Source organism: Oryza glaberrima, chromosome 6, assembly GCF_000147395.1.
Source record: "Oryza glaberrima chromosome 6, OglaRS2, whole genome shotgun sequence".
Taxonomy (NCBI): Eukaryota; Viridiplantae; Streptophyta; class Magnoliopsida; order Poales; family Poaceae; genus Oryza; species Oryza glaberrima.
The window spans coordinates 21658425-21730513 of NC_068331.1; the positions used below are offsets into that span (position 1 = coordinate 21658425).

The following is a 72089-nucleotide window of genomic DNA, read 5'->3' on the forward strand; positions in this document are numbered from 1 at the left end:
GACTTCTAACATAATCACAGCGATGATAAGCTCCTATTTTGTTAGGCACTGATAACAATGAAGACGAGAAATTTCGTGGGCTAGCGAGTGAATATGCAACAAAGGAGCAGGGATGTAGTGGTGTACAAACTATGAAAGGACACCCAACGATGATAATGTTTGATTTTATAAGGTGCCGACAATTAAAAAAAAAAGAGAGTGAAACGGTGGTGGTTTCCGGACAGGTTGACAGGCAACAATGGAGGGAGACGATGGTTGCCATGGGAGGGCGTGTGGAGGGTGGCAAATGACAATGAAGTGGGTGCAATGGGCAGACCGTAAAGAAATAGGTGGCGACGATGATAGGACATCTAGCAACTGTATAACAAAACACCAATGATAATTAGATTCAATTTTTAGAGTGGCAATGACGATAAATAGGAGGAGCGATGGGTAGACCGTAAAGGAGTAGGATCTTAGTGGTTGACAGAACTTCTACAAAGTAAAAAAAAAAAAAGAACGATGATTCGGTTCAATTTTTTAAGAGTAAAATTCTCGGAATTGCATATACTTAGGCTAAATTATCACAAAACTATAAATTTAAGATGATGAATCATAAAACTACAGATCTAACAATAATTTTTTTTACAAAACTACACGTTTAATGCTAAGTATCACAAAACTACAAATTTAATAATAAAAGTATCATAAAAATATAAATTTTGGGGTTTAAATCCTTAGCTATAATGTTATGTTTGAGTTATAAATGTCCAAATTTTGTAATTAAAATAATATAGAACATGTAGTTTTGTGATAAGTTTGTTATTAAATATGTAGTTTTATGACATTCCACCTTAATTCGATAGTTATGTGATAAATTTAGGGTTAAATCTAAAGTTTTGTGATAATTTGGCTAAAGGACATATAGGACCTGTTCACTTTGATGCCAAAAAAAAACCTTACCATGACAAGTTGCTAAAATTTTGGTGTAACTATACCAAAATTTTGGTAGGATTTCTTATATAGGTACCAAAATTTGGCAGCAAACTAAATGTAGCCACTTTTTTGATAACTTACCAAAATTTGGTAAGGTTGAAAATGGCACCAAAGTGAACAGGTCCGTAGTTTTGTAAAATTTATTCATTTTTTAAAAATCTAAATGACAATGAAGAGGAGAGGTGATAGCGGACGGCCGTAAAGGAGTAGTATGATGACGTTATGATGAAACTTAAAAAATATATATATAAATAGAACCCAATGAGCAATAAAGTCTAAAACCTATAATATTAATTAAAGCTCCCAAGAAGGGTGAATAGAAATTGAACCAAACCAAACAAGTATAGGAGCGACAATTGAATAAGGGGTGACAGCTAGTGTGACTTTTTTTTTTAACAAAAATAAGATTAGAAATCCGACATTGGTAATATTCATTTTTTAAAATCCTAAAACAATAAGATAACTATTTAACAAATTATAAAAAATATCATGCGTAAAATAAAGTCGTTAATTTTATATGGGTGTTAGCCATATAATTACACCTACCATCCTGCTAATTATCCTATAATCCTATTGTTTACCTACCCCTCTACGCCTCGTGTCAGTTGCAAACATGCACTATCGGAAGGAGAATTTTCAGAATATACCATCGGATAGGGACTGCTTTTAAGATATGTGCTGATTTTGGAATACATCACCAGAGTACGAATTTTCTTCGTTCCATGACATTCCGTTCCCACACATCAATCATGCCGTTGTCGTCCATCTCCCGGTGCCGCCGACATCAGTCCGTCGCCTCCAGCGCTTGCATGCGCCGCACCGTCGTCCGTCCGCCGCCGCCCGCGCTCACGTGCGCAACACCGTTGTTCATCCGCCGCCGCCCATGCTTGCGTGCTCCATCGTCTGTCTGCCACCACCACCCTCATTGTCGTCTACCATCAGCTGGGTCGTCATCGTTGTCCACCATCAGCAGCCCCATCCGCGCTCATGTGCGCCGTCGTCCGTCCGCCACCACCGCCCTCATCATCGTCAACCATCAGGCACCCCATCCGCGCTCGCGTGTGCCGTCGTCATCCTTGACGCAGCTCCAGGCCCAACCCTCGAGGGCGGACTGACGACGGTGGTGCCGGGTGGACGGATGACGATGGCGCGGCTGACTCCGAGAGACGGAGCGGCATAGAACGAAGAAAATTTGCATTCCAATGGCATATCCTGAAAATAGCACGAATCGGGTGGCATATCCTGAAAGCAGTGCGTATTCCAATGGCATATTCTGAAAACTCTCGCTACCGACAGGGCGGCTTGCAAGCCGGTTGGAATTCATAAACCAAGGATGACAGTGAAAGCATTCAAGCGCTGTCCTTTTATAAATAGCCCCGTCCATTGGTGCTCTCCGCTTATAAATAGACGGGAGCGCTTTGGCACAGCCGCACAGGCCTGCCCGCTCTGTTTCGCTCGGCATCCCATGCCGTCATGTGATGGGCGCCGTGGCTGCAGTCTGCACTCTGCGGAGGCTGGACCGCTGGAGCACCTCGCCATGGTGTCCTGTTGCCATGCTGGGGGACGCGAGCAGCCGAGCACCAAACGCAAGAAAGCTTTTGATGCAAAACCATGTGAGTCGTCTTTGTAGAGAGCGGTGTTTTGATGACCCATGGATATCGGCATCTCCTTGTATATCCGAAACCTCGTAAATTAAACGAACTCCTAAAACAATAAAACTGTGAGCGCAAAAAGCGCTTAGGAAGAGGACGGCGAACATATGGAGGATTACATGCAGATATGAAAATCAACACTTAATGCAAAAGAAAAGATATAAGACATGAAAACCAACGCCTAAGCGCAAAACAGAGATGATTTAAGAAGTGAACGAGGTGAAGAATAGGAAGCAAAAATACAAGGGCATTTCTGACATTCCACCAGAATGGCAAAAAGTAATATATATAGCATAAGAAAAGGAAAACGTCACCGTCAGTCGGTAACATTACACAGCACCTCCCTACCTATTTAAACTATTCCGAGGACCTCTATTCTCTCCTCCCCTCTTCGCTTCCTGGGGCTCTAGGCTAGAAGGATGAGACAGACGACAGAGTGATTTCTCCCTGCAGCAGCAAAACTCGATGATTGCATCGTGGTCACCGGCGGGAGTGTTCTGCTAGCGTATAAGTTGGTGTGCCAGTAGAGCGATACTAGTCAGATTACCAGCTCTGATTGCTTTCATGTGTAAACGGAGGATTGGAGGCTAGATAATACGATTGTCTGGGTGGTGCCTGCCGTCCTAAGATAGAGGCAGGTGAGGTCAGGAGTAACTAGAGTCTTGTGATTCTGGATGTTGTATTTTGGAAAAACTTGAGGAAAAAAAAATTGGAAGAAAGAGATGTTAAAGAAGACTAAAGACTTTAAGGTGGTGATCACACCGGTGGGTGAGTGCAGCACGGCATGGACCCATTGAATATAAGCTTGCGTACAAACGGGTTCGGAGTAAATTACACGGCTGCCCCTTGTGTTCATATTGGCTATAAGTATACATATATGCACCTCTGGGCGAGCAGAGCTCGCCCCCAGCATGTTAGAAATCTCTTCATAGAATCGAGATTGAGACCGGCCTGGTGACTACAAATCCTGCATCCCTCGCCCTTGGTGGACTACTGCGCTTCTTGCATCCCGTGGTGTGTATATTTGTCCGCCCAGCAGTCATTGTCATTTATTCTTTACTATATCTTGGAAGTGAAACATGCAACATTTGTTTTGCACTCGCGTGGTATGTATTTTCTTCCATAGTTGCTATATAGGAGTACATCATGAGACTGAGAAACTTATAAGGCTGTGTTCTTCCCCCTTCTTTTCTAACTCACCTCTCTCTTTTTTTTTGACGCGCACGTTTTTTAAATTGTTAAACAGTGTTTTTTTGGCAAAAGTTTTTTATAGGAAAGTTACTTAAAAAAATCATATTAATCTAATTTTTAAAGTGTTTTTAGATTAATCACGTGTTAATGGGCACACCCAAACTTAGCCTAAATTTCCGTCACCTCGTTCGCTTGAGATCCAACGGCTGATTTGCTGTCTGCACAGATGTGACCACTTCTCTCTCTTTCTTACTCCCTCCATTAAAAACGTAGTACCCTGGATGAGTATGTTTAGATTGGTAGATGGGTTAGATTTCTCCATATTGGACGGAGAAAAATCAGGCAACTGCTATAGCTAGGCATGCAGTCCCATTTTTTCTTCTGACAACACCAAATGGTACCGCCGTACGGTAGATAGAATAACACATGAGAAGCAAATTCGTCTTAATTGAAGAACCTTATGGGTTAGGAGGAAACCATTCCCCAAAACGATAGTAATTAATTAATAAACAGAACTGCATGTAAGATTGCTAGCTATAGGGGCGAGGATAAGATTACGGGAATTAGAGCTTGAACCTCAGTAAAACTTTATAATCGCAGTTAGACTGTTAAACAACTAAAATATGCTATCAATATATAAAAACTTTTGGGAACACAAAGTGGTGAGTGGTGTAACCGTGGATCTGTGACTCCACCCACTAGCGACCTTGGTGGCTACGAAGGGCCGGCTACTAATATTAGGTACACCTAGATCGTGCTGCTGGTCTTTATCGTTGATGATGTTTATATTTTTAAACGTGTGTTAGAAGATGTATTTGTAAGTACGTGTGTTCATCTACCATATTTAAGCTTTGGCCACTGGGTACAACAGGCCAACTAAAATCTTCTGTCAGTTTTTTCCTTTGTGGCTAATTGTGTAAGTACTAATCCCCATTTTACATGGTGGGAAATATCACCGTAGCATATATCTTGCATAAGAACGAAGTTACAGCCGGTCCGCCCAAAACCAAACCCTAACCCTAACCCTAATAGACGAGCACAACACTCAACTTTATCCACATCTTTGGGATTGTAAGGAAGAGGGTTAAAGAGAAGAATAGAATTACCGCTCTCCCCACAAGGCCCACCAACATGGCCAACTTGTAAAAACTAGGGCACCGCTGCATGAGGACAGACATCATCTAAAGAGAGCACGCACCAGCTGTTGGAGAGACGTTTAGGCTAGAGCTCCTCCTAGACAACGTCTACAGGGAGAATAACGATGATGAGTACCGCTGCTACTGTCCGTCAAGATCTGAAGGAGAACCAAAATAGGATTTTTACCTAGCAACTCCACCGAGGGAGAGGGATGACACGGCAACGCCCCCAAGAGGGAGACGGTGCCCGAAGTGCCCATGTTTATCTTCTCAGTTCTTTTTTTTAGGATCATATATAGTACCACATGAATTTCTTAATTAGGTTAATTACCTTTAACAAGCATATTGTTGATCAATGCTAGTTTCGAGCACTAGTGATTTAGCTTCTATGTTGTATCACGAATAATGAATCTAGAATCTCTTACGTACCATTGAGGATTGCATGAAACGCTAGCAGTGGGATGAGAGCGTTTTGGGATGAAATACAAAATAGAGTAAATTTCACCTAGGGCATTTTCTAATTATCATAATGTCATTTTGGATCCTCTTCCAATAAAATTTTCACTTTGGTGTCTTCTTTGTTCCCATTTTAATTCTCTTTGAACCACCCTGATCATCTTCTTCCATTACTAGAAAAAGCATTTTTGCCGACGTGGGGGTTTTTTCGCAGGCGGACATAGCCTTTGAAGCCAAATGACCGCCTACAAAAATATAAACTGGAGGAAGCTCGTTGTCCGCCTGCGGAAATCTACTTTCGCAGGTGGACCACTTAACCGGTCCACCTGTAAAAATACCATTTTGTTTTTCAGGCGGATCTCTTATGTGGTCCACCTGCGAAAATTAGCATGGAATATAAATATAGGCGATGGCGATTTTTTCTAAGTCCTATTTCTCCCTCACCTCTCGTCCTCTCCCGTTCCTCTCCTCCACCTCTCCTCTCCTCTCCCCTCCCCTTCACCTCTCCTCCTCTCTCCGGCCGCTGGCCGGAGGCGGCTACCGGGCGGTGGTTGTGCACCCTGGCGGCAGCTCCCTTCCCTCCCTCCCTCCCAAATTTGGCCGGAGGGGAGAGGAGGGAGGCCGGTGGCCAGCAGCGCGGGGCGGATGGCGGCGGCTCCCCTCCTTCCCTCCCTCCCAGATCTGGACGGAGGGGGGAGGGGGAGGATAGTGGCCGGCGGCCCGGGGCCGATGACGGCAGGGCGCGTCTGTGCGGTGGATGCGGAGGGCGGTCGCGGCGGTGGCTACCGGCGGTGATGGCGTCTTCTCCCCTCCCTCCTCCCAGATTTAGTGGTGCAGAGGGCGGAGGGCGGCGGCGGCGCGGAGGGCGGTCGCGGCAGCGGCTACCGGCGTTTGTTTTGATTGTGAATGTTAATTTGTGATGCGTTTATTTTGATTGTGAAGTATGGTGCTTCTATGTTAATTTGTGATGCTTTTGTGAATTTGATTTGGATTGATGGGAAATGTAAACTGGATTGGATTAGGGAATGGGAATTGGATGGAGAACGGAGAACGGGAAGCTGCTGCTGCCGTGGGCGGTGGCTGCCAATTGTTTTTTTGTTTTTTTAATGCTAGGAGCTCTTTTCGCAGGCGTTCATTTATAGGGGGACAACTAGTGCCTGCAAAAAATTGTTTATTCTGCATGCGAAAACCTTTTTTTAGTGTTCGTCTCCGGCATCCTGTTGCAGTTGTCTCACTGCCTGAGGAAATTAAGGTTACAATGATGGCATCGTTCTTCCATGAGTGCTGTGAGGTCTCCAGCCACCAGTTCATCCCCGATGCAAGAATGTAACATCGAACTCGCTCAGCCAGTAAGATAGCAGTGTTGCAGTAGTGGCGACTGGTGAGGAGAATGCCGGAGATGAAGAGAGGACAAAGGGGTCCAAAGTGACTCAAAATGCCACAAAAGGGAGTCTAAAGTAAAAAAATTGGATAAAAAAAGGATTCAAAATAACACTATGGTAACAAAAAGAGTCCCAAAGTGAAATTTACTCCACAAAATATGATGTATTGATGTCGTCCTACGCTGGCTTTTGAAACTTTGATACTAGAAGAATACGAACTCAAGAAGTAGTACAACCCCAAGCACCCCCAGTCCATGTCCAGCGCTTTAATTAATTGATTATCTACTTTTAACTATCCCAGGTACTGCCTCACAAGCTGGAGCTCTCACAGGTATGTCTTCACCATCGCCGACGACACAGCCGCTTGTTCACCATAAGGACCCGGGGAGCCAAGGCATGAACAACAACGACGGCGGCGGCGAGGGCGGATTCTCATGGCTTACGGCATTGGGCTTCGGTTTCCTTACCTTCAACTCCGGGATGGCGATCTACCGGTCCGATGGCGATCGCGGATCGGTGGCGTTCGTATTAACATCGTACATCGATCTCGTGCTGCTCTTCGCGTGCCTCCGTCTATTCGAGAAGGCGCCGAGGGACTCCTCCCGCCGGGAATATCTCAAGGTATTTGTATGGCTACTGACGACGTTGCTCACGGTCATGTTTTCGTACAAAGTGGCAGCAATCATGCCGCCGCTGGTCGCGGTGATCGTCTGGGCGATGGCATTTGCCACAATCGGTGGTGGCTTCTATGCCTTCTTCGTCCACCAGGACAAGGCTGCCCTGCTCGAGCAGGCGAACAGGTAAGTTTTGATGATATGCTCTCCTCGTGTGCGTCGTCAGTGAAGTCGTGCTTGTACACTAGCACTACTTCAATCTGTCGGTATGTTGTGTGTAGTAATGTATGCAATAAAAACTGTAATGGTAATGCTGTTATGGTTGTTGTCGTCTTCGTCAGTTCTGTGGGCAGTCTTTCTATCTGCCCCCGTTTGCCTGAATTTGCTTGAACCGAACTACGCGAGCAGTCAAGTCTGAAACCTGAAGCAGGACCGAATTAAACTACCGTGCATCCATCAGAGAGGATGAAAAATATCGGGGATAACCAAAACTTCGAGAGTTTGTAAGAAATGTCGAACGTCACATTCCAACAATGTTTGGATTTGGTCCAAAGGTTAAGAAATTTTACCTTAAGCCTAGGGCCTGCTTAGCGCCGTGGCTCGCCTGGCCTTGGCTCGCTTAGCTTGCTTACGTTTGGAATAAGTGGGAAGAGATCGCGGACGAGCCGCGACGAAGAAATACCGGGAAAACCGATATTTTGGACGTTTCGAATATTTCCAAACCGAAATTAAGTTGAAATTTCAAACAATTGTCTGAAGCGTGCAAACATAAGCTGGATGTCTCCATCACCTTACGCATTTGCGTGCACTCGCGGGCGAAAGCAACTTGAGGAACACGCGATAAGGATAAAGTCCATCACATGCTTATCTTTGAATATTTATGAACATCTGACGCTTCCTGCAACGAAAGATCCGATCAATTTCCGCTCTCTGTCCCCATCGCCCAGCACACATGACAACGGACAAGAGGCGCAATCAAGTTTGCCGGCTTTTTTCTGAATGCTGGCTGCCTAACGTCATTGACCAAGTAAAGGTTATCCTGAGCAAGTTTAATAGTATAGCCAACTATTAACTCCAATTCATCTATAGCCAATCTAATAGCTCATCCATACAATAGTACATACTACATTATTGATACCTGATCCTACCTGTCATATACACACTGTGTTTTGAAGTCCGTGCTACAGCTGCCTACAAATCTGTAGCCCGCTGTTCTTCTCTCTCCTTATTTTTCTCTTTAAAATATGTTTGCAGCTGACTTATAGCTTGCTATTGTACCTGCTCTGAGTAAACGTTGGATAATCATAATCTTAAGCCACCCTCGGTTTGATCAACTACTCTAGGTGCGTTGTAACTTCCACCCAAATCCGGCTGCTTCTCGATAGTTGGACGGTGTAAATTATCATACCCGTGCAGCTTGAGTAGTTTGAACGGATCCATCGCCGATCGCGATCTGGTTGAGAGTATACATTATTGCAATTTGATCTGTCCACTATCCTCCACGGCATTCCATTTATATTGTACACTGTTCAGTAATAATGCGACACATGCCTAGAACATCATACGGAATACCTACTATTAACTTCGACCAGAATAACCAATAATGTGTTCTACAAACGCAACATCTTGCAGTCTTGCTGGGACGATTAATGCAACATCAAGTGTATGCAGTTCATTCGTAGAGGGGATTGAGCTGGACATTACTGAAAGGTATGGATCAGTTAAGAGACACGCACTGCCGACGCATAAGGTAATCTACCCTCGTTGTCGTCGGTACGATGCTAATCGTGCTTTGCTTTAAAAGATGGTAAAGGAGGTTGCTATGATTGCATCGAGGTTGCGTCGATGGTAGCGAAGAAACATATGTAAACATCACTAAACTTTGGTGGGTTTGTGCAGAAGCTACCAGCAGATCAATTAAACAAGTATGCTATTATACCTATTGTAGAAAAATATAACTATATTTTCGATCATAGCTGCTGCAGGTGTTTAACAAATAGGGCTATACTTTTCAAAGGCCAAGACAAACTTTATTTTGTACGATATTATAATGCCCATGAGAAGGATAAACAAAGCTATTGTCTTGTAGTATAGAATATTGCTGAATGCTGAACGAGATTGGTTGGTCCGTGACCTACTGCTCTTCATATTTTTATAGCCTACTCCCTCCGTCTAAAAATATAATAATTTAGAATGGGATAAGACCTATTTTAGAACTACGAATCTGGACATGAATACATAGATCTTTGCAGATGTTTGGTGTATAGCGATGTTTGCTCCACTTTTGTATAAACGAGAAAAAGATCTGAATGGGCTAGCTTCTTTTCTGAAATGCCAGCAATTAGTTGGGCTTGAGCAGATGACTCGAGCTTGCGAGCTTGCAAAAGGAACCTTCATTCGGCCCATTATCACCGAGTTATGGTTCGTTGCCAGCAGGTGAGCAGAGCCAATCCGATCAATATTGTGTAGGAATAAGTTTACTTTAGATCCTCAACTTGACATCGAGTTTCAATCACATTTTTAAACCACAATATCAGATATATACATATAATACATATCCCCGACTCCTAAAATCAGTACAAATGATGTTTCAAAACAGTTTGGATAACAATTTCGACTGACTTGGCTGATTTGACATGATCATCGTCCCACATAGCATTGACATATAACTAGAGGCAAGATTGAAAAATTTTAAAAATCATAACAAAAAAATTTTAGGCTCATATGTTAATCAAATAAAAATAAAAAAAATATAGTGGGACACCCATGTCAATAGGTTCCACTTCCTACACCTCACCCTCTCTTTAGTGGGAAAGCATAAGGGAAAAGGGGAAACGGGAGGAAAGGGAAGGAAAAAGGGAGAAAGAGGGAGGGTGACTCGATTGGACAAGGGGAAGAAGGCACGTCTCCCGGAACAGATAAAGAGGAGAGAGGTAGATGAAGTGGGTCCTACTATCTTTTTTTTACTAACATATGGATCCTACATACTTTGTTTTTATTTTCTAAAATTTTGCTTCTAGTTCCACATTAATGCCATGTGGGGCAAGGACTAAGTTAAACAGCCACGTAAGCATCATGTTAATCGAAACTACTACTGGCCAAACCGTCTTGGGAACTCTTTTACATTGGTTTGGGAGTTGACAGACATTTTATACCTAGTATTGCTACTTCCTCCGTTTCACAATGTAAGTCATTCTAGCATTTCTCACATTCATATTGATGTTAATGAATCTAAATAGATATATATGTCTAGATTCATTAAGATCAGTATGAATGTGGAAAATGCTAGAATGACTTACATTATGAAACGGAGGGAGTATTAAATAACATGACTTAAACTTGATGTAAACATATGGGATCTAAAGTGAACTTATTTCATATTATGTGGTCTGAATAATCTGTTTGGGTTTGGTCCGTACTGTTCTGTTGATGTTGGGCCGTAAGTCGACCCAATGATAGATTATTTTTTGTCACTTTAACCATTGAAATAGGCCTTAGGAAGTGGACGTCAAATTATGTAAGGGGATGGGAGGCTTTCTTTAGATCTTGTAGGGCACGGGCAAATCCCGATGAAATAAGTTTATTTTAGCTCCCTCAATTTGTCTTCGACTCTAAATCCATCCCTAAACTAAAATACTAGGTATAAGTATAACCCATCATCCAATATACAATACCATATTAACTTGATCCCTCGATAGTATAGTGATCGGTTTTGACTGACATGGTGAGTGAGATCCACGTGACCCCACATGTCAATGGTCAATCCTTCTCTCCTCTCCTTTTCCATCTTCCTACTCTTTCCCATCTATCAGATTCCCCTCCATCCATCCACAGGTGTCGCCGACGAAGATGACGCCACCGCTTCGTTCTCTTCTGCGGCTGCTTGGTTATCGACGGTGAACACGAGCTAATGCCCTTCTCCGTCGGCATACTCCCTCCGTTTCTAAATATTTGACGCCGTTGATTTTTTTAAATATATTTGATCGTTCGTCTTATTCAAAAAATTTAAGTAATTATTAACTCTTTTTCTATCATTTGATTCATTGTTAAATATACTTATATGTATGCATATAGTTTTACATATTTCACAAAAATTTTTAAATAAGATGAACGGTCAAACATGTGCTAAAAGATCAACGATGTTAAATATTTAGAAACGGATGGAGTATATATCAATATTCACACAAGAGCTAATGCCATACGAAATTACCAATTATATATGCTACTTTGTCGCCAAGCTCTATAACGTGGATAAATTTTAGCTTCAGATGTATATGTTCTTCTTAACAGAATCTACATATTATCAATTCGTTGCTACGCTCCGGAAAGTCGCTACTGCGAGCAGCTCAAGCCGCCTTTCCGGGCGCGGCGGCGGTGGGGCCGCGCCTGCGGCGGAGGAGCGGGACCTGACAAACGCGAGGAGGCGGTTGCTCTTGCTCACCTCCCTGGAGCAAAGCTGCAACGTCTCGACGCTGTCCTCCACGGATGAGGAGGGTGGTGCGGTGGATGCTGAGGCAGAGGCGGCGTTGAAGGCCTCGGTGATGTCGAGGCCGATGCCCTTCTCGGCGAGGCACGCGGCCATTCCCCTGAGCTGTAGCCTCGCCACCTTCCAGTGCTGCTCGCCCGATAGCGGCCGGAACACCACCAACTCCGTCAGCCGGTTGATGAGCTCTGGGCTCTGGCCGGAAGTGCCTCTGCACGTCAGCGAGAACGTGCTACTTGGCGGCGGCCTATGTGGCGTCGTCCTCATGGCCGGCGCTGGCGGCGGCAGTGAAGTGTCCGCAGGATGGGAATGGTTAGGGTAGATCCATTTATCCACTTAACCTATTCGTAAATTTGCCCTAACAGATTTTTAGGGTCGTAAAAAATATAAATGCATTAAACGGATCAAACCATTAGAAGCTGGATTTAAGAGGTTTAACCAAAATACATGTATAAATGTTTCAAAAATTTGTACAAAGTTGCTTATCTATATAATAATTTATTCCTATAAAATTCAACTAAATTTAACAAGTTTTCCTAGTGTGAACACAAGTTTAAAAATTTTGGGTCCGAGTTTTACACACATGTAACAAGAATTTTTGGGGTCTTTGTAATGCATCTTGGGCCCCACATATCTAAATGGCCTAAAATTTGAACAAAGTTGCTTCTCTATATAATAAATCATTTCTACAAAATTCAACTAAATTTGATAAGTTTTTGTAATGTGAATACGAGTTTAAATTTTTTGAGTCCGAGTTTCACACATATAATGAAATTTTCTTAGTAATATTAGTAGTGCATTGTAGGCTCCACATGTATAAAGGGCTTAAAATTTACGCAAAGTTGCTTCTCTATCAATAAATTATCCCACCAGAATTCGACTGAATTTGATAAGTTTATATAGTGTGAACACAAGTTTAAAAATTTTGGGTCCGAGTTTTACATATATGTAATAAGAGTTTTTTTTTCTTGTCTACTAATAATGTAGCTGATCCATTTGGATATCCATGGATAACATAGGGCTTGTTTGGATTGATATCAACTTATTGCCCTACCAAAATTTTGGTAACTTCAATAGTAGCAAGTATATGTTTGGTTTGGTACCAAATTATGCCCACAATAGTTTAAATTCAATACTATCCAATTTGGTAGTGCCAAAACTTGCCAAGGCTTTGGCACTACCAAAATTTTGGTAGGGCAAAAATTGGTTCTAAACCAAATACCATATTGATATAATGGACTCATGATAAATTGACCCTATTAAACCATGGATCAACAAACTCACTTAAAACGGTTTAGGTTCAATCCATATCCTAACCATTTCCATCCTGAGTGTTGCGAGCCGATGTTGAAAGTCATGATGATGATGATGATGGTGTTGGTAAAGTCGCGCGACGGTGTGGCCATGCCCGTCGGTGAGCCCAGCGGTGGAGCCAGAAAGATTTTTTATTCTAGACAAACTTCACAATAACTACTACTTGCTATAAAAATTTCATCATCAATTGATTCTACAAAATAGAAATTTAATAGAGTTTTCGTTGGTAAGGCCGGGGCCAGGGCCGGGGGGCTGCCCAGGGTAGCCGATCGGTGACTCTACCCCACGGTGAGCCATCCATCATCAAGGATTTCGAGGAAGACGTTGAACACGGCAACGTCCGCCTTGTCCACCTCATCGAACAAGCACCACGTTGTACTTCGTCGCTCGTCGGGGATGTCTCGCCGCTCTTCCCACGCCTCCTCCTGGCCATCGCCGCTGCCTCCACACCCTGACCTGGCACTCCTCCACCTCCTGCACGCTCGCAGATGTCCAGCTTCACTGCCGGCACAATGTGCTGCTCGTACGTGGCCGCCGGCTTCCCCCTCACCTTCTTCAGCTCCGCCTCACTCCCGCGTCTTCCGCCGCCGCCACGGCACCACCACCAACATCCCTATCACCACCCTTAATCTGTGGTGTGATACCAGTGGATGGATGGAGGGGAACCTGAGAGATGGGAAAGAGAGGGAAGAGAGAGGGAGAAGGATTGGGGGGCTAATGGGCGATCGATCGCCAGGGGATCTGCCCCCCTCCCCCTATAGGCCTCCCACTTCTCCCCTTCCTCCTCCCCTTCTTCTCTTCCTACTACTACAGTACCTCACAAAAAAATTTTAAAAAAACAAAAGTTAGAAAAATTTATGTATAGAAATTATATATAAAAATATTGAATTCAAATTCACATTTGAATTCAAATTCAAATTCAAATTTGAATCGGGTATGTAAACTTTTGACTTATAAACTTTGGATCTATAAACTTTAAGTGTATAAACTTTAGATGTATAGAAATACTATATATAGAAAATATTTGAATTCAATTCAAATTTAAATCGGATATAATTCAAATTCAAATTTGAAACGGGTATATAAACTTTTAACTTATAAACTTTAGGTCTATAAACTTAATTTTAGATGTATAGAAATACTATAAATAAAAAATATTTGAATTCAAATTCAAATTTGAATCGGATATATAATCTTTTGACTTATAAACTTTTGGTCTCTAAACTTTAGATGTGTAAACTTTAGGTGTATAAACTTTAGGAGTATAAATTTACTAAAATAGGAAAGTAATGCGGTGCCAAAAAAGGAAACCAGGTGGAAGGGGGGCAGAATCTGATCGCCCTGGGCGAGCGAGGGCGATCGCTCGCCCAGTAGCATTAGGGGGGCTAATGGGCGATCGATCGCCAGGGCGATCGCCTAGATATCGGATCTGCCCCCCTCCCCCTATAGGCCTCCCACTTCTCCCCTTCCTCCTCCCTTTCTTCTCTTCCTACTACAGTACAGTACAAAAATTTTTTAAAAAACAAAAATTAGACAAATTTATGTATAGAAATACTATATATAAAAAATTTGAATTCAAATTTAAATTCAAATTGAATTCAAATTCAAATTTGAATCGGGTATATAAACTTTAGGTGTATATAAATACTATATATATATATATTTGAATTCAAATTCAAATTTGAATCGGATATATAAACTTTTGACTTGGTTTCTAAACTTTAGATGTGTAAACTTTAGGTGTATAATTTTACTAAAATAGGAAAGTAATGCGGTGCCAAAAAAGAAAACCAGGTTGAGGGGGGCAGAATCTGATCGCCCTGGGCGTGCGAGGGCGATCCCTCGCTCAGTAGCATTTCCGAGAAGGATTAGCCATTGATATGTGAGGTACATGTGGGTCCTACTTGCCTCGTCAGTCAAAACCGGACGCTATATAGTCGAAGGACTTGACACGGTATTATGAGTTAGGGGATAAGCTATAACCGGTATTTCGGTTCAAGGATAACCGGATAAATTTCGGACTTGGCAACATATTGATAAACCTAAACTGAACTTATTCCAATACCGATCCATCTGAAAGGTTGGCAGTAAATCTGAACTAAATTACCGGCCCATTCTTGGGTTGGATTGGAAACTGGGCTGGTTCCGTACGAAGATGAGGCGTACATAGCAGGAATAAGTTCACTTGAGGTCTCTTATGATCTTATCTTGTCATCGAGTTTAAATTCCATCCTCAAACCACACTATCAGATACATGAAAAGATGGAATAGGGAATGTAAGGTTTAGGGTTTGGAATAGAGGTTTAGAGATGAATTGGGCTTTAGGGCCCATAAGCACGCTTGGACTGCCGCATTCCCCTGCGGTCCACTGCCAGTACGTTTTATCGTAACAAGATCGTGCATTTCTTCATGCAGCTATACGTACGAATTATTTCGTACGATGGTTGTACGATCAAATGGATCCCTCCTTCACTGCTAATCCCATATCCAAAGCCCAAGCTCCTGACGTCCTGGCCTACTATCTCGTTGGCTTGCTTCCCTATTCCATCTTTTCATGTTCTGATCTAATCTGCAAGTCTGAAACTAATCCAATAGCATACACCATCGAAGATAAAGGTATGCCATCTTATTTACTTGATTTCCTTTAGCTTCACAATCATCTTTTTTGGTACATTAGTATCTCTCTCTCTCGCTCGTTCCTGGGCAATGTTCATGGCCATGAAATGCTTTCTTTATTATTATGGATTTAATCTGAAAATTTCCTTTGAAAAACATGTCACTATTTTTAATTTAATCTAAAACTAGGGTTGACACTATCACTGTCCAAGGTGCAAGGAGCATATTTGTATGCGTAATTTGCTTAACCTGCCACATGATAAATTCAATGTTGAGTGTTAAGTACAATTACTATACAATACTTTTTTTTTGCGGGGAATTACTATACAATACTATAAGATATTAGGAAGAAAATTGCTTAAGATATGTTTGAAAAGAAGATTGCTTTGGTTGGCTGTGCAAGCAAGCCAACGAGATAGTAGGCCAGGACGTCAGGAGCTTGGGCTTTGGATATGGGATTAGCAGTGAAGGAGGGATCTGTTTGATCGTACAATCATCGTACGAAATAATTCGTACGTATATCAGCGCTGTAGAGGTTTAGAGATGAGTTCCTAAAAAAAATAGAGTACCCTGAACAAAATAGACATTTACTTTAAATAGTATTATACATATCTGCAAAGTCTTATCTTCAAATTCATTTTAGCCATAACATAAGATTTCACACGTAAGTGTAATACTATTGAAAGTATGTGTCCAATTTTTTTAGAATTTTTTATAATATTTACTAGTTTGTGTGCACGGAATGTGTAAAGGAAACTTGTCTGTATATGATATATTCCCGTAGCTAGAGCTTACTAGAGCCTACCTACTGGATTGAGCCCAATCGGGGAGTGCAATAGAGAACCTGAGATCCGATGCGAACAATCAGTCGAAGGAGCGGAGCGCGGGCGCACTCACTCTAACGGCGTACCTTTCGCATGATGGGTCAGCGAGGAAATGGGAATAGCGGCTTAAGCCATTAGGTGTAGGCGCTTTCCTCTTCCTAGTTCCTACCTCAACAAAGTTGGGAAGTGGCGTTCTACCGCCGCTGCAACACACGGACACGAATAAACGCGATCTTATGACGGGAGTGGATTTTCATCCCTCGAGGGGATATCCCTCGTTTGCATGTCACTGAAATAGTTATGAAAGAATTTGAAAAAAATTAAGAAGATATATTAACATGTGATATATCACTCCACAAACATGTAAGTTCAAATTCAACTCCTACAACTAGTTAATGTATATTCACAATCAAATTTGTTTTTTTCGTTGCGAGGTGTAGAAGTAGAATTTGAACTTGCATGTTTGTAGAGTGATATATCACATGTTAATACATCTTCTCAATTTTTTTTAATTTTTTTCATAACTATTTAGGTGATATACAAACAACAAGAAGATATCCCCTCAAGGAACGAAAATGGTTTCCATCCTATGACTTCAAATAATCAATAACGGGTTAGTTTATCACCCATATATATCTCGCATAAGCTTACTAGGTTATCATTTATAGACCAAGGTCAGTTTAATGTTAGCAACTGTTAATGGGTCGTAACAATATATACAAGGAAAGATAAACTGAACTTAATACGGATGGGAAATTAATTATCTTGACTATTTTCCTTTTCCTTCATTGAACACCGATCTGTTTATGAACAACTTGCTTAATCGCTGCTTCTGTTCATTCTCATCAGCCAGCCAACCAATTCCACACACACACAGCAATGGACATCCTCAAGACCACCAAATTAACCTCCCTTCTTTCTTTTTTTTTTTTACCTTGCCAGATAATTAAACAGTTAACCCTGCATTACAGATTGATCATCAGCCCTTGATGACCCCGGCGTTTCGGTACTTGTACCGGATGGCCCAGAACAAGAAGAAGAGGTAGTTGAGCGTGCTGAGCACACACATCACCCAGTAGAACCTCTCCAGGTGGTAGTGGTTCAGGTTCCCCCCCTGCAGCCACGCCCGCCGCCCGCCGCGCCCCGTCGCGCTGTTCACCACCGTCACCAGCACCGAGCTCAGGTAGTACCCCAGCGCCAGCGACGCCCACGACAGCGACGTCGCCAGCGACCGCATCCTCGCCGGCGCCTCGCTGAAGAAGAACTCGAGCAGCCCCGCCAGCGTGAACAGGTCGGCGGATCCCAGGAACAGGTACTGGAACGCGATCCAGAAGAAGGTGATGGGCAGTGGCGCCGCCGCGTCGAGCATTCCGGCGTTGGACGCCACGTTCTTGCGCTTCACCTCGACCACGGCGGCGACGGCCATGGCGACGATGGAGAGGACGAGCCCCGTGCCGATGCGCTGCAGGTGGGTGATCCCTATCTCCGTGCCCGTGGCGCGTCGCGCGAACGGGATGATGATGTGGTCGTAGACCGGGGCGAGGAGGATGATGAAGGTGACCGGGAACACCGGCAGCGACGCCGGCGGCACCTTGAGCCCCCCGACGCGGGTGTCCATCGTCGCCGCCTGCTCCACGGAGAAGGTGGACAGCTGCGCCAGGCAGCTGTTGAGCATGATGGTGGAGAAGAAGATGGGGAGCACCATGAGCACGATTTTGACGTCCTCCACCTCCTGCACCGTGCACGACAGCGCCCCGCACCGCGGCTGCCGCTGCACCGCCCGGTTCAGGAACACCAGCTCCTGCGACGGCTCGGTGGCCACCTCGGCGGCGCGGTCGGCGACGCCGCAGATGTCCCCGGGCTTGCAGTACTCCTTCATATCGGTGCTCCCCGTGGGGCTGGGCGCGCGGTCGATGACGGCGCCGTTGCTGGCGCTCTGCGCGCCGCCGCGGCGAGCGAGCGCGGCGGCGAGGACGACCTTGGCGATGGTGGTGAGCGGGCTCCCCGTGGGCACCTTGTTGCGGTACAGCCTCGAGCCGGCGACGAACACCGGGATGGAGAGCAGGATGGCGATGGTGGAGATGCCGAACCCCCACTGCCACCCCTTGTTGTCCTCCACCCAGACGGCGAACGTGACGGCGATGAGCGCGCCGACGGAGAGGCAGAACACGAAGTAGTTGAAGAAGGTGGAGCGCCCCTTGCGCCCCCGCGGCGCGTGCTCGTCGAACTGCTCGGCGCCGTGCGACGGGAGGGAGCCCTTGATGCCGCCGATGCCCAGCGCCGTCACGTACAGCCCCGCGAACAGCATCGCCTTCTTCGGCCCCGACACCGGCTCGCACGCCGCGCCGGCAACCTTGGCGCACCCCGGCGGCATCAGCGACGGCGTCCTCGCCTGGATCGTCAGGACCACCAGCCCCTGCAACACATTCGCGCCATGTTTGACATCAACAAAAGTTCAAAAAAAAACAGAGAGAGAGAGAATCATATGCAGGCCCATGTAAAATCCTAAAATCTGCAGACGAGAAAGCTTCCAGGCCCAAATACATGCAACTACGTACACTACTAGCATCAATTTTCTGCTGCAATTTTCCGTTGCAAATTTGCACTGCCATGTTGCAACAGAGCATACCAACCCGATCAGAACTGTGACGCCAATGTCTAGTGGTTTGGTTGGGGGAAAGAAATATCAGGTGACAGCGAGAAAAGTTTCGTGGGGGAGGCAAGTGGTCGGCGTGCTGCATGTGCCGCCGCGGCCGCGCGCCCGTGCGCGACGTCGCTTTGGCCTTCGCCGTGGTCCGTGAGCCGGTTAAAGCGGAGGAGGAGGACGAGACCGACAGGGGCCCGTCGATGGGTTCGTAGTAACTTTTGTCAGCGCTGACCGGCAAACGTAAATACAGTTGGGCTAAAAAAACTCGAGGCAGCTTTTTGAAGCTGGTAAGTCAAACGTACGGCGATCGTTTTTGTGGCGCTCAGGTGAGATCACCAAGGTCAGCAAGCGACTTGGAAGTACTCCCTCCAGATTAATACTACCTCCTTGCACAAAATATACGACGTTGGTTAGTTCAATTTTGAGCTAACCAACGTCAAACAAAAAAAATTAGAGGGAGTAATACTTATCGTTTTAGATAAAAACATAATCATAAAAAGTAACTTTGATCATTATTTTTTATTATAATATATAAAAAGCATCAACAAATATATGATTTTATTAAAGTAGTTTTTAAGACTAATCTATATATCTAGTCTCCAATTTTCTAAGATAAATATTTAAAAAATTATTCATAGTTAAAGATTTTAATATTTGATCTCACCATTATCCAAAATGATAAGTACTATCAGTTGGAGAGATCAGTCTGGAGGCTGTGTTTAGTTCCTTAAATTGGAGAGAAGTTTAGGGAAAGCTGATAGTTTGAAAAAAAAAAGTTGGGAGTTTATGTGAGTAGGAAAGTTTTGGATGTGATGTGATAGAAAGTTAAGAGTTTGGGAAAAGTTTGGTGTGAACTAAACAGGGCCTAACTTAGTAGAACGGACAGCCAACTAGCAGTACTACTGTACTTGTCATATCTTAATTAGCCCATCAAATCGGGTGTGCAGAAAAGATGTTTACAAGTGGTGGTGGTGCTCCTGTACTTGGTACGATCGGTGCGTACATAGGAGTAACATTATTGAGTACCATTGTGTATTTGTGTATTCAGTGGCTATTCTATCAGGATCCACGTGGCGCAATGTGCAACACTCCGAAAGGGAAACGAAGGAAAACAGCAAATGCTCCTACGGTCTATCCTATCCATTCGTTTCCGATTTCCACACCATATTGCAACTTGTTTGGTGGCGTACCTATACTATACTCTCTCTATCAAAAAGTGTTAAACCTATTACTTTTATCATCAGTATCAGAAAAAAATAACTCATTCTGTATGTAACGAATACCAAAAGCGATATATATATATATATATATATGTGCATGTAAGTGTAACTAATGAATATTAAAATGATCGTTTGTGTTTCAGACAATCATCTAAGTTATCTATTCGTTTAAGTCTTAGATAAATTGAGACTATGAATAATGACTATTTTATTTGGAAACACGATAATCTTTCCAGAATTATGGCTGGACTGAATAGCTTGCTCCCCCGGCCTATAAAATTTTACGCGCGAATAACTCAGGTGCTCACAAGTCAAACAAGTGGGTAAGAAGAAAAAAAAATACGAGTACCACCAAAACGATGATTAATATTCTCCGGGAGGGAATAGCAAAAGCAAGCTAAGCACAGGCACAGCCAAAGAATGAAAGAAACCCTGCAGGCAAATCCCGAAACCAGATAAACCCCCCACTTGATCCACTTGCACCGCCCCAGCGGCGCGCTAGCTAGCAGCCGCAGGTTTCGTTACGCCGAGGAGGCAGGAGTAGGGCAACGCGATTGACGCGGCGCGCGCGCACGCACGCACGCACGGTCGCCTTCTCCTCCAGGGCAGCGCACTCGCGGCTTTAGCCGGCCGTGGCCGCGCCGCGCGCGCGCGCGGCTGCCCCACCCCCACCCACACCCACCCTGCGAGGCTGCGACAACACGCGTCGGTCCGTACGTCTCTCTCAACGTACGCGAGGAAGGCCGCGCGCCGCGCGGGCGGCGGCCAAGATTGGTTTTGTGCGACTCTCTCGTCGCGCGCGTTGACGACGAGTGTGTGGTGTGATGTGGTGTGTGGCGGTGTGCGGTTTGCACGTACGCACGCTAGTGGACACCGTACGTCGTACGTGTGTGTTGGTGGAATGGGAGAACTGGCTGGATCACAGTGATGAGTTGTGTGATTCGATCTGGGGCTAGGGGGGTGGGGATAAGATAAGAGATGGTGGTCGGTCTCGGATCGGATCGGATCGCGGGAGGTGGTGAGAGAAATGCCTCGAGAATGTTCCACAGTGGCTCTTGTTCCTGCACGTTGATAAGATCCGTGCCTATCCGTAATTCCGTGTCCTACATGGTACTGTATTCGACGATCACTAATCCATCGTAAATTTGCAGCCGTCTCTCTTAATCATCATAGCCCGTTTTTCGCTTTTTCTGGTGATGGACCAACTCATAATAATTAACCAATCGACGACTTATCGATCGATCCATCAACCGATCGTTCATGAAGGGGCGACCCAGAAAGGTCACCGTGTACCAGATCAAAAAAGATCGATCTCGACCGGTCAGGATATATCCAGGGGTGCGCGCGTCGTAAACACGTACATTTCGTGCGAGCGACTGCGCGAGAGGAGTGGTGGTGACCCGGGCGAGCGCGTGACGGGGCGGCCAGGGCGCCGGCCTCCGCGACGGTTTTGGCCGCGCGCGCCGATGGAATTGGCGGTGGATATATTAGTGGATTATTATTGCCCCATCCCGAAGGGTACTCACACTCACACACTGACACTACTCGGGCGGCTGCGACGGCGACCGTAATACGGCCCTGTCCCACTCGTGGTGTGACCGTATGAGATGTAGCATTTGGTATAGCTAAGGTCGTGTCTAGTTCACTCTCAGGTACCCTAAATTTTTAACTTTCCATCACATTATATTATATTAAAAACTTTCTTACACACATAAACTTTCAACTTTTTTTTTTAACTCCTAACTTTTCTCAAACTTTTAACTTTTTTCATGGATGTAGGCTACCTATGATAGGATGGGCGCTATACCATACCAGAACGTACGCTGCCCATGCGCCTGTCGACGACGGTGGCGACGTAGTCATGTCAAGTAACTAGCTGATTGATCTGAATTTGGGTTATCGTCCGTTCCTTCCATATATGTCTCTGAGCCCTACAGTACACGACTGTTGATGTGCACAGTGACTGTATTTTTTTGGTCAAGAACAATCATGTTCACCTCGCCGGTATGGCACTCGACAGATATATACGGTTACTGCGCCCACGTGATCCACCGCAACCGCACCGCACACGTCTCTATACCCTTATACGCCGTATACATCCACTTCCATCCCACGTACGTACTCATCCTACGACTAGCTCTAGTGCTCTACGTACCCACACAATCATAAAAATACACGACATTTTTGGGCTAAAAATACAGCGCACACATAAAAAAAACTCATACTAACCACTCTAAATTTGAATGTATAATGTTGCTGATTTCTAAGTGATGTTTAACCATTCGTTTTATGTAAAAATTTAGTGCAAATATGAAAATAAATATAAGTTACGCTAAAATACTTTTAACAAGTGAAAATAATAAATAATATTTACATAATTATTTTTTCTAAAAAATGAGCGACCAAACGTTATGTTCAGAAATCAATAATATTTATATATCTAAAAAATGAAGGTAGTATGAATAAAGCAGAACACTTCAACGCGCAATTGGTTGCAAACTAGGGATGAAAACGGAGCGGATACGGACGGATAATGCTCATACCATATTCGTTTTCATAATTTTTACCGGATACGAAAACGAATATGGATAGCTCAAATATGAAAACAAATACGGATTATCTCGAATACGAATAAGAATCAAATATGATCGGACACGAATACGGAAACAAATTTTTCTCGGAACACGAAAACCAACTCAACTTCTAATAGAAATAAATATCAACATATATGATTAGCTCATTTTATATAAAATGAGGTATAATTTATAAATATTTTTTAAAATTTAAATAATATTAATAGTATGGACTAGTGTTAAGCGATAAACTACTATTAAAATCTAAAAAGGTATATTGAAGGTTATAAAGTTAGAAAGAAATGGGGTATGTCTCATGGGTCTTGCGGATATCCGAATAGCACTGTTCACCGGATATCCGAATTATTATCCGTATCCGACGGAAACCCTGATACCATATTCGTATTCGTATCCGGGAGAAAATATCCGTATTCGTATCCGTATCCGAAATATCCGAGAATTATCCGATCCGAAAGGTATCCGTATCCGTTTTTGTCCGGAGCAGACGGAAACTATCCGCTCCGTTTTCATCCCTATTGCAAATACATATTTATCGAAATATCTCGTAGAATTAGAAAGATAAAGTATTTCAAAGAAAGTCTAAAAGCTAAAAGCTTGTTGTTGTTTTCTCCCCATCGCTAAAAGCGAGCAGTAGCCATATATGATCCATCAGTGGACCATCACAGTTGCAATCCAACCAAGCTAGCCTAGCCAGGCCAAGCTTGAGGACCATGAATTGATCGATCGATTGTCCCAAGCCCATGCATAAAAGCATGCCTTTGTGATAGATACTCCTACTTAGATAGATATCCTAGCACCTAGCTAGTGCAGTCACGATACATAGGGGCCGTGATCAGTTCAGTACAGGGTTCCCTTTGACCCAGGCTATCTCTGCTTGCTTCTAGCGAATAAAGTGATGGTTACAATTTAATCATTGGCCTAATTAATCTCTAGATGTGAATATGTATGTGATCTCATGTAACCCAAATCACAGGGAATTGCGAGCTCCGTTTGGCCAATTAATTCCAGGCAATTGTCAGATGGAACCCGTGGAGGAAAAGAGGTTTCAGTGTAGGGCCGGGATCACAAAATCTTTGGTCAAATAGTGGTGGTCATCTAGCGGGAACTAGAGCCGTTCGATCCTGCCTCGAGATTAGCATCTTGTTTGGCTAATCTTTGACAGGTGTCATTTTTTGACCTTGTCCACGAATCTTGTGGGGTCTGTTCTAATTGGACGGCCAGGATGCCATCATGGGAGCGGCTCTGATTACTGACAGGTCACTTTACGACATGCAGCTAAATTCTAGAGACCGGTCAACAAAACATGTTATGATGGTAATAGCCAACGGGTCCAGAAGATAGAAAGGAAGTCAACGATGACGTGGCAGCCTAGCTGGACATGATCATCCCGGTATATTCCTTCCACGTCAGCATGGAGATACGATGAGCACCATGCATGCATATATATCTCACTAAAATATACACTCCTACATATGTGATATGTGTCTATCCGGAAACATCTTATCATCTTATTATTATCGGTATATCTACGATTGCGTAAGCTGGCATATGGTTTCGTTTTTTCCTAGGCTTATGACGGCAAACAATTATAAAGGAAATTAAGTGAGTAACTAACTTGCAGACTAACTTAAGTTGGATCAATTACTCTCAACTAAAAACACACAAAAATGGTAGTAGTACTACAACTACGAACAAATTTAGATGTGCTGTTACTTACCAGGAATTCCACAAAGGCGCTGATGAGGTAGATGGCGTAGGTGGTGAAGAAGGCGTCGGAGAGGAAGCCGCCAAGGAGGGCGAGGAGGAAGGCGGTGCCCATGAAGTTGGTCACCGTCGTCGCCGACTGCGACGGCGAGTAGTGCATGAAATTCATCAGGTAGGTCACCAGGTTGCTCGCGTTCGCCAGGAACGCCAGGTTCTCGAGCACCTCCACCACTGCACACAACAAGCCAATATTCTCAATCCAAATTTGATCTTGAAGAAAAAAAAATGCAAATTCTTTATCCAAATTAAGTTATACTACTGTACTCCATTGGTAGGTTTCCATTGAAATTAAGTTATGAAATTGAGCTACCGTGTGCCACTGAAAAACTTCAGATGGAGATGTAAAGTTGTATTTTAATCGGAGGCGTTTGAAAAATTGGAAGTACTAGCATGCATGTGCGGTGGTAACTGATATAACCGCCCCAGCATAATATGTGCGGTTCCCAGTGCATGCCGGCCAATTTTCTTTGTTCTCCCTGACCGTTTCGGCCTTGCGATTCGTGCCCGAATTCAATGCTCGCGTAGCGACAATTTTGGACAGGGTCAAATTATAATGGCAAATTTTTCTCCCCAAAATCCATGGCTGGCTCTCTCTCTCACACTCACAACCGTCAGAGCAAAAAAAAAGGAAAAAAAACAGTCCTTCACACATGCAAGGAAGCAAAAGGCAGTCATTTTCCAACTGAACATTCGGGATCGGATCAACGGGAGAGATATCGAAACCGAAGCCGCCATGGTGCCCACCAGTCAACCACCACCACCATCAGCAGCAGCAGCAGCAGCAGCGCAAGATTGCAAGAAGAGGTCGTCGTCGATCGAGAGCAGGGACACCGTCTTTTTCTCAGGTGGATGCAATGCATTTGATGGAGGAGGGAAGGTAGAGGACACTCAAGGAAGGACGCCAATGTTTGGATCGTACAAAAGCTTCTCCCCACTGATGATAACGACAACGATGCGCAATTGCAAGAGGGGGGGGGGGGGGGGGGGGGGGTCAAGTTGGGGAACCCAAACCAACTTGCAAGAACAGGGGAGAGAGGAGAGACGGGAGATTAACCTCGTTGGAAGAGAAGAGCACAGTGGTGTACTGGTGTGAAAGGGAAAGGAAGAAACAGGGGAGAGAGAGAGAAATGGAGCCCAACGGCGACCAGTGAGGAGGAGGGCGAAAAAAAGGGGAGAAAAGGCAACTTGTTTCGCGAGCGAAAGCGGCCAAATCCGGCGGGAAAAGGGTGCTGTCTGATCAGGAAAAGGAGGAGGAGGCGTAAAGGGTGGTGATGATGGCCGATCGATCTGACCACGGTGCTGTGCCTTTCAGTCTCCAGAAAAGAGAGAGAGGAGAGGTGCAGGGAACGGGAGGAGGAAGAAGAAGAAGAAGGTGGAGGAGGAGATGGTCCATGGCTGAGTATCCTATTCGAGCTTTCTTTCTTTCGTGCTTGCATGCTGCTGCTGCTGGTGATAGCTAGCTAGCTGCAACAGTGCAATGATATGATCGATCTTAATTAATTCTGGGCTTATCCATCGTCCCTGTGGGTTCCAGAAGAATCTAGAAAGAAAGAAAGCAAGAAAGAAAGAAAGAAAGGGAAGAGGAGGTGCGTGTGTACTTACCAAGAACGAAGGAGGCGGCGAGCATGCCGCCGTGCCGGCCGCGCACCGCCGGCCGGTTCCTCCAGTCGACGTACCCCTCCCACCTCTCCGCCTCCCGCGCCGCCGCACCGTCCTCCTGCAACGCCGCCATGGAAAAACAAAACCCATTCATCACCGTCAACACAAGAATCGCTCCAGGGACAGAGACAGAGAAGAACCCGCGGCACACGACGACTACTCGGCACTCACCATGGCCGCCGCCGGTAGGCGGTGCAACTTGCACCGGGAGCGAGCGAGCTCGGTCGCGCTAATGGCGGGTGAACAGGGAAGCAGCAGCGGAGCAGAGGCGAGGAGTCTCTGTGCCTGAGGAGGAAGAGGGAGGAGGTGGTGGTGTATTTAAAAGAGTGGAAGGGAAGGGAGGGGGGAGGGGGCACAAAAGGCAGCAGACGAGGGCGCCACAAACAAACATCACACACAAACCCCAGCACACAGGGGGTGATCGACATGGACGTGACCGCATCCACAAGGGAGATGCAAGCAGGCACGTCGATCTCAAGATGCCCTTCCCCTTCCTCCTCTTGTGAATGAAAAGAAGAAAAAAAAACAGAGAAAGGGGAAATTAGGATGAGAAAAGAGAGGTTTAGTGTTTCTTGTTTGTTTTTCTTTTTGGATTTGAGAGAAATTCATCAGAAGTTTTGTTGTTATTTGTTAGCCCCATCGATCGGTTGACCAAGAGTTGATTATAAACTGTAAGGGCTTATTAGCGGAAAAAAATTGAGAGAAAAACTTTTATATGTGTTTCTTTTGTGACTTAAAAGTCAATCTGAAAAAAGATAAATATGCTGAAGATACCCTAAAACTAATTTTAAAATTACGTTTCAAATTTTATATTCTAACAATGGCTTATTCTTTATACGGTAAACAATAAGACCCTATGGGTTGTGTACAACAACAACTATTAGATAGCTTATGAAACTGCCAACTAAACTAATTTGCTGAGTGTATAGCAACAATTGACAGCTGGCTCACGAAATTACAACCTATATCTATCTACTAACGTGGATAAGAGAGAGAAATCGGTGTTAATCTTAAAGCAAGAAAAGAGAAAACTTTGCTAGATAAGGATATAGCATTAGTGGAAAGAGCATTTATTGTCTCAACTATAGAAGAGGATAGTATCTCCGTGTAGAAGGCTAAACTATTCTACTTGTCCTAAGGGCTTATATTGTTTTATCTTTCCACAATTACCATTTAATTAGGTGAGGTTATACGTGAAGGACCCATCTTAAGTTGCGTTCTTTTATGTGGTTAAAGGGGGCCACTGCCTTATTTATCATGTGTATATTTATCGAACGGCTAAATGGTACGTTTTTCTTTTTTTTAAAAAATTCTATATTGAAGTTATTTAGAAAAACTAAATAAATCTATTTTTTAAGTTTGTAACGGTTAATACTTAATTAATAATCCGTAACGTTTCGTGCTTGTGAGTAGGTAAGCCAAACAACAACATAGAACGCAACCTTATAAGAGCCACTCACACTTTTGAAGTTATATTGTTACTGTCTAATAAAACGGTTTAAAAATTGTCACTACGATGGAAGCGTAAAAAATGTTTGATGGAAATTAATTCAATCATTTTTAATGTAAAACATTCGAATGCTATTAATCTTTTCCCCCCTTTGTGCGGAAAAAAAGACTAGATTAAGATGAATCATTGGAGAGTGTTATCTGATCATTACTGTCTAAAGCATTTTTTGCAAATGCCTGAAATGTTAGATCCTGTGGATCATCATGGAGAATCTATATTAGTGGTAAAATGGAACAACCAAATGAGCTCATCTATCTCTCTCCTTTTCTTTGCCTTTGGTTTAAGATCAGAATAATATTAACATGCATATGAGCTAATTACTTAAGTGAGGAGTAATTTCCCGCTGTTGGCATGATCATGCATGCCTGCATATCCTTGTTAATTAGTTGCGAAAAATAAAGTATATATATATATCCTTGTTGACTTAATGCATGGCTGTCTAACACTTTTCCAAATGATCACGTGTTTTTCTCTCTTCCATTTCCTTTTCGCTTGAAGATAAGTGATTGGGCCCTGCACTCATATATCGGGCGTAACTGACGAACTGATAGCACGATCAAGAGTGTGACGCACAATTTGCAGTATTATTACCGTTTCTCCATTATTTCTGCCGATGAGTAGGGCAGTAATTAAGCGGTTAATTTTACGTACTAGTCTAGCCAGTATCAGGGTTGTAACCTGCACTAGTCTAGCCAGTACGAGTACGTGTACGACGACTAGCTTGTTAATGTCGATGCACAATTGATTGAACACGACGACTTTGTTTGCTATCTGCACCGTACGTACGTGTCGCTACCATAGAATACTCTATTTTTATTGGTTATGATTAACTAACATCATGCAAAATAAGCATGTGTGCAGTAGACATTATTCACACCTCTGGATTTGTCCTCCATGTACGTGTGAAGCTCATTATATTGTTAACTCGTTTTTTTTTTTACCAACACAAGATCACCTAACAATACCAAGATAAACTAAATAGAAGCCAAATTACACCACAAACACCCATGTACCTTCTAATATACTCCCTCCGTATTTTAATGTATGACGCCGTTGACTTTTCGATCAACGTTTGACCATTCGTTTTATTCAAAATTTTTGTGCAAATATGAAAATATTTATATCATGCTTAAAGAACATTTGATGACAAATCAAGTCATAATAAAATAAATGATAATTACATAAATTTTTTGAATAAGACGAATGGTCAAACGTTGGACAAAAAATCAACGGCGTCATACATTAAAATATGGAGGTAGTATTTATTAGTACGTAATACCGTTGGCGTATAAATGTTTCTTCCTTTTGTCCATTTATTTTAGATCTTTTGATGACTACTTAATTATATGGTCTCAAAAGAAAAGGTATCAACTATACCATAGTAACAAATATATGTGACAGCACCAAGTAACAGATATATGTAGTTGAGACATTAACTTTTAACTTCCATACAATTCATTGTATAAAATTATGAATATCAAAATATTAGATATTCTACCATTATCATGCAGTTTATAATAAGAAAAGTTTATAGTAAGAAACAGCAGTTATAGCATGAACAGTGTAACGAATAATTCATGATCACTGCCGCATCACGATTTTCTTTTTATCCCTAAACTCCTCTATCGCTACCGTCTGTACAATAATTTTCCACAACGCCCCATTTCCCTATACAAGCAGTCAAATAGGAACCTGTTTTTTTTTTGACAGGGTCAAATAGGAACCTGTTGGTACAAATAGTGAGGGAGGTATGAGGTTATGGACCACCTCTACAAATTGATGCCCAAAGGTGGCCGCTTGGGTCAATTTTTGTAGGTAGCCCACTTAGATGACCACCACTAAAAATAGGTACTCCCAGGATTGGTGCCTAAGCAGATCACCTATGAAAACAGCAGGCGATCTTGATATGAATAATTTTACGTCATATATATGCACCCTAGGGCCCTAACCACATCGCCTATCCTCCTTCCTCTCTCCTTTCTCCCTCATCCAAACTTTCCCCATCGCCTCCCTCTTTATCTCCCTCCCTCTCCTCTCTTTAGGTCAAGAACAGAGTGAAGCCATGGTGGATCTAGTGAAGCAGTGGTTGGGTGGTATTAGCATTTGAAATTTCTCCCTCACCGGCAAGCTCATATCTCACCTGAAAGTTTCGTTTTTTGTAAATTTTTGTGAATTTGGTCAAATTTTATTTAAATTAATTCAAAATCAATCAAAATTTCAAACAATTTCGGCCAAAAAGATTCAAAATTACTGAAATTTCAGCAGTTTCGGTCCCCTCAGCAGAAAAAGCAATTTCGAAATTGAAACCCTGGGTGGTATAGATCTGACAGCCGTGGGGTCGGTATAACTCTGGCAACCGTGATCCGAACCACGAGGTGAGGGGGCGAGTGGTGACTCTGGTTGTGAATAGAGAGGGAGACAATAGGGGCCAACCATGGATTGGTGGGAGGGTAGGGGTAGGGAGCGCTTCTCCCCAGTGTCTCCCTTCCGCGTTTGGTGCTTGCCGTCGCACTGTATCTACCAGACACATTTGGCGATCTAAGACTGAGTGCCCGCATGTGAAAATAACGCACCATTTTCACAAGAAGCCATGTGTCCAGTCTTGTCTGCGGAAAAATTATTTTAGTTTTGCCGTGTGCAAAAATGGTTTTCATAAAATAGTAGTGATAGGTAAAGAATTGACCGTGATAAGAGGGGTTGGATTAATTTTTTATGTAGTAGTGGCTTTACTATTTGGTCTGCATATTTCAGTGCTTCATGTTGACATGGACTACCCTGGCCGGCACGCATGCTTGGGACTCCATTTGGTTGGTCGATGCGGGCATCACGCATGCATGCGTGCACCCGGCCTTTGGATGGAAACCTCATCTCCTCTGAGCGACATGTACACTTTGCATGTCATTCATGGCCCTCCTAGCTAGCTGAATCATCATCAACCCAGCTAATTCTGCATATCCATCATCGGGGGTGTTTTGTGTGGCCATGGTAGTTTCCATCAGGCTGCGAATTGGAAGAGGATAAATGCAAAGGGAACCGTGGAAATCGACGAGGTTATTCTGGAGGGATCCTCTTTAATTTGCTACTAGCTTAGTGGCGATCGATTGTATCCTCCGGGATCTTAAGAGACGCGACGACTTCGTTTTAGTTAATTCATTTCTTCGATCTCGTCGCATTTTTTACGCGTCAGTTTCTTTCTTTATCTGTGTGTTCAGTTCCATCAGCTGTTGGGATATATATGACCGGAGAGGCAAAAAGTTAATTTGGTAGAATCAAGCTTTAGAGGAAACGGAATGTGAATATATGAAAGGTTGATTGTGCAAGTTTGAGATGCAGAATAATTAATGACCTATAGACGCGAACTTTCTAGTTTTGCTACACAGTTTGAGTTCACATTTTATAGGTGCTAGGCGTTAAACTGTTTGTAGGAAGTTGTTGGGCGGTATAGCTATAGCTCTTTTGTTGGTCTAGCGGTGGTCAATACCGCTTAGTGACAGCTAGTCGGATTGTAGTGGTGGTGTTTTCTTTTTCCATAGCTTTTCATGGTTATAATGTCATAATTTTTTTCTTGCTATATGTGATAAAATATCGCACATGTGTTATTCATTTGTTTTAGAAAAATATGTTTTTATTGAGTACCCTCTAATGCGTGCCACCCTGAAATCATTAAAGTGATAATGTGTTAATTTTCGCTTTATTCTCAATTTGCATTTGGCTGTCGTGATCAGTCACCAGCTAGCTGCAGTGCCGTTGCATTTGCTCCAATTAGCCTTATCAAGGTTACATGCATCCTTCGATTCTCCAACGTGATCAAATCTCTTCTCGATCTGCATTCCTACACAAGCCATTCTATGCTTAGCTAGCTAGCTTGTTCAGTGTACCAAGGTTGTTACATCTCAGGTACCAATTCAAAGACAAAGGGATTATATATATCACTCGTACATAGACAGCAATTGCTTAATTCACTGACAGTTTCTATTCTGTAGTAGTGTACACAAATGTCGTCCTCTTCTATCGATGTGGTACATCAGATGGTTCTAGAAGAAACCGAAATGGCCATACACATACACAGTACTTAACTTGTCGTGCTCGATCGCACAACACTGCACCAATTAATCTTTTTTTCTCCGTTAATTGTGATCAACAAAACATGGAATATGCTTCACATGCAAGAGAGCCACGTGAATATGATTTTTTTTTTTGCCCCTGTTTGTGATGTGCTAGGGACCAAAAAAGAAGCATGAAAGGAGTGGTCATAATACAATGTTACTGCTTGTGGAAATGTCATAGCCTCCTAGACGAATCACGTCTCTTGTCCCTACGTACTGATTATTTTGGGTCACATCGAGATTTATGAATGAAGTATATTATGTGGGGTTATATCTATCGCATCAGAAGATTATTTTGATTAAAAAAATGGAAGTTCTTGAATATATGTAATCAAAGAGTTTTATTTGAAAAAACAGAGACTATTTAATATAAGTACATTGGTGGTGTTTGAAACTCATGAAGATGAAGATTAAGTTTTAGCGCACGTAAAATGAGAAAGCTATTAATATTCCTCGCAAAAAAAAGAGAAAGCTATTAATATATAATTAATTAAGTTTTAATTATTATAAACTCAACAGATAAATATATTTGATATTTGAAAGCAACTTTCATATAGAAAGTTTTTGAACAAAACGCGGTGCATGAGGCCGCGGTGGCATAGACAGCGGCGGGCGGCGGCTCCCTCCCCTTCGACAACGGCGACAGCAACTGTGGAGGCGGCAAGCAGGCCGCGACGGGAGGCGGTAGGGCGGAATTGGCCGCCGCGGTGCACGAGGCCGTGGCGGCACAGACGGCGGCTCCCTCCCCTTCGACAATGGCGACAGCGGTGGAGGAGGCGGCAGGTCGGCCGTGGCGGCGGGCGGCGGCCTCGCCTCCGCCAGATTCAGCGAGAGGGGAAGCCGGGCGGTGGCCCGACGGAAGGAGGGAGGCCGGGCGGCCGGCGGCCAATGGATTTTTTTTTATCTTGTGAATGATTTGTATATTTTTTTTAGATTTTTGTTGATTTGGGGATGATTTTGTGATTGATTTGTGGATTGTGGATGGACATTTATTGTGGATGATGATTTGTGGATGATTTCTAGGGATTTGGGTGTGACGGCGTTTGTGGTCGAAATCAGTAGATGCAAGCAGCTAAAAAACAATTAAAGAAAAAAGAAAAAAGAAACAAATATGGTAGCGCCAGCCACGTGGCGCTATCATCTTTAGTCCCGGATTTGGGGTCCTAGTTTGCAACCTGGAATTAAGGGGGTTGCAAACCGGGAGTAAAGATAGGTTTTTCCAGCAGTGCGAGCTAGTTCATTAAGATAATAAACCAAGCTTGGCACGTTAGTTCACCCTATTATCATGTAGAGTCTTCACTTACGGTGCTCTCTACTGGTAGTAGAAAGTAATATAAACCGTTGATCTCATTTGATCGAAGGGTTCACATTTATTTATAATACCATCTTAGTTAGCGGCAATAGAAACGTGGAGGGGTATTATTGTCTGAAAAATAGGTGCGGAGGGGAATCATCATTTAGTAGTGGGTAAACCTTGTTTTGATATTTTTCATGGAATATGAGTGATGCCAGTGCGATGGATGATCATAGATCAATTATATTTAACGATGAAAAAAAATGATAGTTCCTCCTAATCATGGTATTATAGTAAATTACTAAATTATGCCTAATTGTGGTATTAAATAAATTACTAATTAATCTCTAATAATATTGGTAGTATATTAATACCGGTAGAGAGCACCGGAATATCGCTCACCAAAACATAAAAATGAACAAATAAGTTAAGCAACATACTTTAACACAAATTGCCCGACAAGATATATGTACTATAGTTAGCGTGACAGCAACATAGTATATGGCACTGCGATGCTCTAACGCGGTCATTGGCTAGTACGGAGTACGTTGTAAGCGCAATTTCAGATTCAAAATATCCAGCTTTTGGCACGGCCATATAACAAGCCTCATGCATGCATGCATGCATGCATGTTCATCCTAAAAGCCAAAGTGGCCGATTAGGTACTAGCAAATATTCTTTGTGTCCTATTATCTATTGCAAGACCTACAACGTATGTCAACAAATTAAGATAAGCAAACCAAAGGCCATCAACTTTAACTTTTCTAACATTTTAAAGGGGTGTTTTTCCATGAATAAAATCATATTAGTCAAGTACTAGAAATTTCCATGCGTCCTCTTTTCATGCATGCATGCCGCCTTCATTTATATATACTTTTTGCAGGAATATAACAAGAGAAGCTTAATTGACCTTGGTCAAATTAAACACAATATATCAGATGAGATCAATAGTTTAGATTACTTTCTACTACCAGTAGATTACGTTATAGTGGAGCTCTTAGAAGTAGCTACACAAATTAAGCAGCCCACATATTACAAAAAATCGTCCACTAATTCGCATCTTCATTAGATGGGGGCCATTTCCCATATGCAGGATGAACACATTTCTATGTTGCTGCACTCTGTCTCGGTGGTATGGGTCAGATGCCCACTTTATCTTAGGAATGTGGTTCTCACAGTCACAGGCATGCGGTTTTCTCATCACCCACATGCATGCTCCCTAGCTCTCTTTTCCTTTCGACAACTAGATCGCCAGAGGATATGCCTCACTGCTACCCTGTCGTTGTTCAATTTTACCATACGTTCTGAAATGTAGTATATATAAATTTAAAAATGGAGAATTGATTAAATCAGGAGCCTACAACAAACTACCTTCTTCCTCTCTAATTTACTGTTGGCAACTCCAGAATCACCGTCATGTAACATGTTCCATATCAAGAATACTCCCTCCTTTCGGATTTATGTGTGACATTTCTGACGGCTAAATAATATTATGTGCAAGGCATTTACATCTATTTATCTTCTATTATATACTAAAAGTTCATTAAACTCCCTGCAAACGCTCCTAAACCGTCATGTGTCATGCTATAAACACTCTCGAGTTGCCACGTGGCACTCTAATAAAATATAGAATATCATAAAAAATCTAATAAACATCTAGCCATTGATTTTCCGTTAAATTGGTGGACCCACATATTTTAACCATTAGACCACTTGAGAAACAAAAAATCCGGTAGCCCTCATCTCCATCGTGCATATATGCGGCATGTGCAGGTACGTGCTATACCTAGCTCCCTCCCTCCGGCCTCTCTCTTTCTCTCCTATTTTCTCGGTAACTCCTCCTATTTTTTAGCTAACACCTCTATTTATCTTCAGATTTTCTAACTATATTTACCTGTGAAAGATTTGCACGTACAAAAAAAAAGTTCCGCTGTTCCACATATGTGCACGTACATACATACGTACTCTCTTTTTTTTCCTTTTCTTCCCTTCTTCTTGGTTAGATGAGATAGAAAACCAAATTAATAATTTAATACACATATTAACTGTTAATATTTTAAGTTCTAAAATGCACTTTAATAGATTAGAAAAAAATTCAAGAAAATCTGAGGAAAAAAGGTAAAACATCTAGTCATTAATTTTCATTTAAATTAGTAGATATGTTATCTCAGATCATTAAATTAAATCTATTAATAACCTCACACCTAATCTCTCTCAGCGCACCAACGAGAGAAAGGTACTTACATACTGCTCATAAAAAAACAAAAAAAAAACTGTAATGCAACGTACGATTAAAAACAAATAATTATATATTATATATATCATTAAAAATTACATCCGCTTCCATGTCCTCCCCTCTTTTCTCTATGCATGTATAGATGAGATCGTAACTATAATTAGTGATATTAAATTTTAAAGAACTATAACTTTATAAACATAGATTATATATATCACAATATATACGTAAATAAATTAGATCCATAATCTTTGGAAATAAAATTTTTAGGATTCTATTATTTTACCCATTATATTAACAATATAATATAATTTTATATAGAACCATTATTTTAAAAAACACACTGTTTAAAATAAAGGTTACACAACTATATTTTATACCATTAATTATCAATTTATGATCTATATTAACTAATTTATACTCCCTTCATTTCTAAATATTTGACGCCGTTGACTTTTTAAAATATGTTTGACTGTTCGTCTTATTCAAAATATTTAAGTAATTATTAATTCTTTTCCTATCATTTGATTCATTGTTAAATATACTTATATGTATACATATAGTTTTACATATTTCACAAAAGTTTTTGAAAAAGATGAACGGTCAAACATCTGCTAAAGAGTATACTATTTTTAATAAAAATATTTTGCCATCGATTTTCACTTAAACTGACGGACCTATTAATTAATTAATTAGGAAAACATTATATCTTTCATAAAAAATAAAAAAAGCTTCTAAAGACCTCTTTTTAGTCCTCTGCACAACACGTGTTCATATTTGCCTTTTGCACATATGACAAAAAGCATTGTACCTGAGGCAGCTAAAAGTGATTACCAAAGTTATCATGACTATCAATAAACACTACACATACTAATTAAATTTATATAATTTCTCTCTTATTTCAAACAAATATTATTTCGAAGAAAACAATTGAACATGTGAAAAACAAAAAAAAAAGGCTTTAAACAAGCAATTGTGTAGATGATTTGTGTCCTAACATAAAAAGTCTTCAATTCTTTAAAAGTGTGGAAAAATATGAACATTTTGAACTTCTACGAATGGAGGAACAATCCAACCATTAATCTATCCTTAATTTGGTTGTTACTAAATCATGCATCTTCATAAGGCGATTCAGTCACAATAACTTTGAATTTCTTACTATCACAGTTTGTGCTTATAGCAATATTGTACATAATATTTACTTACTTGATCCAAAAGTCGAACTCATATGACCTTGATTTATCATCTAACATGAATGATATTTAGATATGCCCACCCTATAGTTTATCCTTATGAGATGCAATTTCTGAAAAAAATTATAATCTCATGTTTTAATAATGCGGATACCCACGCATCGCGTGGGTCACCTTTCTAGTTATCCTAAGAGTCAAATAATTTCGTCCGGAGGAAGTACTATGTTACTGTGCCAAATTATATGCAACTCTTTGGGCTGAACTCATGCAAACTACGAATTGACATGTTGTATCTGTTCTCCAAATCTCTTTCATCCGTTCTTCTGCTTCTACTCTAATACATTATCAAACTTGTACGACTTTTATTTTGTTCGACAAAAGCATGCATTCAATTGGCGAAGGACCCCTCCCACTCCCCTGACTTTTTATTCTCAAAAGATCTTAAAATCTTAACTCACTAACATATAAAACTATTAATTAATATCAACATGCAAAAATTAAAATATATAGATATGAAAATGACATCATAGCAGATTTGCCACTTCTTCCGTGCAAATTTATATTTTTAAAGGTTCTCATGGAAAAACAATGATAAAATGTATGCACTAAAAACTATGTGAAGTAATATCCTAAACACGTAAAAAAATAACGAATTAAATTAATATAACCTGCCTTCAATATCAGTATTAGATCCCATATATATGTAACAGGCCCACGTACGCATAGCATTCTACTTATACTTTCACATCATTCTAACGTGGTTAATTTGATGCACTGTGATTAGGGAGCCAAGAATTTTAAGATAATTTTCATCCACCTAAATTTTCAATATGCATGCAACGTAACACTATAAAAATCACTTCTAGGTAACATAGGTCTCAGTTACATCACTAGCTACTACATGCTGTAAATAGCTTGATATATGATGCTACAATTAATCACCCTTTCACGCAGGCAGCTCAACGCATGCATACACAACTGAAGCCCATCACCCTGCTGACCATGGTGGCATATGGTATACGCAAGTAGTTTCTTATTAAGTGGGGGACTGAATAGTTTGGTCCGTGTACTTATATACATGCATTCTGCACGTACGTGTAGGGGGATCAATGAGGTCCCTGTAGCTCACTGTGTACATATGGCTGAGGCTGCCTGGGTGATGACCATGCATGACCCATGGTATACAAGTCATTACATTCTAAAGCTTAATATGTAAACATATTATCATCATTCACTAGCAATTATTATATTTTTAGATACAAACACGTGCAAATCTGTAAATTATTGCATTCAAGAGCTTAACATGTAAGCATATCAAATAATCCTCACATTATTTTCACAATATTTTAACATAAATCCAACAATCACTAATAAAAAACTATTTTTTTAGACGGCCAAAACTAGATTTTTTGCGTGTGGATCGGAGACCCTTATGCACCAAGAGGTATGCAAGAAATTATCATTTCTCCATGCGGGTGACGCACCCGCACGCGAAAATCCAATTTTTGCGTGCGGGCGCATAAGCTGCCCTTCTGCAATATAAAAAAATATAAGTCTAAAAATCCAAACCCTAGTCCCGAAACCTAGATCCGCTGCCATCCAGTCTGCCGCCACCCGCTAGCCATCGAGGTCATCATCGTCGCGAGGGCTACTGCCGCTGGATTAGCGGGGGGAGGGGGAGGGGGGGGGGGGGACGGCCACCGCTGCCAGATTCGCAGGGGGAGGGCGGCTCCTGCTGGATCCATGCTGGGGACAACCGCCGCCACCAAATCCGTGCTTGGGATAGCCGCCGTGCAGCCGAGCCCTCCACCACCGGAGGGGGCTGCCGTGCGCCAGACCCGTGCGGGGAGAGGGTGGCTGGGCACCAGATCTGTGCGAGGGTTGGCTGCCGCCCGCCGGAACTCGCAGCCAAGCTCTCCACCGCTGGAGGAGCCCGCCACGCATGGGGGTGCATTTGGGGGTTAGGGGGGAGGAGGGCGGAGGACGCCGCCGCGCGCCGTCGCCGTCGCCCATGCCTGCCACCACCGATGCCCGCCGTCAGGAGGGAAGAGAGGGGAGAGGAGTAGGAGGAGGAGTGGGGGAGGCCGAGAGAGAGGAGAGGAGGAGAAGTGGGTGAGAGAAAGAGAGAGAGGGGGGAGGGGAGAATAAAAAAATGAGTGGGAAGAGGAGGGGGGATTTTTTTTGCATGAGGGTGAGTTAAGAGCCCCGCATGTGAAAATACCCTTATTTTCACGTGTGGATATTTTAAGTGGTTCACTTGGAAAAATTGATTTTTTGCATACGCGTCTCTTGAGGAGCTGTATGGGAAAATGTGGGTCGATTTATAGACGCGGACACTTATAACCCGTTTGCAACCTATTGATGTGTTCGTACAGAAAAATCATTTTTAGTAGTGTATATCTCTTCCTATTCGTTAGTTAGACTTGGATTTATGTTTTTTTTTCAAATAAAGGAACTTGAATTGAATAGTACTTGATTCAAGCTTAGCAATTACATCTACAGTTTATTACATTATAAAGCATAATAAATTATCATTCCTCACATCATTTTCATAATATTTTAACCCAAACCAAATGTGTCCTTCATTTCTATAATATTTAGCATATATTCATTTCCATATATCCACCAAGTTTTATCTAGTTAAATGAGATCTGAAATCCTGAACAGTTTGGTCCGTGTATATATGCATGTGCATGTATTCTACACGTGTAGGGAGAGTCAACTGCAACTTAAGCTTTCGACTGTATGGCTTCCCTGAATATTCTCTCTTACTCGTAAAGAAAGTCGTTTAGAAAAAAGTTTAAGTCAAACTTTGGAAATATAAATTATAAATAACTTTTAAGTTGTTGAGTTTGAAAATATAAAAATTATATGAATAAATTTGTCATGATAAATAGTTTCATAAAAATATACATATATCACTTTTCAATAAATATTTTTATAGAAATAAGAAGTCAAAGTTGTGTTTTGGATACCGTGTCGCTGTCCAAAACAACTTTCTTCTTTTTCTTCTTTCTCTTTCTGCAATGCACCGTATGTACTCACATAGGTCGCAGTCCATAAAACGTTTGAGCGAGACCAAAAAATGAGTGTGATATGCACGCCAAAATTTACTATTTCTTCATGTATACGCCCCGTGATATTAGAGTGCATGTAACATCAAACAGAACCACTAAACAGTAGTATGGTAAAAAAAATCAATAATTATTTATGTGTAGCCATCGGAATGATGCTCTCACTAGGGCCTGTTTAGTTCGCAAAATAAAAAAAAAATTTTGTCACATCGGACGTTTGACCGGATATCGGAAGGGGTTTTTGGACACGAATGAAAAAATTAATTTCATAACTCGCTTGGAAACCGCGTGACGAATCTTTTGAGCCTAATTAATCCGCCATTAGCACATGTGGGTTACTGTAGCACTTATGGCTAATCATAGACTAATTAGGCTCAAAAGATTTGTCTCACGATTTCTTCCCTAACTGTGCAATTAGTTTTTCTTTTAATCTACATTTAATGCTTCATACATGTGTTCAAAGATTCGATGTGATGTTTTTGGGAAAAACTTTTTAGGAACTAAACGGGCCCGTTCACTACTAGATAGCGAAGAACAGCTAGCTATATATATATATGTATATATATAGACACGCGCGCGCGCGCACGGCTTGGACTTGGCTTATGCTAATTCAAGTCCAAATGGTTGATATTCTGACGTTTTGAATAAATTGTAAATAATAATCCACATTTTATTTGCAAAAAGATCTGGATCGATGTCATGATCATATACGTGTCCATATGTTTGCCGTTCTTTCCACTAAATTAATTTAATTTTGCAAGTCAACTCTCGCTCCGGTTTTTATAAATACGTACAAACATTTTGTATTTACGTACTGTTTCGTTTATATGAATATAAATAGAATTTGTATTTTTAGTAAACAAATCGATCAACCTAGCTATGGTCATTTTAGACCCCACACCATGATAAAGATGCAAATATATATTCTTCTACGTGGCATTTTTCAGTCCTCCATGTAAAGATATATTTATGACCTCTATTAGTAACACGATACAATTAATTAGTGCAGACTTTTGCACTACGTTCCGATGACTTTGTATACGTGTGACGTGTAGTCTGCAGAGGACTTCCAGATAGCTGGGAAAATTATACTGTATATGCGTACTGTACTCTGTAAGCTGTCGCTGTACTCTGATGTGTTTTATAAAAAGAAATACGTTAATTCATGTTACTCCATCCGTTTCGTATTATATATAAGTTATTTGATTTTTTAATCAAATTTATTTAAATTTGATTAAGTTTGTAAAAATATATACTAATATTTTTAATACAAAACAAACATATTACCAAAATATATTCAATATTAAATTCAATGAAACTAATTTAGTGGTGTAGATGTTGCTAATTGTTTTAATAAATTTAGTCAAACAAAAAGATCTTTGATAAAGAAAAAAGTCAAACGACTTATAAGAGCAAGTATAATATAGTGGACTATAAGCTAGCTAAATGCTGAGGTGGAGGAGAGAAGAGAGGAGAAGCGGGCACAATAACCAATAAACTCTGTGAGAGAGACAAGTGGGCCCTGTATTAATTATAAATAGCTAACTATCATATAGGTAGACTGAGAGAAAGTTACAAAGAACCTTAGGGCATCCACAATGTCAATCAAAAGTGAACATTATACAATAAATGCACCTATATGAGCTGCCTCTATACATTGTAGATGTGGCCTTTATAGCATTAATGGCTAAAGTAGTCCATATAGCTATGGGCTGCCCACAAGAGAATACAATATATTACTTTTTGAGTTCACTGTTTGGATATGAATAAAAAAACAAAAGCAGTTGATCCAGTACTTTTGACAGGTATCCGTTGGTTGAAGTTACCGTTGCTCTGCTCTATGTTGGCTACACGACATGCTCGATAGCTTGAGCTCCATGCTGCCTATAAAACAAAAAAGACAGAGCTTCATATTACAACTCCTCATTTCATCATGGATTCATCCAACAGAAATTTCAAAAGCCTCCTAAATCAAGAATCTCCAAGCCCAGAAAATTCTAGGCACCACAACTCTCCTCCACAATAATTCCCCAACAGTTTTCTCCCATCTCAGTTTTCCCAAAGCTTCAACCCAAATTTCTTATATAATTTCTACCCATTTGGTGCCCCAGGCAACTACCCACCATATGGTCATTCTCCTCCAAGCTTTCAAGCTACTCAACATCAAGGAAATTGGATGCAAGCTAACTCACCAAATCAAGTGTTTGGAGCTACAAGCAACAGAGTACTCTTTGCGCCACATCAAGTCACCTCAGTTGAAGTTGCTGCCAACACTTCTTCCCATGGGTCGGAGTCATCCATTCCTTGCCCTACAACTACAAGACAGCAAGAGAAGCAGCCACTTAACATCGAAGAGTTGAGTGATAGCAGCGAAGAGGGAGTAAGGAGAGCGCCACGCACCAATTGGAAGGAAGAAGAAAACTTGCGGTTTGTTAGCGCTTGGTTGAACAACTCAGTTGATTCTGTAGATGGAAATGACAAGAAGTCAGAGTATTATTGGAAGGATGTAGCTGATGAGTTCAACAGCAATATGCCTAGAAATGCACATACAAGGACAGTCAAGCAAATGAAGACACACTGGGATAATGTCAAGAGGGATATTGCAAAGTTCTGTGGGGCTTATGCTCAAGTCAGAAATACATGTACTAGTGGGTACTCTGAAGACATGATTATGGAGAAAGCCCATACATGGTATAAGAATCAATCACAGCAGAAACCTTTCACCTTAGAATACATGTGGAGAGAACTAAAGGATCAACCAAAATGGCGGAGAATTGTCAAGAAGGAGGAAAGCAAGAACAAGAGGACTAAGATTTCTGAGTCAGGAGCTTACACATCGTCATCAAACCAAGACACTGAAGAAGAATCATCAACTAAAGAGAGGCGTCCCGAGGGGCAAAAGAAAGCAAAAGAAAGACTAAAAGGGAAAGGGAAAGCTGTATCATCTCCTTTAGGGAACCAACCATCTCAAAACATGGTTCTGTATAATGAAGCTGTCAAAATTAAATCTGAAGCATTGTTGAAATCAGCAGAAGCAGCAACAAAATCAGCAGAAGCAAAACGAGAACAAATAAGGATGGAAAAGTGGCAGACATACATAAAACTGGAAGAAAGAGATACTTCCAAATTTAGTCCTACTAAACTGAGAAGGCATGAAACTATGTTGAACCAATTGTCCAAAGAACTTGCTCAGGAATAAAAGAGCAGCAGCCAGCAAGTAGTGTATGGTTAATGTACTTATTAGATTTGTTGAATTGTTAATGTACCTGCTATTTTCAGAATTTAGCTCTTGTACTAGGGTTATTTCTTCTACTAGGGTTGTTGTTGTTGTATGTGTTGTATTGTTAGTGTACGGTTAATGATCTTGTACTACATCCCAATTGCTATTAAGAAATATTGTTGTGTGCTATTAGAGAAATCACATTTTCAGCATGGATCTTTTCTCTTAATGTTAATTTTTACTCATGAGAAACTCTTGCTTACAGGATCAATGGTTTTCAGACCTTGGAGATGTATTCTTGTCCTTGCAGTCAGCACTCCATTCCTGCACACATAGACATATTTATTAGGACAACCACACAATGACAAAAAAACTAGCCGTTGGAGTACTGACAAAAGTAAAAAATAGCTGTTAAAAACTAGCTGTTGGAATGTATCCTACAAATAGGAGATGCAGTTGAGGAAGACACCACTCACACTATCACTGTCCACTCCATTCAGCCCCAAACCAACACCAAAATGTCTGCCAACTCCCAAGATCAATCCAATTGTTCAGATACTTCAATCATTAGTGGCAATCTTGAAGATCTCATGTGGGAAGAAATCAACGATCCTATGGAAGCTGAAATTGAAGATCAAATTGAAGCTGAGGTTGAAGCACAGCTAGAAGCAGAATTAGCTGGTTCCTCTACTTGGCGTGGTGGGTACACAAGGAGGTACATCAATAGGGATCATGAAGAGGATCATAACAGATTATTTGCTAAATATTTTGGCAACAACCCTTTGTACACTGATGATCAGTTTCGTAGGCGATTTCGCATGAGAAAGCATCTATTTTTGCATATTGTTGAAGCTCTTGGTGTTTGGTCCCCATATTTTCAGCTAAGGCGAGATGCATTCGGTAAGGTGGGTCTATCGCCGCTGCAAAAATGCACGGCTGCTATGAGAATGTTGGCATATGGTACACCAGCTGACCTTATGGATGAATCATATGGGGTAGCAGAAACAACAGCAATAGAATGCCTGATCAATTTTGTTCAAGGTGTGAGGCTTTTATTTGGTCAGCAATATCTTCGGCCTACTCAAGAAGATATTCAACGTTTACTTCAATTTGGAGAGGCACATGGGTTCCCTGGAATGTTGGGCAGTATTGATTGCATGCATTGGGAGTGGCAAAATTGTCCGGTTGCATGGAAAGGGCAATTCACCCGTGGTGATTATGGAGTACCGACTATCATGCTTGAAGCGGTTGCTTCTGCTGATATATGGATTTGGCATGCTTTTTTTGGGGCTGCTGGTTCCAACAATGATATCAATGTGTTGGATCAGTCACCATTGTTCACTGAGGTACTACAAGGAAGAGCACCCGAGGTCCAGTTTACAGTTAATGGAACAAACTATAACATGGGATACTATCTAGCCGATGGTATTTATCCAGAGTGGGCAGCATTTGTCAAATCAATCAAAAGACCTCAGAATGACAAGGTTAAATTATTTGCACAACGTCAAGAATCTGCAAGAGAAGATGTGGAAAGAGCTTTTGGGGTAGTGCAAAAACGTTGGGCCATCATACGTCACCCAGCACGTCTATGGGAAAGGGAAGAATTGGCTGATATCATGTATGCATGTATAATTTTGCATAACATGATTGTTGAGGATGAGAGAGGCGCCTATGATATACCCGATGACAATACATATGAAAAGGGCAATTTTCTGCACAAATGTCCGAGCTTGACCATGGCCCGATATATGGATTTGCTGATATCCTAGAGAAAAATGCAGAGATTCGTGATCGAGCAACCCATCGTCGTCTCAAGCAAGATTTGATGGATCACATGTGGCAAAAATTTGGTGGCCAGCAACATTAGAGTTTATTAATTTCTTATCAATTACTTGCTCTGGTAGTTTGTATTCAGGCAATTAATTTAACATTTGCATGTTTGTTTAATTTTTTGAAAGTATCTGTACCCAGCAATTCAGATTTGTTTTTTTTACATAGCCTAGAATATATTCAGCATAACTTGAACTGGCTAGTCTCTACAACTGCACATTTAACATTTAACATCCTATAGTTGGCTGTGCACAATAAGACTGACCTTTCTCGTACAGCATAAAGAGCTTTAGGCTCAATCCTAGCTAGTAGCACCAATAGCCCACAAACTAAATGCACAAGACTTGTCTCAAGCAACCAAATAATCAAAATCACCTAGGAAGCAGGAAGGTAGGAGATGGTTAATTACCTACTGCTTAGTTTTATTTTGCATCGTTGTTGCCTAAGACCGTGAGACGGAGCTGCTGCCCCGCCGAGCAGTCGCCGCCTCCGCAGCAAGGACTCCGGAGGCCGCCCCGACCGCGCGGCCGCTTGCTGCGCGCCGGACAGCATCAACCGGAGCACCGCTGCCGCGCCCTCAGTCGCGACAATGGATGCCATCGCCCCCGATCCCTCTCCCTTCTCCGCGGCGGTGGCGACGATTAGACCACAGCACTTGTTGCCCCCGACGCCAGACGGCTGTCCCACGCAGCGTTTGTCGCTGCCGTGGCCGCACATCCACCAGCCGTGCGCCTGGATCTAGAGGTAGGGTTTTCAGTGGGTGAGGATTTGGAGATCGGGAGCTTCGCGGGTTTTCGGTGGGTGAGGATTTGGGGATCGGGAAGCTTCGCGCCACGCAAGAGCTACGGGGAGTCGGGTGGTTGAGGACGAGATATTTTTTTTCACCCTGTGGGTCCCATCTCTTTCCTGGTATAGATATATACATTGTGAAGTTTTCCGTAACTAATGTTCTTTGTTGTGGGGCCACTCATATAGATTGCTTGGACCACATACATTGCTGTTGCCCTTATAGCCAATAGGTCGGCTGTATTATTAGCCTTGCTCTAATATGAAATGGATGGAGTACTAGTAATACTATTTACATTAGCACTTTTGTTGAACAGTTAAATGATGTGTTTTATAAAAAAATATGTATAATTTTTTTCTTAAAAAATTAAATAATTTATATTTAAATTTGTAATATTTAATACTTACTCAATTACACACTAATGAGTTGTTCGTTTTACGTGTCACTAATATGCTACTTCAATATAGAGTTTCGAACGGCCCAAGATTTGTTATATATTTAATTGCTATAACTTAACGGTCGAGTAAAATACGTCGGTGGTATTATAACTTGCAAGATGGGTGCAGTTTAGTTATTCATCTTATAAATTGCTCAAATATGTCACTTATTTTGCTTCGATGGTGCAAATCTTACCGAATACATTGTCACATGAATTGTTTGTTTTCAAATTGGAGGTCGTATTGACCTAACATCGTGCATTTTTTTGCTATGCGAGTAGGGCAAGCATTACAATTACAAATTAATACACATATTTTTTATGTATATCCTAATACTCATGTTTTTAATGAACGCCACCATATTACGCTTAATAATCAATAACAAAATTCATCTTTAATTGAATTTTAATACCGGTAGTATTGCACGTTGGCTTATTTATAGATCGTGTGACCATGTTTACAAAACAAATCAACACAACACGTAACTTCATTGCGAACACCCTACACAACATATGTTTTATGTGATTTGCACCCTAAAAACAAGATAAGATGAGTAACTTATTTGAGCATTTTACAAGATGGGTGACTAAATTACACCCACCTCACAAGTTGAGTTACTAGCGGTGTATTTTAGATTAGTTCGTAAGTGTTGATCTTGTTTACTGCACCCACCCACACGTACCATTAATGCATCAAGAAATCATAATATGCGGTGGTCCTCGATAATATAATAATAATAGAAACTAATACCAGTGATCGTCTGGGTGTGCATTGGAAAATCTATATACTTCAGTTATACTATACTACGATGTAAACCAGATTGTTCATAAGTGTTGACCTTAATGCAATGCACGTTCAAGGGCGGGTAAGCTGGTTAAGAAATCATGGCAGCTGTCAACACAATTCCAGAGTTTTGGGGAGGGTCGTTGACTTCTGGAGTATCTTAATTTATTGAGCAGGAATCGAAAATTTTTCTTTGTATATTTCTAAATGGGCTTTGAAGTCAGGTAATCCTCAACACAGAGCAAGATCTTCGTATGGACTATGGATGATGATATATAATTTTTGAGTACGAGCCAAGTCGTTAATTAGTCAGTGTATTCGCATGGGCTATTATTAATTGAACATGACCGCACACTACATAACTATTTCTGTATGGAAACATTGTTTCGAATACATGTTAGTGACAACTATGGATTTCAGAATAACAATTTTGAATTTCAGAATAAATCTATCTATCTATCTATTATATACTAAAAGTCCATTAAACTTCCTACAATCGCTCCTAAACTGCCACATGGCATCTCTACAAACGCTTCTAGGCTGCCAAGTGGCATTTAAAACATCTAACCATTGATTTTTATTTAATCTGGTGAACTCATATTTTTAACCGTTAGATCTAAAATACCAAATATATTTAATTCATCTTTAGAATTCAGAAAGCCACACATCCATGTCGATCACTCACGTACGTGTACGTTCATGTACGTACATACTTCGTTAGTGTACGTCCTTCCCCTTCCTTCCTTTCTTTTTATTTTTTCTTTTTCTTTTTCACTCAAATCAGATAAAAACTAAATAAATAATTTTAGCCAAATAAATTAAATAGGGAGTAGCTAATCTTAAAAGCACTTTACAACATTATTATTGTCTTAAATTTATTACTTAGATATTAAAAACTTAATATGTAGTATACAATATAATTTGTCAATCCTAGCCTAAAATATCAATTGTATATCCTCAATGATCCCCATATATATAAGTTTTATACATAAGTCACCATTTACTAATCACCAAGTCATATTACTTATGAGGTATTCGTGCACAACGCACCTAACAGCCGGGTAGCTGATATATAATGAGCATGTATGTCATCAAACACCGATGATAAAGGGCAATTATAAGCGTGCAACGAGCAACAAATTATAGGTAAGTAGAGGATGCAACTAATCCACCGCAAACAATAGTTGACTAAAGGTAGATTGTGACTATGAGTAATAGCATTTCTATACTCATACAAACGCTTCTAAGATGTCATGTGATGCTCTAATTAGAAATAATCTAAGAAAAACTGTAAAATAAAATAAAAATAATATTCATCGATTTACACACAAAATCGGTGATCCATTATTTTTCAACCATTAAATTAGATCTATGATAATAATCCCTCTGTCTAAAAACCATCTAATCACTTCTTACGTACATACACATCTCCTATGTACATACCTACGCAAGATATATAAAAAGAAAAAAAGAAGAAGAGTGTGTATATGATTTGTCCCATATGGTTGTTTTCTCTTTCTTTCTAGATCCAAGCATATACGTAGTGATCACTCCTTGCCACGCCGCTGCCTCATGCCACCTGTTGCTCCACCATCTTCCTGTCAAGTTTTTAAGGAAAAAAAAGAAGAGTGTGTATATGATTTGTCCCATATGGTTGTTTTATCTTTATTTCTAGATCTAAGGTTTCTTTTCTAAATTGAGCATATACGTAGTGATCACTCCTTGCCACGCCGTTGTCTCATGTCACCCGTTGCTCCACCCTCTTCCTGTCAAATTTTTAAAAATACTTTTTTTACTAACAATTTAAAAGGCAATCGCAGGAGCTCATATAAATGCGCACATTATGAATACAAATACGCACACCCTATTCCTATGATAAACAAATATTTGTCCGAAAAGAAAAAAAAAGAAAAAAACAAACGTCCATACGTGAGACTACTATTCACTAGAAAAAACATACATGTAACAACATTGTATCTCTTTTTTATGTTGTCCCCAGCAAAATAGTATTAACATTTAGCACAAATAATTTTAATAAATTTATCCAATATTAATCCCCACAAACATGAAATGGTGAATTAGATGTATAATACAAGAAAAAAATTAAAACCTATATTAACTTGTATGTTAGCAAAGGATCACAGTTTGAGCATTTTTTTTTACGTGGTCCACACCACCGAAGCTATTAGATTTTTCGAAGTAGAGTCCAATGAGCAACCCTGCTAATTTTTAAAAGAGAAAATTATATATATACCACTAAAATTTAGTGGTATCGATTAACACCATAAACAAATTATATATACTCTATATAATAAATCAACTCAAGACATAAAAAAAACTATTTTCATCACCTCCATTTTCTCTCACTCATACCCTGAAGGGTGCCAAGCATGGATCTCAATTGGCTACATTATAGTAACTATGGCAAGAGTATGCATTATTGAGCTAAAGTCATCTTACCCAAACTGATCTACCTTATTTTAAACTGTTAGATCTATATATTAAAAAAACCTACCGATCGATCAGGCCATCAGAGTGCGTATGTACAACACATGTATCCAGTTCCCTCCTCACGGACGAAACGAACCCACTGGCTCTCGCCTCTTTGTTTTCCTTAACACAATTAAGTTAACCACTGAATAAAAGAAGATACTAAAAATTACCCCGAAAAAATATCTACCTTATTTTTTTAATAAAACTGGTAGACTAATTACTTCATACCATTAGACATCTAATGACTTTCTACCAACTTAATTATATTTCTCAACTTGTATACCAGGTCTATTTACCTATACAAATATGTAAAGCTAAATCCATCTACAAAGGTAAAAAAAATCTGTCTCTGAATGAAGCTCTTTTTTGTTACTATATATCTCCGTCTTATAATGGATCCTAAAATTTTATACCCACTCCGTCCCAAAATATAACAACTTTTAGCACTTACGATTTGTCCCAAATATAACAACATTACCACCAACATTCCCTTCCCAACTAATCACAATCCTCCACCTTTCACTTTTCTCACCTACCTCCACTTCTCAACCCAACATAACATCTCCCTATTTAATTCTACCTACTTTCTTAATAACTGTGTCCAACTCTAAAACTTCTTATATTCTGGGACAGAGGGAGTAGAAATCAAGGAGGAATGAAAAAAAAATACTAAGATACCCATCATTAAATAAGGCTCATTAAATAAGGAGATGGTTAGTGTAAATAAAAATTAAATGAAGAATGGCTGGATGGAAAGAGTAGTATTAATAATTCCTTATATTTTAGGATATAAAATTTAAATCCTTCGATTTATGGATGGAGGTAGTAGAAGTAAATAGAAGTACGTGAGTATTTGTTTAATTAGATAAAGATGTCATATTATCATATTTTTAATAGAAAATTTCTTATATTAATATATCGTAAAATCTACGAAGAAATATTTAGTATACAAGAAAAAAATAAAGTTTAAATTAAGATGCTAAATATTTTTAAAAATAAAAACATGTAGTATAAAAATGATATTTTCATATGAACCAACTTCATTATTGTGACATATTTTTCTCATAAATTTAAGACGACATGATGTAAGTAATTTTAGTTTACAATTTGTAACAACCCGTCCTTTAGAACAAGGTAGCCCAGCCTCCATCCAACTGGCACGCTTACTTATAAATATCACCTCACTTACACTTTTATTCTCGCTTCGCATAAAATAGTCAAACCAAAAATAATATGGTTGGAGGGACAATGCATTACAGGTTGGCTACACTCTTGCTTAAATAGCAAGATAGTACTACTACTCATGTGCACACAATGCTTATAGACAACACATGTCAAATCCTTTAAATAAAAAAATATAGACCACATCCTAATTGTACTAGGATGTCTAAGACACCCCCTCAAAGGATCCGACGTTCCCGTCGGTCCAACTTATCTCCATAGTCACATATGCATATAGACAAATATCCAAAAACATGTCACCTCTTAATGCACGTCCGTACGTCCAGTGATCGAAACAAGCTTCCAAAACAATCCCAAAAAATATTGATAAACACAGATTTAGAAGAGTAAAAAAATATTTTTTTTTGGAAAAAAATTCTTATACATAAATATTCATCACAAAATTTCAAACACCATTAAATAAGGTGCCCGCGCATTTGCACGGGCTACCTTCCTAGTTGATTTAAATTCCATAACTGGGTAGGCGTTGTTTAGCATAAGTAACACTCCTTCAGTCACCCACCCGCTCCTGTTCCCCTCCTAATTTAAGAAAAAAAACTCTCACCTTTGTTCTATCGCTAGGATCTTCACCTATCACCCACCCTCCCCCGCGTCCTCTCTACTGTCTCACTCGCCTCTCATCCCCTCTACTCTCCCACTTCCTTGTTAGCCTCACCCTTTTCTTTTTTTACTTTGGGAGAGCAAGAAACTAGTGAGAGAACCAATTTTCGGGTAAATAAATTGTCGAGATATTTTTTTCTGGAGATCTTGAGGTTAACTTTTTTATCACGAGAGAGCCTACCAAGATAATTGATTGATGCTTCATACGCCAAGAGGGGTGAGAGTTTTTTTTTTCTTTATTAGGAAGATGAGAGGGATTAGGGAAGGGAGTTACCAATATAAAAAAATTTAACTAGAAGGGTGTGAGCAATTTTTCTTCATCAGGAGGAGAGGAAGTGGGGTAGAGTATAAAGATAAATCTCTTAAGCCAAAAAGGGTGATAGTTTTTTTTCCCATTAGGGTATGGGTCGAGAGCTTAGAAATAGAACATGTACATGTGAGAGGAGAGGAGCAGGATAGGTGTGGCTACGAGGCGTGTAGTTTCGAACAACCATTCAATTTCAATAATATTTCTAAAATCCAACTCTATAGTTAGTACTATCTCCGTCCATAAATCTAACTAATTTTCAGCATTTAAATTTATCTCACGATATACATACTTCTCCACTTATCTTCTTATCTGAATCAATTACAACCATGTAAATATAGCTACTTCCCTACCTATTTTCTCATCTCAACTAATCAGAACTATCTCTAATTTAATTTATTCATCTACTTTCTCATCCCAACCAATCTCAACCATACCATTTCTCACTTAACCTTAATTCCACGAAAAACTGAGGGAACTATGTTATTCCATTTTCTTATAGTTTAATAGTTTTAGAAGTCCTAACTGGCGACGGGAGTTATAAGTTACTTTTTTATAATTTAATATTTTGAAATTTTGAAATTAATAAATACGAGTATTGAGCTGTACCTGTCTCAATGTCTCAATCTATTATTCCTTAATTTAATAATTTTTAAATTTGATATTAATTATCACAAAGTTGTACTCCCTCCATCCACAAAAGTTACATCTATTTCACATTTGAGTTTTTCCAAATAAGTTGTTCCTATACGTAGTCTTTATGCATTTAAGACTTAAATGAAGAGATATATTAAATGTTTTATTAGAACCCAAGGAGTCATCTAAATACTCATTGGTTGCATGCTTGCATTCACTCTTTGATTTTATAACATCCAAGGTGATTTGATTTCTCCTTGGTTTTGGTGTCAGAAGTAATATGTGTAACTTTTATGGATGTAGGGAGTAACCGCCTTGGACGTCAACGAATTAAAGAGGCAGGAACTGTAGCGTGTCTCAGGGGTCAAGATCGATGGATCATCAAGACGGGAAAAATGTACAACCCAAACGTGACAGATCGATGCAGATATCTCCTTATCCTTTTCTTTTTTCCTTTGTCTTCTTTTTTTTTCTTCTTCTCTTTCAGAAAAAGAAGAAGAAGATAATTTGCATCGAGATATTTAGCAGCAGCTAGCTTTACATCGACCCTGACCTGACGATTCTGCTGCTGAGACGGCCAGTCAAATTATTCCTCTCCCATCTCTAGCTTTTTAACCACACAAATTAAAAGCTGGCGAGACACAAAGACATGACACACTTAAAGCAAAGTAACAGTACTGAATCAGATGTGTACGTTAAGAATAGTTATCGACTCGACAGGAGATCTGCTCATCTCCAAATTAATCCGGCAGCTAGTACTAGCTGCGTACTCCCTCCGTACTTATAAAAGATAGTCGTTTAGAATAATGTTTAAATTAAATCTTAGGAATATAAATCATAAATAACTTTTAAGTTGTTGAGTTTAAAATATAAAAAATATATGAATAGATGTGTCTTAAAAAAATACTATCATACACTTTTCAATATTTTTATAGAAACAAGAAGTCAAAGTTGTGTTTTAGAGACCGAGTCAGCTGTCCAAAATGACTTCCTTTACAAGTACGGGGGGAGTAGTTAACTAAGCTGTGTTCCCTCCTCCGACACGTAAAATGAAGCTCGTATTACTGCATGATTAATTAAGTATTAACTATTTTTTAAAAAAATAAATTAATATAATTTTTTAAAACAATATTTATATAGAAAGTTTTTTTATAAATCACACCATTTAGCAATTTGAAAAGCATGCGCGTGAAAAACGAGAAAAGTGAGTTGGAAAAATGGGGGAAGAACACAGTCCTAGTGAGTTGACCGTTGATTTCCCGTCAACAGCTACTCTCCCTCCATTAAAAGGAAAAAGAATTTCTATGTATTTCGTAAATAAATCTGGTCAAAAGAATATCCGACACCTAGAAATTCATATATTTTAACGGAGAGAGTAGAACATACCACTCACACGTACTACCTGCATTTTAAAGTATAGAACATATTTTATTTTATTAAGACAAGACTTTAAATAACAAATATTTCACTAATATATCGTTCATATCATAATGATGTATATTAGTGAAGTAATTATTTATAACCTTGTTCGAATTACCAAAAAAATATATTTGAAGATACAACCACTTTTGAAGACAAACGCTGGTACGAGACCCTCTATCCGATTTAGCGGCACATTTGGCCAAGTGCCGGCTTTAAATTTATCGATATTATTGGATACGTTAATTTTTTTTTATAAACCATATCATAATAGAGTACCTGTTGATCAAAATGTTATATAAGAAAATAAAAATATGCAACATATATTTTAAAATGGATGGAGTACGTACCTACCGGCATCCTGTTCCGTGTACACGTACGGTCCGATCCTCTTGTGATCTGGTCGGTCGGTCCACGCACGGAATGATTTGGTCGGTCACGTATGCAGGATGAGCTTTTGTGCGGATTCCGGCTCGTACGTACGGCCGAGGGTTATCGAGATCGCCAGATCGGTTTATATAGATATGGCGTCGATAAAAAGGTAAGTATACTTAAGTGCCTTTTCGTTGTATATTGCTAATCAAATCATAATTAATTCGTATTTTGCTGGGGTGGGGTGGGGGGGGGGGGATTTTCTAGCGAGTAGCCGATCGAGTAGTTCCTAACTTGGATGACACGCGTGATGCGTGATCGATGCCATGCAAAAGCGATGCAAAGCCATGCAGGATTGCAGTGCACAACTGGCGTGATCAGATGAACTGCGGCGTTTGGAGCTGTGGCGGCAGGCCGGCAGCTGTGGTGATATTGATTGAATATAGTGACATTAAAAATAGTTTTGCAACACTGTGACACAGATATTTCTAAAAGAAATTGCACCGAAAGAGATTTATCACATCTTAATTGCAAAGGGAACTGGAATAATAGTCTTGTCCTCGTTGGTGGAGAAGTGGTTTTTACTTCCGATTGATAATTTTTGTAGTCCCGGTTTTTCAACTGGAACTATAAAGCGATCTTTAGTCCCGGGTAAAATAACCGGGAGTAAAAATCGATTGTTAGTCACGGTTGGTGTTACTAACCGGGAATAAAGATGGAGCCGGGCTAGTTCCGGTTGCTCCTTTATTTTTTTTTTCTTCATTGTTTTTAATATATTGATTTCACTCCATCCCTGTCCCCGAATCGTCAAATCCCAAATCAATCATCCCTGAATCGTAAAATCTCAAATCGATCATCTCCAAATACATCACAAAATCTTAAAAAAAATTACATCACAAGTTCTGCAAAATTCTTCAAAAATACATCACATATTCACATCACATACATATCAAATACATCTTAGATCCAAACCACAAATTCTCAAAAAAAAAACATATCTGGCCGCTGCTGCGCCGCCGCCGGCGGCAGGCGAGCAGAGCGGCCGCCGGTGCGCCGCCCGCCGCCGCGCAGGCCGCCGTCGAGCAGGCTGCCTCCTTCCGCGAGCTGCCCGGCCCTCCGCCGCCGCGTGCAGAGAAGTGGGGTGTGGGGAGGAGGGGGAAGGGGAGGAGAAGGAGAAGGAAGAGATAGAGGAGTTAAAGGAGAAATAGATCTTTAGTTCCAGGACTAAAGAAAATATAGTGGTCTAACACTGCCTGTCCTCTTTTGAACCGGGACTAAAAATGTTCTTTAGTCCCAGTTGATGTTACCAACTGAGACTAAAGATCAAAAAGTACCCCTAAGCTTTTAAACCGGAACTAAAGATATTTTTTTGTCCCGGTTTTTAATACAACCGGGACTATTATGAAATTTGGCCAACCGATTAAAGATGGTTTCTCTAGCCGTGCCTGTTTTTGTTGAGACTGGATAGGACATCCATAAGATAGCTTAACTACTAAATTAGGGTAAAGGAAAATTTTAAATGTGCATAAATTGTGCACGCTACTGTTTATTAATGTTTCCTGAGAGTATTCCTATAATACTTTAGTACTAATTATAATTATTTCACATATATAATAAGCAAAACAAACACTAATATTCATTAAAAAGGCTAATTTTCTAACCAAAGCTAATTTGACTATAAGGAGAATATTTCCCTAAATGTGACAAGCCGCTATCATGCATGCTACGTTATTCTTGTTCGTCCCACCAACCAAATAAATATATGGACAAAACCTAGTCATGAGACGTTCCTTTCCTATTCCCTTGGTCGCACTAACCAAAGACTAGCTATAATTGTGCAAGTAGTGATTCGTGTACGTACACATAAGAACCTCATGGCGCTTGATTTTGTCTGTTAACGTAACGGTGTGGTACGTTAAATTTTTTTTTGCCAAGATTTAATTAGTTTATCTAATTAATGTATCGATTACTCTTAAATTTAACCATTTCATCGACACCTAACGATCCATTTTTTTAAAATTTGTGTGAAACAAATATTGTTCTAATTTAAAACAAAATTGTACGTACTTTCGTGAACCCACAGTCCATATACGCAATAATATCAAATATATATTGAAAAAACATATCTAAGAAATTTCAGCCGACTACCAAAAATGCTATTTTTCATAGGAATGTTGGACCAGGAATCAGCCACTGCAAGTTGGATTAATGGCAGCCAACAAGAAGCCAATCACTAACGTAGCTGTTTCCCAGAGGATCAAGGCTCCATTTTGTGCTCGGAATATTAAACATATAGCTAGGTAACTGGTAAGCGCGCACTGCCAAGTAAAAAATGTCGATAAAAACTGCAAGCATTCTCCACGTGGAATTAACCGTCAAAATTGCTAGAAATTAATTACCAAAAGTTAAGCTGGAAATTGACCGTGCATTTGTTTGCTTTTATCACCGCGTTAGTCCATGTTGTCCTCTTCAGGCGTTCTAATTTGATTATTTTTTTCAGGAGTTCTTTAATTAATTATTTCCAGTTGCATGTATTTTTTAATAAAGGAATATATTATTCCAGCCTCTACATAAGACATGCACTCAACCATTCATTATTACAAGGATTTCCAATTTCAAAATAAATAACACTAACAAAATAGCACGTTTATAAAATTTGAGCTTGAATGAGAATGCTTAAGCACAAAACCTACTAGTAAACATCCACCCATGCTTGCACATATTTACAGTTGCATGTATATATAAAATTACAAATTAAATTTGCAATGTTGCATGACACGTTTTTCCAAGGACCGTTATTTCTCCACATCATTGCGATAAGAACAAGCAAAAAACTTTCGCACTAAGTGTTCATATGCATGATAGTGGGTTAGCTGCAAAGAATGATCCGTTTAAATTCTCTTTGATTTCAAGATTGATCTGGTCGCTGCCGTGACAATTTGCTGCATGACTCCATGAGGATTGAGGATGGTCGCACCGTCCTTTGATGTTGCTTTTCTCTGTACCGGGTATCGATTCCGTATAGACCATCTTGTCAATTAAAATTCGGTGGCACCACAAAAAACTATCAACAGCGATACCTTCTGCATTTGTCGTAGTCCAACTTGTAAAGTGTGTTATTGGTCGTGATTCGAATACTGACAGAACTTGGTTCCTCCAAAGCACATGAAAGCTCTGAGGAATTTCCCAATGCAAGTTTATATCTCTTCCAATCAGCGGCGGATTGATAGCTCCCGGGCAGGTTGGGCGCGCGGCCGCCCGAGCTCCGCCGCTGCTATCTCCATCGCCGTTAGCAATTGACGTGTATAAAAATCAGTCGGTCACCGAAAAATCACTATTACTCGTCCGGGTTTCACGGTGGTGCTGGTTCCGCCACTGCTTCCAAACGTATACAGCTTGATCGATTGTTTCGAACATATCCGCTCTACAATTTATATGAACTTCTATACATATGGATAGGCCGTTCCAAGTGGTGGAAAAAAAAAGAACAAACAATTAGTTAAACACAAGTACCTTTATGACAGTCTCTATTGAGTGCATAGTATTACTAGTAGATACTTTCAATATTATTACAAGTATAATACTTCTTCCGTTTCAAAATATTTGACACCGTTGACTTTTTAGTACGTGTTTGACCATTCGTCTTATTCAAAAAATTTAAGTAATTATTTATTCTTTTCATATCATTTGATTCATTGTTAAATATACTTTCATGTACAAATATAGCTTTACATATTTCACAAATTTTTTTAATAAGACGAACGGTCAAACATGTGCTAAAAAGTCAACGGTGTCAAATATTTTGAAACGGACGGAGTATATCTTAATTGTTTAATCATGAATTCTACTACTAGTATAAAAAAATTATTCTACTACTGTACCCAGTACGTAGCTCAGGTGGTAGTTGATCCACTGGATTAGAAAATATTAATCGTGTACACTGAGTCTTGTTTCTACTACCAATTAATACCCATATGGGACTCCATGGTACCCGGGCTCCAAGGTATAAAACACACAAATTCTCTCAAATTTTTAAAAAATTTTAAATTGTGAGTATATACCTAGGTATATAAAATTGATTCATACAAATACCTAACAACAAAACAACTCAAACTCAACTTTATTTCACAATTCATTATTACATACCTAACGAATTATATGTTTGAATGTTATATACCTAGAACTAAAATCTAAAAAAAAAAAGTTCAAACTTAGTTCAAGTTGAACTTGTTAGTAAAGAAGTTAATGTTCATATCTAAACATTTAAAAAAAATTCATACTCATTCAAATTGGGTATATACTCAATTTGAATCTTAGAGCCCATACTCCATGTAGCACCAGTTAATATACCTATATATATATATATATATATATATATATATATATATATATATATATATATATATATATATATATATATATATAGGGGAAGAGGGGTCGGGTACCGTGCTGAAGTCGCGGTGATCCCGAACGGTGTGGTGGTGTTCTGAAGTCGCGGAGTTCCCGAACTTTTGATCGGTTGCCCAAAGTCACGTTGCCTTGTTGAGCCGCAGAAGGCGTTTGTCGGTGTAATTCGTTGACTGGGCACTTATCAAAGGCAAAGGTTGAACTTAATTGTGGGAAATATTCCCTGCCGTTGACTGGAACACATCATATCCAAATAGGTTGATCATAATTGTGGGAGAATTCCCCGCCGTTAACTGGTAACTACCTATCTATCTTCCTATCTTTCGTATAAGATGTCTTGGTTGGTTAGATCACGAAGAGCCACTGATCGATCTGTAGCCTCGTGCAGTAGCGAGAAGTCTGTTGGCACTATGTCGGTAAAGAATGCTTCATCTATATCTTTTGAGGATATTGAGAAAAGTATTTCCAACTGGAAGATTCCTAAGGTTAATATTAAGGAAATATATCATGTAGGTACTTTTTCGTTACTTAGTGACTACTATATTAAAACAATTGAAAAAACTATTCCAATTAGTTCTTTGCATGAAACCCTGCATCTTCTTTCAGAAAGAGAAATCAATTCTATAAGAGCTAAACATCAATATCACTACCTTCACTTTGGTCGTATACAAGTTGCTATCAGATCCTTGACTAGAAAGGGTTTGAACGTCTCTGTTCTGGCTTGTCTAAGAGATTGCAGAAATAAAAGGTTCAAAGATTCCTTACTTGGCATGGTGGAAGCCAGCCTTAGTAATGGTCCTGTTTATTTTAACACCTTTCCTGATTTTTCTGTATCCCTCTCAGACACAAATATCCATAAAGTTCTCACTCTCAACCTACAAACATCTGGTTATGAACTAGAACCAGGGAGTGAAAACATCTCCGTTAACCTATAGAGTTTACTACAAAGCCATGACAACTTTAGCACCTTGTGCCAAACATTATACACCAAAAGGCCTAACCACTCTCCTTCAAACCAATCCTAATAACAGATGTACTACCCCCAAAACCCTGAAATAGGATGAGATCACCCTGCCTGAGAAATGGGTTTTATCTCAAGCTGTTGAACCTAAGTCTATGGATCAATCAGAGGTCGAATCCTTGATTGAAACACCAGACGGAGATGTTGAAATAACATTTGCTTCAAAACAAAAAGCCTTTCTCCAGTCTAGACCTTCTGTCAGTCTAGATTCTAGGCCTAGGACAAAACCTCAAAATGTTGTCTATGCTACCTATGAAGACAACTCCGACGAACCTTCAATCTCAGACTTCGATCTCAATGTTATCGAGCTTGATGTTGGCTTTGTTATTGCCATAGAAGAAGATGAGTTTGAAATTGATAAAGATTTGCTTAAAAAAGAACTCAGGCTTCAAAAGAACCGACCCAAGATGAAAAGATACTTTGAAAGGGTCGATGAACCATTTAGACTAAAGATAAGAGAACTTTGGCACAAAGAAATGAGAGAACAAAGGAGAACATCTTTTTCTTTGATTGGTATGAAAGTAGCCAAGTCAGACACTTCGAAGAATTCTTCAAAGGAAAAAAACATGATGAAAAAGGAGCAGAAATCCGAAGCAGAAGACTTAAATGTTATCAAGAAGGTTTCTACAGAATGGGAGACAACCAGTGGAAACAAGGTAGACTCTGTTCACCCTCCATTCGAATCCATTCAATTATCTCATAATGGAGGAAAAGCTTGTCCACTAAAAAGTATTTCTAAAAATACATATGGAGAAACAGCAAAGGTTGAACACATAGGACATTTGGTAGAACAACAAAATTATGCAAATATATCTCTACGTTCTCTTGGTCAACAAACAGATCAAATAGAGACAATCCTTATGGAAGGCTGCAAAACAGGAAAACCTGAGGTAAAGATAAATATTCCCTCTAATTCTCAGTCTTCTAGTTCTCAGTCTGTTAGTCCTATGTTTGTCCCAACAATTGATCCTAACATCAAACTTGGAAAACAAAAGGCTTTTGGACCCGCAATTTCTGAAGAACTAGTCAGTGAGCTAGCCTTAAAACTAAATAATTTAAAAGTAAATAAAAATATCAATGAGATTTCTGATAATGAAAAATATGATATGGTCAACAAGATTTTTAAACCTTCTACTCTTACTTCCACAACTAGGAATTATTACCCTCGACCAACTTATGCAGACCTACAGTTTGAGGAAATGCCTCAGATTCAAAATATGACTTACTACAATGGCAAAGAAATTGTAGAATGGAACTTAGATGGCTTTACTGAATATCAAATCTTTACTTTATGTCATCAAATGATTATGTATGCTAATGCCTGCATAGCTAATGGAAACAAAGAAAGAGAAGCTGCCAATATGATTGTCATTGGGTTTTCTGGTCAATTAAAAGGATGGTGGAATAATTATTTAAATGAAACTCAAAGACAGGAGATTCTTTGCGCAGTTAAAAGGGATGATCAAGGAAGGCCATTGCCCGATAGAGATGGTAATGGGAATCCAACCGGTAACATTTCTGATGCCTTAGCCACTTTAATCTATAACATAATTTATCACTTTGCCGGAAACTATCATGATATCTATGAAAAAAATAGAGAGCAATTGATAAATTTAAAATGTAAAACAATGTCAGATTTTAGATGGTATAAAGATACTTTCTTGTCAAAACTATATACCCTACCAGAACCTAATCAAGACTTTTGGAAAGAAAAATATATTTCTGGTTTACCTCCTTTATTTGCTGAAAAGGTTAGAAATTCCCTAAGAAAAGAAGGGGGAGGGAGTATAAATTATCACTATCTAGATATTGGAAAAATCACACAAAAGATACAATTAGTAGGGGCTGAGCTTTGCAATGACCTAAAAATCAAAGATCAACTCAAAAAACAAAGGATTCTTGGTAAAAGAGAAATGGGAGATTTTTGCTATCAGTTTGGTTTTCAAGATCCTTATGTCTATAGAAAAAGAAAAACCCATTCCAAACCTATGACAAAACCAAATGATAAAAGCAAGATGAGCTTTCAAGCTACCAAAAGAAAACCAAAAAGAATTTACAATAAGAATATAAGAACACAAGACACTGAAAGCAAAGAAACCATTTGTTACAAATGTGGCTTGAAAGGACACATAGCTAACAGATGTTTCAAATCCAAAGTTAAAAAAGAGATCCAAGCCTTGTTAGATTCAGAATCAGAAGATGTTAAAGAAAAACTTGAAGCAATACTAAATAATATAGACAATGACTCAAGTTCAGATGAAGAAAAAAATGCAGAGATTAATTGTTGCCAAGATAGTGGTTGCTCTTGTTATGAGCCAGATAATTCAGAAGAAGAGTCTGATGAAAATATACTCGTTTTAACCAGTTTAGAAGAATTTGTTCTCGATACTTTTGAAACCATTCAAGATCCAGAAGAAAAAAGAAGAGTTCTCGAAAAATTCCTTTCAAGAGTCAAGACCGATAAGGATAAACTAAAAAAGGATATTCAAAAGAGCAAATTCCTCTCTATTGATGAAGTGTTCAAAAGATTAGATGAACAGAAAAAGAAGAATGAGAAACCAGATTTGATCAGCCTATTCGAAGACCAAAAAATTATGAAACAAGATTTAGAAAAAATAAGAAAGCGTCTATACATGTTAGAATTAAAAGAAGGATTCCATATGGAAGAAAAGGACGAACCAATTCAAGAAGATGATCAGGTTGTTGGAACCATTCAAAAATATATGAAGCAAAAATGGTACACAGAAGTTATGTATCATTTTATAGACGGATCCTACTTTCAGCATATCACTTTAATTGATTCTGGTGCTGATGTCAATTGCATTCGAGAAGGTATTATCCCTCATAAATATTTCTGTAAAGCCACCCACAGAATTCGTGGGGCAGATGGAGGACTTTTAACAGTAGAATATCAAATCCCTGAAATCTATATTTGCATATCTGAAGTTTGCATTAAAACATCTTTTCTACTTGTTAAAAATCTTAAGCAAGATGTTATTTTAGGAACACCGTTTTTATCACTCATTCGTCCCTTCCTTGTCACAAACGAAGATATTCAATTTGAGATAATGGGCAAACAGGTGAGCCTAAGATTTTCGTCTAACACAGATGAGATTCTTGACCAGCTTGTTCAGACCAAAAGAGAACAAGTTGTGAATACAATATATTCTTTCCCAAAATCTATGGACTTGCTAGGTAAGACATCATGGGAAGATGGATGTTTATTAAAAGCTACTAAAAATTTTGAATATATATGCAGGGAAATGGCTTTACAGAAGTCTAAATGGTTCACGAATATGAGTTCATGGAGACTGCCCCAACTGCCCAGAGGCCATGGAGAACGATTTAATCACAATTTCAGAGTAACAGAGCTACAACAAGGGTTATTAAACCTCTTGTGGCAGGCAAAAAAACAAAAAAGAAAAAGCTCATGCCTTAAATGGCCTGGCATATTATTTCAAAAATTTCGTGCCCTCAGATCAAAAGATAACAGAAAAAAGGGCTAAACTACAAGATATCCCTCATCATGAGGAGAGGTTACTAGATTATCGCGAGGAGAAATCCCGTGATGGCCAAGATAAACTTCCCATGGAAGTTGAACAATCTATGGCAACAGATAAGAATACCAAGGTATTCTCAGATAAGATTTTGATCTCAACAGATCCTGCTTCAAGCATGGTTGTTTTCCACATAAATATCAATAACCTATTGCAATCTTTTCCACATAATAAACCATCATTATCCACAAAAAAGCATGATACCACTCCCCAAACACCATACATACTGCATAATCATCCCAATTCATTCCTTCCACAATATATACTCCGGACCCAGCCAAAAGCACCATGTAGATCATGTGCCTACAAAGATTCTTGCCAAAAGAAACTTAAAAGCCAAAATCCCATGAGTACCACATACGAAAATCTCCAACCTAGATTAAGCTTCAGGACGGAGCAAACTTTATCTTGCTTTGGGCAAGATATCCTCGATCTTGTTTGGCGAAAGTTTAAGGAGAGACAAATGAAAATATTCCTTGGACTCCAAGATTATTTCTTTGATCTCTTAGAGGGAAGAGAAAGAAACCCAGCCATACGAGTAATCATATATATGCTCCCTCTCTTAAGGCTAGATGATCAGGCAATCTCTGACCCATCCTATAGATTCCTGGTTCTCAAAGCTGAGATAAATCTCCAAAGATTCCGGAACCTACCCACATACAACCATGAAGAAATATCTCTCCAAACCATTATAGATCATGGTCTTGTAAATTCCATCTATGCAACCCTCGATCAGATCCTTCAATCTGATTTAGGAAGCGCTGTGAAAGATGTCTGCAGGAGACTTGGACATGGAAGATACAGGATTATCTTCTCCTCCATACCACCAAAATTCACACCACCTGTTCGTCCAGCAATTCATTATATATATATCATGAATGGACAATTTAATTTTCAAGAAGACGGTCCTAGCAAACTATCGGATGAAGAGGAAGAAATATATACAACAAATGCTAATCATGAAAATTGGAGATTATTTTCTGAAGCTGCAGAAATTGAAGAAGCTATCACCACAGATTATGAATATCAGCTGGTTTTCCAAAACAAGATCACAAGGATTTTTATTAGCAAATATTACAACCAAAGTTATGAATACTTCAAGGGAGCAGGGCGCATAATTAAACCGGATTTTGGAAATGAATGCTCCAAGAAAAGTTACTACAGAAGCCTGGCTCAGTGGTTTCAGAAATCAGAGCCGTCAGAGATCGACACGGTGCAATCAGCACCCATGATAATCAACGAAGATAATGAATAAAGATCTTGTCATTCCCGACAAAGATCACTATTCAAGATAAGGAATCTACACTATTCCAGATAAGATAAGTCTATGGTCAAAAGGCGATATTATGACATCTTTATTGAAGGTCAAAAGCGTCATCACCAAAGATTCTCTCCATGAAGTCTAAAGGGATATCATGAACTCTTTGAAGTCAAGAAGAGATATCATGAAGATTCTCTACCGAGCGCTATATAAGGGGCTCACCATCACACTTCAGAGGCATCGCATTTCACACACAACACATCTCACTCAACCATTCCTCTCACCTCTCCACCAGCCATCATACTCCACTCCACTCCATCTAAGTGTTAGTAATATAGTATAACCTAAATAAAAGACTCATGAGAGTCTAAGTGTGAGAGTCTATGTAAGAGTCCTTGTGAGAGTCCTGTACCTGTATAATTACGAACGTGTTGTACCAAGTCCTTGGTGTAATCTTCAGAAGGATCTACCTTCAACCTATCAAGGTATATGAATGAACACCTGGACCGTTCTATATAAACCTACTATGTTCTAAATATCTAATTTATATCTTGTACATAATTCGTATTTACATCTTGTCTTTATTTCCTGTACTGCATTTATGTTTGCATAATAATATAAAAAAAATAATAAAAAAAAAATTAACAACCTGGATTGCCATCCAATTGTCACATACTAATCTCACATCCAAGATTGCATATAGATACTGCATTCCTATCCTCATATCTAGTGACTAGACCCCTAGTCACTGCCCTGGGTTAGAGCTGGTATCAGAGCCAAGTGCTCGTAACCTCCCCAAGCCATCTTCTCCGAAAGGGGGGGTGGCGCTACACAGCGTGTAGTGCCACCCACAGGCGCTGCGCGCCACGAAACAAAATAGCGCCAGACACAAACGAGGAGAGGTCAGCCCACCACCGACAAAATCCCACCAACGAGGCATCTAACCCACCCGTGGAGTTAAAATTTAACTTAGATACAGTTGGTGGTGGTGGTGCGGTGATATCATTGAGGAGTTAATATTATGCGATGATTCAGTTGGTCTGAGTTAAAGTTTAACTTAGATACAGTTGGGTGGTGGGGTAAAACCAGCGGAGTTAAATTTTAACTTAGATACAGTTAGGTGGTAGGTGCGATGACGTCGTTGAGGAGTTAATATTATACATGGTTTTAGTTGATATGAGTTAAAGTTTAACTTACGTACAATTGGGTGGTGGGATGCGATGACATGGTTTTGGAGTTAAAAAATTACTTGTTGTTGTTCAATTCTGGATGATATGTGATTGAGTCTGGTCGCTGCTGAGTTAAAAATTAATTCACGATACAAAACTGCAGGACATCGTTGTAGAGTTAATTTAGTTTGTATGAGTTAAATTTTAACTTGTGTACAACAAGATTTTAACTCAATATATACATCCTCACAATCTATAAGCATAAGTTAAATTTTTGTCGGCACTTGCTCCGGACATCAACGGCGGAGCATGGAGGTGTTCGCCGCTGCTCCTCCATGTCCTTCGGTGTTTGAACTCGCCGCCGTGGAGGTCGCCGCCGTGTGCGTGGGGCGCGGAGCGGTGGCCTGATCCGCCGCCGCCTCGGCTGTCGCCCGCAATTGCCCTGTCACGGGATCCGCCGTCGAGCCGCCTGCATCCACGCCTGCATCCACGTGGTGCCTGTAGCGCCATATAGTAGTTATATATATATATATATATATATATATATATATAAACCATAGTAAAACATCTATTTGAAAAAGTGAAAGCAAATAATTAGTATACATGTATAAAAGTATTCGGTGATCAGAACATTGGATTTGCCCTTCTTTTCCTACACTTACGAGAGTAGAATGATACGGGGCGCCATTTGGCTCGAGATAAAGTTTTGTTTCGCCATAAAGATGCTTTAACATTTTATTTTGTTTTAGTTAGTGTTTATCCGACCTATATATATCATCCTATCTTTATTTTTTAATAGATAATACCGTTGACTTTTTATCACACGTTTGACCATTCGTGTTATTTAAAAAATTTACGTAATTATAATTTGTTTTTGTTGTGAATTGTTTCATCACTTAAAGTACTTTAATCATAATTTATATCCCCATATTTTCATAGAATTTTTGAATAAGAAGAATGGTCAAATATGTGTTCAAAAGTCAACGGTATCATCTATTAAAAAACGGAGGGAATATATGACTAATTTTTAGTACTTAGTAACCTTAGCTAGCTAGTTGATGAATTAATCATTCTACATCTCCGTACGTGCATATATAACGAAAATATCGCCTAGCTAGCTCCCCCTAGTGTAGGCAATCTTGTCTAAGATCCACATATCTTAATTCTGCTAACTAAACTCAATTAGATCTTAGAACACTGGAGAAACATTATGTGGATCTTGTTCCCACTATCCATACATAGGAGGAATATAATCTCTCCTTCTTTTCGGGAAGCCTGTAAATGGAACGCATAGGAGCATGCGGTTCTATTCCCACATATACTCTTTTATTAAGGATTGACATCCACATACAGAGATGTGGCTTACTCCTGCAGAGAAATAATTAGACTATGTGGAGGCCTCCTCCTTCCTAGACTTTCTTTTTGCCTATCCATCATATTCATATATATTGAACCAACCTTACTACCACTTTGCCACCTAGGTCATTCTTTTAAACAATTATGTACTCCCTCCGTTTCAAAATGTTTGACACCGTTGACTTTTTTAGTATGTGTTTGACCATTCGTCTTATTAAAAAATTTAAGTAATTATTTATTCTTTTTATATCATTTGATTTATTGTTAAATATATTTTCATGTACACATATAGTTTTACATATTTCACAAATTTTTTTTAATAAGACGAACGGTCAAACATGTGCTAAAAAGTTAACAGTGTCAAACATTTTGAAACGGAGGGAGTATATAGTGTAATATATATATAGTCCTTTTAGTTTAGTTTATTACCACTTAATCAGTTTTGGATATGAATGTTCTGTGACTTATTGATCGCGATTATATGCATTTGGATAAAAGTTTTAGTTAGTGTAACTGGCAATAAATATTCAACTAATTTCTTGACTAAAACAAATGATCCCTAAAGGGAAAAAAACTCTGTTGGGTCACCATTTTCACGGGAGAAAAATTCAATACGAATGGAAGAATTGTGTACTATACTACTATTTGAAGTGAAAAAAAATGTGATTAGTATATTGCCTGATTTTGGCTACGGTAACTGAACTGCATAAAAAACTCCTATCTTTTAATTGTCCGATGAATTATATATAATAAAAAATAGACTTAACCAAGATATTTTATAATAATCTTAAGGCAAAATTGGTTATATAGCATCGAAAGTTCACGTTTTTGGTTTTATAGTACCGAAAGTTACCGGTTCACTTTAATAGCATCCAAAGTTCACCCTGTTCCCATTTTTAGCACTTCCGTCAATTTTTCCGTCCGTCTTGATCGTTATTGATCCAGCCACACACATGATATGACATTTCTACCCCTTATTGACATGCGTTATACTTATACTTGTGAGGGGTAGAAACGTCATATCGTGTGTGTGGCTGGATCAAGTCGGACAGAAAACGATCGAGAATTGACGGAATTGTTAAAAATGGGAACATGGTGAACTTTAGGTGCTATTAAAGTGAACCGGTAACTTTCGGTGCTATAAAAACAAAAACGTGAACTTTCGATGCTATATAACCAATTTTGCCTAATCTTTACTGGTAGTAGAAATCAGTCTAAACCGTTTATTGTTTCTAATCTAATGTACCGTTTCTGTTTATACTACCCTATCAACTACCGATATTACAATAGATTTTTCTATTGTTACAAGTCATAAATAAATTATTGGGACTTGTACTGTGATAATGCTAATAGTACGTTCTACTACTTGTAAAGATCAACTTTTGGTTGTTATAACAGACTATTTAATCTTGTATGGAATCTAATCTCTGTCGTTTATAAGAGAATCTTGTGTTCTGATTCTTATTTAGTCACTATCCATGGGGTCACCGTCTTTTCTTGTTTGTTCAAGTGGAATATCTCTCATGAATTATTGTAAGAATATATTGCTAATGCATTTTCTTCCACTGATCGATTCACTTTATTTTTTGACATCCTTTTAACTGTCTTGTGGTCGAAAACTTCTACAGACTGCAGGCAATTTGAACTTGAGGTCACTTGTCGATCGTCCATATTTTATAGCCGCATTTTAACCATGTTAATTAACCACCAGCAATTGTCGGGGAATTCTTCAACACATCATTTGGATCACTAATCTTTTATATAACTTTGTTTTAACCCATTATTAACTGCAAGTAGCTTGCTAGCCACAACAATATGACACAGTAGGATAGTACTTCCTAATTTGGTAGCAGGACAGAGCAAGGATGAACTAGTGATAGTTTTTTGTCCTACATCTGAACTGCAAATTCCCTTTGGAATAAACAAACGTAAAGGCTGTTCTTGGGAGAGGCAGGCCAACCAAGCTACGATTGTTAGTGGCATCCAATGCACACACAACAAGATCTCTCCTCGAATTGCTTTCGTGAGCATTAGAAGGGTGGAGAAGCATTGCTTTTTATGCTATTGGCTGCAAGAACTTAACGAAGAAGTTTCAGAAATCATGTTGAGATGTTTTCTTTCTTTATCTTGAAAGCAATGGCGAGGCTTTATCAAGATATCAATCGGTTGGGGTGACAAAAACTAGTACAGATGACAGTTGTTTTCTGTGCTTAAAAAAAAATTGTACCAAACATATGATTTGTTATGCGATGTGTTCGAATTATGTAACTGAAGAAAGAAGTTGACTGATGTATAGTTTAAGTGACGAGCTTCCATCATGTCGCAAAATAAAATATGAGACCTTGTAAAAAAGTACAGGTACGATGAGATGATACTCATTTCAAACTTGGTTGTATATGTTTCAATCTGATCATGACTTTAAACTATCTGTTACTTTTTTATTAGTAATTTTATAATGATCGATCATGTTCAGGACGGCTCCAGAAATTTAGGTCGCCTGAACTAACTGCAGCACATGATAGTGATTAGTGTGTAACCTACTTCAGAGCTGCATCATGTCAAGGAAACATAAGAAAATTAAAGGACAAGACTAATACCTAGAGCATCCAAGAGCACATCAAGTGGTTGACTTTAGATTTAATGAACTTATTATTACGCTTACTTTGTCTATAAATGAAGTTAGCAACCACAATAATAAAGACCTGGTCCCAGATCAGGAGTACGATGCATCAGAAGAAAATTTGCTCTGCTTTGCTGGTTCATTCTGATTCCACCAGCTGTTTGCTATGATGAAACCTCTCAAGTATTTTCTGAAACTTCACATGTCAGACCGTTTACTTTGGAGTAACATAAGAATTAAGAAACGCAGAGTATGAAATTGAAAGCGAGATTAAAGAAAAGGAAGAAACAATATAATACTTTTAGTGGTCCAATCGTCGGTTAATTAAGTTATTATCCATGTTCAGCCATGTTATGGGCGAAATTCAGACGTTTTTAATTAACCCCATAAAAGTTGATAGATTCTGCAAGAGCGATATGACATTACACCTATCTTTCACACGCAGGCAGGGCTGCGCACACGTGTGATCGCTCTCTAGCCTATTTTGCTGAATTGAAGAAAGATAGTACATAGTCATGCTTCGTCGGCAGGGTAGCTCGATCGATGTCTGCAGGCTGCAATGTCGTCAGCTAGCTCAGCGGCTATATATGCGTCTCCTTCCTTATCTGATCTACACAAGATAGCCCAAGATTGGAACGAAATGTCACTCGATCCATGCTTATCTTTTTCCTGCATGGATGCGTATGCATGTCTGCATGCCACCTCTCACGCAGACAACCCGATGCATGGCCGGCCGGCTGCTGCTGATAGCTGGAGCGCGTCATCGCTCGCTGCTGATACAGATATACTTGCTCCCTACCAAAATATTGCTATCAAACATATGATCGGATATTTTCTAGTACGATAAATTTAAACTGAAACCTGTTTTGATTTGTTATACTATAAAGTATCTAATCATTTGCCTAGGTAGTAGTAGTAATATTTTAGGACGATGATAGTACATTGGATCAGTGACGAAAGCAGCAGTTTCGGATGCAGATACCTTGGCCATCGCGACGAGCAATCAATCGATCGATCAAGGCGGATTTTTCTGACGGATTGATGGTGTTGCGGCGGTTGGGTCCATCACTCCGAGGCGCGGGCGTCGTACGTCAGGGCGGCGGCTGGCTTGGCTGCGGAGATTGGGCCGGGTAGCCGGCCGGCCGACCAATTTACTGACTCTCTCCGCCGTCGTCTAGCCATTTACTGCAGCTGCTGCTGCTGCTGCGGCTGTCACGGCGGTGTGACTGAACGCCGAGGCAAAACCGTCCCGGAGCTGACGAAATTTGTTCGGTGATGAGATGCCAGTGGTTCTTGTCTGCAAACGCCGTGACAATTTACATCATTGCCGGAGGTCTGCGAGTCATTTGATGAATGAGAAGAAAAAGATGTGGAGAATAAAAAAGATATCTCGCCTGTGTTTGAAGCTAAGGTTTGAGAACCGTTTCCTCTCGAAGTGCATATGGAACGGCGGATTAGCACATTATTAATTAATAAGTAACTTGAAAAAAATTTAACATGATTCTTTAAAGTAATTTTCCTATAGATTTTTTATTAAAAAAATGACAGTTTAGTAGTATATGGAAAAGGAGTAGTAAAAGTTAGGAGTTGGAAATATAGATTATAGAACACATAAGGGTGGATCACTGGCGGTCTTTAACTGACCAAGAGGCCATGTTTGGAGAGAAACATTGGAGATGTATACCTTAGTGAATTTGTGAGGTCAATTCTATTTGGATTGGAATAATTGGGACTCATTATAGTCCAAACCATTAATCCAAGTTTTCTGTAGGAAAAAAAAATCATAAACTGCAATGTTCATTCAGTGAACGGAGGACAAAAATCAGTTGGACATGATGTGTGTTGCCCTTAAACTTCAATTTTAAAACAGAATGATAGATTGACCCAATTTGTTTTGGGGCTTAAAAAGAAAGGCCTAACGGTAACTTTTAGGCCCAATCAGATCCAGCCCATAGCCTAACCAGCCCATTGAACCTGTCTCTCTCTTCTACCCTTCGCCGACATCGCCGGAGTCGCGCCGTGGCGGCCGCCGGCGAGCTCGGATCCCCACCTCCACCCCTCCCGACTAATGGAATGTGCTGCTAATGAAGCTTTTGGAGGAGGAAGGCGTGGGAGTCGGGAGGGGTGGAGGTGAGGAAACAAGCTCGCCGGTTTTCTTAACTTGTCGACGAATCCGATTTTCGTCTCTCAACCGGAAAACCAGACACAACGGGTCCCTCAACTATCAAAATCGGTGCAGAATAGGTCCCTCGGCTGTTTTGAGGGTGGTTTTGGCTGACGTGGCGCATACGTGGCTAGTTTGACTCGGTCTTCATCTGACGTGGCATTAACGTGGCGCTTACGTGGCAATTCGTTCCCGAAAAATAATAAAACATGTGGGACCCGCATATCAGTTTCACACACAAATTAATAAAAAATGGTAGGACCCACATGGGCCCCACATGTCATCCTCACCCCTTCTCTTCTTCCTCCTCTCTCCCCCATCTCCCTTCTCTTCATCTCTCCTCTCTTCATCTCTCACCCCTTCTCTTCTTCCTCCTCTCTCCCCATCTGCCGAAACGTGATGGCCGACGCGGTGCTGGCGAGCAAGTGCTGCTTCGACAGCTTCTGCGACAGGTGCATCCGGGACCAC

The 72089-nt window shown here is 40.0% G+C and overlaps 3 protein-coding genes and 1 pseudogene across 5 annotated transcripts; 3 read left to right on the forward strand and 1 right to left on the reverse strand.

The window, feature by feature from the left end:
- Nucleotides 1–3458: 3458 nt before the first annotated feature.
- Nucleotides 3459–7739, forward strand: LOC127776413 (uncharacterized). Of its 2 annotated transcripts, none has more exons than XM_052302770.1 (2): nucleotides 3459–3641; nucleotides 7124–7739. In XM_052302770.1, the coding sequence occupies exon 2, from the start codon at nucleotides 7126–7128 to the stop codon at nucleotides 7594–7596; it is 471 nt and encodes a 156-aa protein (XP_052158730.1). In that variant the 5' UTR covers nucleotides 3459–3641; nucleotides 7124–7125; the 3' UTR covers nucleotides 7597–7739. The 2 variants fall into 2 exon arrangements, with proteins under 2 accessions (XP_052158730.1, XP_052158729.1); XM_052302769.1 differs by having other exon boundaries at nucleotides 3465–3641; nucleotides 7094–7739.
- A 9660-nt stretch (nucleotides 7740–17399) lies between these two features.
- Nucleotides 17400–26836, reverse strand: LOC127777230 (protein NRT1/ PTR FAMILY 4.6-like). Of its 2 annotated transcripts, XM_052303789.1 has the most exons (4): nucleotides 26699–26836; nucleotides 26471–26585; nucleotides 24822–25039; nucleotides 17400–19059 (listed from the first exon to the last, which is right to left on the reverse strand). In XM_052303789.1, the coding sequence occupies exons 1-4, from the start codon at nucleotides 26699–26701 to the stop codon at nucleotides 17623–17625; spliced, it is 1773 nt and encodes a 590-aa protein (XP_052159749.1). In that variant the 5' UTR covers nucleotides 26702–26836; the 3' UTR covers nucleotides 17400–17622. The 2 variants fall into 2 exon arrangements, with proteins under 2 accessions (XP_052159749.1, XP_052159750.1); XM_052303790.1 differs by lacking the exons at nucleotides 24822–25039; nucleotides 26471–26585; nucleotides 26699–26836 and adding an exon at nucleotides 19202–19523.
- Nucleotides 26837–42116: 15280 nt separating this feature from the next.
- On the forward strand, nucleotides 42117–43139 carry LOC127776998 (glutathione S-transferase T3-like). The gene has a single exon (XM_052303525.1). It carries the CDS (start codon nucleotides 42117–42119, stop codon nucleotides 43137–43139), a length of 1023 nt encoding a protein of 340 aa, XP_052159485.1.
- A 539-nt stretch (nucleotides 43140–43678) lies between these two features.
- Nucleotides 43679–45053, forward strand: LOC127776999 (protein ALP1-like; annotated as a pseudogene).
- Nucleotides 45054–72089: the final 27036 nt, after the last annotated feature.

What these genes read in the sequence shown, in the direction of transcription:
- LOC127776413 (XM_052302770.1), top strand. Translation starts at nt 7,126, where the DNA reads ATGTCTTCACCATCGCCGACGACACAGCCGCTTGTTCACCATAAGGAC.
- LOC127776998 (XM_052303525.1), top strand. Translation starts at nt 42,117, where the DNA reads ATGCAAGCTAACTCACCAAATCAAGTGTTTGGAGCTACAAGCAACAGA.
- LOC127777230 (XM_052303789.1), bottom strand. An exon ending in CGCCGCCTCCTTCGTTCTTG is followed by an intron (nt 25,040 to 26,470) that starts GTAAGTACACAC and finishes TGTTGTGTGCAG; the next exon opens with TGGTGGAGGTGCTCGAGAAC. An exon ending in GCGCCTTTGTGGAATTCCTG is followed by an intron (nt 19,060 to 24,821) that starts GTAAGTAACAGC and finishes AATGTGTTGCAG; the next exon opens with GGGCTGGTGGTCCTGACGAT.